General features: G+C 51.0%; 1 protein-coding gene across 2 annotated transcripts; it reads left to right on the plus strand.

Moving 5' to 3' along the window:
* Positions 1 to 8,806: 8,806 nt before the first annotated feature.
* LOC119976587 (leucine-rich repeat and IQ domain-containing protein 4-like) lies at positions 8,807 to 58,233 on the plus strand. 2 transcript variants are annotated; one of them, XM_038817191.1, is made up of 5 exons: positions 8,807 to 10,146; positions 16,454 to 16,627; positions 25,389 to 25,527; positions 52,274 to 52,470; positions 57,039 to 58,233. In XM_038817191.1, exons 1-5 carry the CDS (start codon positions 8,869 to 8,871, stop codon positions 57,177 to 57,179), a joined length of 1,929 nt encoding a protein of 642 aa, XP_038673119.1. In that variant the 5' UTR covers positions 8,807 to 8,868; the 3' UTR covers positions 57,180 to 58,233. The 2 variants fall into 2 exon arrangements, with proteins under 2 accessions (XP_038673119.1, XP_038673120.1); XM_038817192.1 differs by lacking the exon at positions 16,454 to 16,627.
* The last annotated feature ends 12,264 nt before the right edge of the window (positions 58,234 to 70,497 follow it).

Raw genomic sequence — 70,497 nt, forward strand, 5'->3', positions numbered from 1 at the left:
AGATCTTGCTGTAGGATCCCTGCATCCTCGTCACAATTCACCCTCCCACCCAACTTGGTATCATCTGCAAACTTTAAGATGTTACATTTTGTTCCCTCATCCAAATCATTGATATATATCGGGGTCCCAGCACCGATCCCTGTGGTATCCCACTGGTTACTGCCTGCCAATTTGAAAAGGACCTATTAATTTGTTTCCTCTTTGCCAACCAGTTTTCTCTTTTTTAATAAACATTTTATCGAGGTATTTTTGGTATAGTAACAACCACAAAATAAACAATGGGCGCGATTTTCTGCTGCCCACGACGGGTCGGAGAATAGCGGGAGGGCCTTCCCGACAATTTTCACGGCCTCCCGCTATTCTCCCCCCCCCCTCCGGCCGCCCCCCAACACGAATCGTTTTTTTACGGCAAACAGCGATTCTCCACAGGCCGATGGGCCGAATACCGTGGAGTTTACGGCCGTTTTCACGGCCGCGATCACATCTGCTTTCAGCGTTCGTGAAAACGGCCGCAAAGTGCCCGTCCCGGACAACCATGGCACCGATTGGCATGACCGCACCACGGCCGTGCCAAAGGTGGCATGGGCCTGCGATCGGTGGGCACCGATCGCGGGCAGCGGGTCCGATACCTGCGCACTATTTGTTCTTCCGCCGCCCCGCAGGATCAGTCCGCGGGGCGGCTGAGGGGCATGACGGCCCGCGCATGTGCAGGTTTGACGCGTCTGCGTGATGATGTCATCCGCGCATGCGCGGGGTTGGAACCGTCCACCCCGCGCATGCACGGCTGACGTTATCGTGCGCGTCAGCCGCCGTGACTCTTGGCGGGCGGAGTTCGCGACGTTCGCTAACTCCGCGTCGCCGTGATTCCCCCGGCCCCGATACTAGCCCCACCCGGGGGGCAGAATCGGGTCCCGGGACGGAGCTCCGAGGCTGGCGTGAAACACGGCCAGTTTCACGCCAGCCTTCACGGCACGCCGGATTTGCGGAGAATCACGCCCCAAATACATGAAACCATAAACATAGTGCTAAAGCCATTTACCTCTCGTACAGGTCCCACCCTTATTGACCCCCTACTCTAATCTAAACTACTCCCCCCCCTCGTCTGCTGACGATTAATTTCCCGCAAAGAAGTGGGCAGCACGGTAGCATAGTGGTTAGCATCAATGCTTCACAGCTCCAGGGTCCCAGGTTCGGTTCCCGGCTGGGTCACTGTCTGTGCGGAGTCTGCACGTCCTCCCCGTGTGTGCGTGGGTTTCCTCCGGGTGCTCCGGTTTCCTCCCACAGTCTAAAGATGTGCGGGTTAGGTAGATTGTCCATGCTAAATTGCCCGTAGTGTCCTAAAAAGTAAGGTTAAGGGGGAGTTGTTGGTTTACGGGTATAGGGTGGATACGTGAGTTTGAGTAGGGTGATCATTGCTCGGCACAACATTGAGGGCTGAAGGGCCTGTTCTGTGCTGTACTGTTCTAAAAAAAAAAAGTCGACGAACGGTTGCCACCTCAGGGTGAACCCTAACAGTGACCCTCTCAAGGCGAATTTGATTTTCTCCAAACAGAGAAAGCTAGCCATATCCAATAGCCAGGTTTCTGACTTTGGCTGCTTTGAGTCCCTCCAAGCTAATAGTATCCGTCTCCGGGCTACCAGAGAAGCAAAGGCCAGAACGTCTGCCTCTTTCTCCTCCTGGATTCCCGGGTCTTCCGACACCCCGAAAATCGCCACCTCTGGACTCAGCACCACCCTTGTTTTCAACACTGCGGACATGACGTCCACAAATCTGCCAAAATCCCCTAAGCTGTGGACATGTCCAAAACATGTGGACATGGTTCGCCGGTCCTTCAGCACATTTTGCGCACCTGTCCTCCACCCCAAAGAATCTGCTCATGTGAGCCCAATGAACAACTTTAAATTGTATCAGGCTGAGCCTGGCACATGCTGCGGACATGTTGACTCTACTCAACGCGCCCGCCCATAAACCATCCTCTCAGCTCCTCCTCCCACTCACGCTTCAGCTCCTTGGTCTGTGTCTCCTCTGACCCCATAAGCTCCTTATAAATGTCCAAGCCGCTCCCTTCTCCTACCCACCCTCTGGAAACTACCCTGTCCTGAAACCCTGTAGGAGCGGGAAGGTTGACGAAGGAAGTCCCGCACCTGCAAATACCTGAAGCCTTTTCCCCTCGCCAACCCAAACTTTTCCTCCATCGCCCTCATACTCGGAAAGCTCCCCTCTATGAACATATCCCCCATCCTCTCAATCCCCGCTCTCCGCCATAACCAGAACCTCCTGTCCATACTCCCCGGGGCAAACTGGTGATTATCACAGATTGGGGCCCAGACCAATGCTCCCACATGCCTCCTCCATTGGCCCCAAACTCTCAGGGCTCCCACCACCACTGGACTGGTGGAGTACCGTGCCAGCGGGAACGGCAGAGACGAAGTTATCAAAGCCCCCAAACTGGTTACATGAAGCTGCCTCCATACGCACCCACGCCGACCCCTCCTCCACCACCCACTTCCTGATCATGGCTATATTAGCCGCCCAGTAATAGTTGCTAAAATTTGGCAGCGCCAGCCCGCCCTCTCCCCGACCCCACTCAAGCATTACCTTCCTTACCAGACGAAGCCCGTGATCACTCTGTTGACCCGCTTAAAAAACGATCGCAGAACAAAGATGGGGAGACACTGAAATACAAATAGGAATCTCGGAAGGACCGTCATTTTCACCGTTTGCACCTTCCCAGCCAGAGACAACGGAAACTCGTCCCATCTCCAAAAGTCGTACTTCATTTGGTCCACCAGCCGGGCCAGATTCAATTTATGCAGCCGGTCCCATTCCCGCGCCACTTGGATGCCGAGATACCGAAAGCTTCTCTCTACTAACCTAAACGGCAGCTCTCCCAGTCGCCTCTCCTGTCCCCTTGCCTGGACAACAAACATTTCACTCTTTCCCATATTAAACTTATACCCCCAAAAACCGGCCATATTCCCCGAGAGTCCTCATGATTTCTTCCATCCCCTCTATTGGGTCCAAAACCTACAGAAGCAGGTCATCCGCATAGAGTGAAACCCTGTGCTCCACCCCCCTCCCCCCCGGACCAGTCCCCTCCAGCCCCTCGAGGCTCTCAGAGCAACTGCCAACAGCTCTATAGCTAGCGCAAACAACAGTGGGAATAGGGAGCATCCCTGTCCTGTACCACGATGCAGTCAAAAATAGTCGGATGTTATCCTATTCGTCCGTACACTTGCCAGAGGAGCCTGATACAGCAACCTGACCCAGTCAATAAAGCCCCACCCAAATCCGAACCATCCCAGTATCTCCCACAGATAATCCCATTCTACCCGATCAAAAGCCTTTTCTGCATCCATTGTGATCACGACCTCCACCTCCCTACCTTCTGGGGGCATCATGATCATGTTTAACAACCTTCTTACATTGGCCACCAACTGCCTTCCCTTAACAAACCCCGTGTGGTCCTCCCCAATAACGTCCGGAACACAATCCTCGATCCTCGAAACTACTAAAAGCAGCAAATCAGAAGGATGAGGAGGATTTTTGGAATGATCTGGGTTATGATGCTGTGCAGGGGTCGTCTGAGGAGGACAATGAACTGGATGAAGATGACACCAGTGAGGATCAGAGTGGAACGTTAACGAATAAATCCACATCGAGATATGCTGCAAAAGGAGAGGGGCAAAGGATGGGCTGGAGGGAGCCTGACCCAGCAATCCCAAATCTGTACTGCAAACCTTTTTTTGGCCAAGGACAAGGTTTTCGCCAGCAACTTGGCATCTACATTCAACAGGGATATTGCCCTGTAGGACTCACACAGCTCCGGGTTCTTGTCCCGCTTAAGAATCAGCGAAATCATTGCCTGTGACATTGTCGGGGGGCAACACCCCTCTTTCACTTGCCTCATTGAACATCCTCAACAACACCGGCCCTAACTTGTTATAAAAATCCACTGGGTACCCATCGGGACCCGGGCCTTACCTGCCAGCATGGCTTTCAAGCCCTCCACTATCTCCTCCAGCCCTATCGGGGCCCCCAGCCCTTCTACCAGCTCCCTGTCCACCTTTGGGAAATTCAGCCCCTCCAAGAAGTGCCTCATCCCCTCCGTCCCCATAGGGGGTTCCGTCCTATACAGCCTACTGTAGAAATCCCTAAACACCTTATTCACCCCTCTGAATCTCCAACCAGGTTCCCATCTCCCATCTTCCCCTATCTCCCCAGTTGCCTCCCTCTTCCTAAGCTGTTGTGCGAGCATTCTGCTGGCCTTCTCTCCATGTTCATAGATCACCCCCCTCGCCTTTCTCAGCTGCTCCACCGCCCTCCCTGTGGTCAGCAAGCTAAACTCCGCCTGTAACCTCCGCCGTTCCCTTAAAAGCCCTGCCTCTGGGGTCTCCACATACCCCCTATCAATCTGTAATATCTCCTTTACCAGTCGGTCCGTCTCTGCCCTGTCCACCTTCTCCCTATGGGCCCGGATCGAGATCAGCTCCCATCTGCCTTCAGTGCTTCCCACACCACCGCTGCTGAAATTTCCCCCGTGTCATTGACCTGCAGATAGCTCTGAATACATTTCCTCAGCCGCTCGCACACCCTTCATCTGCCAAAAGTCCCACATCCAACCTCCAGTGCAGGCGCTGGTTACTGTCTTTACCAACCTGCAAGTCAACCCAGTGCGGAGCATAGTCTGAGATTGTGATCGCCGAGTACTCCGTGTCCACCACCCCAGCCAGCAAGGCCCTGCTCAAAATAAAGAAATCTATCCTGGAGTACACTTTATGCACGTGTGAGTAGAAGGAGAACTCCTTCACCCTCGGCTGCCCAAATCTCCATGGATCCACCCACCCATCAGCTCCATTAAACCTCTTAATTCCTTTGCCATTGTTGGCACCCTGCCTGTTTTCGAGCTTGACCGGTCCAAGCCAGGGTCCATAACTGTGTTGAAGTCGCCTCCCATGACCAACCTGTGCGAGTCCATGTCCGGTATCTTCCCCAGCATCCTCTTTATAAACTTCACATCATCCCAATTTGCTGCATACACATTTACTAATCCCACCTGCACCCCCTCCACCTTCCCACTGACCATAATATACCGACCTCCCACTTCCGAGACTATTCTTCCCGCCTCAAACACTACCCGCTTATTGATCAGAATCGCGACCCCTCTAGTCTTTGAATCTAGTCCCGAGTGGAAGACCTGACTGACCCAGCCTTTCCTCCATCTAATCTGGTCCGTTACTCTAAAGTGCGTCTCCTGCAACATTACCACGTCCGCCTTCAGTCCCTTAAGATGCACAAACACACGTGCCCTTTTGACCGACCTATTTAACCCTCGAACATACCGGGTGATCAGCCTAGTTAGGGGGCTCATTGCTGATCAGCCATCCCCTTTTTAGGCCAGCCTCCAGCCCGTGTTCCATGCCTCTGCTAGTCCATTCCCAGGCAGCCCCTGCCCCAACCTCCTCTCTGTCTCTCAGCTCAAGTCCCTCCCTCATCAGCAGAACATTCACCCACCCTCCCCCCCAGTAACAACACGCTGTAACCCAATCCCTTTACTAAACCAAACATGTGCACACCCCTCACTGCGCTTCTGTGAGCTAGCCCACCCAGATAGCTTGGTAGCTGCCATCCCCGGCACCAGATAGTCTCCCACCTATTGTTCCCTCCCCTCCTTCCCCCCTGCTCAGACAAACAAATTCCAACATCAAACAATCCCCACACAATTGCCCAACAGAAAAACACCAAGATCAAAACAAGCACCCCTCCATCCCCAACAGTGCAAATTAAAACCTTAACTCACTCAGCTCTATTGCTGGTTCCAAATCAATGCAAACGGCATCACAAACATCTTCCATGAAACGAAAAATGAGAAAACTTTTACAAAACAGAAAAACAAAACATGACCATTGCAGCCAAGTTCAAAAGTTCTCAATCCATCACCAGCCCTTTCTTCTTCGCAAAGTCCAACGCGTCCTCACGTGATTCGAAGTAGAAGTGCTGATCGTCATGCATGACCCAGAGGCGGGCTGGGTATAACAGTCCAAACTTCACCTTTTTCTTAAAAAGGATCGACCTGTTCTGATTGAAGCCTCCTGGCCACCTCTACACTCAGGTCCTGGTAAACCCGCTGGATGCCGTTGTCCCACTTACAGCTCCGTGCCTGCTTGGCCCATTGTACAATATGCTCCTTATCCAAGAATCTGTGGAATCTCACCACCATTGCTCTCGGGGGGTCTCCCATTTGCGGCTTCTTCGCGAGCGCTCTGTGAGCCCTGTCCACCTCCAAGGGCCAGGAGAATGCCCCATCTCCCAGCAGCTTCTCAGACATGTCTGCCATGTATGCCCCAGCGTCCTTTCCTTTGGATCCCTCCAGGAGCCTGACGATGCTTAGGTTCTACTGGTCCTATTTTCTATGTCCTTCACCTTCTCCAGGAGCTTCTTCTGCTGGTCCCTCAGCATCCCCACCTCCAGCTCCACCGCAGTTTGATGTTCCTCCTGCTCCACCAGTGCCTTCTCCACCTTCTGGATCGCCCGATTCTGGGCCTCCAATCTCTGCTCCAACCGCTCAATCGACTCTTTTATCGGGTCCAAGCAGTCCCGTTACTGCGTAGCAAAACCCTCCTGAATGGCATCAGCTGCTCCATACGCTGCTGGGTCGACAGGCCAAAGGTCCGAACCTCCACCATGCTGTCTTCTGTTGCAGCTACAGCCCAAGCCTTCTCTATCTCTTTGTTTCTGCCCTTATGAACACTTTTAGTCCTTCTCTCGATGCAACAAAGTGGGAATTCAGTAAACAATTGCCACGAACATCTGTTTTACAATTCAAGTCCAGTAGAAAAATGGGGGGAAGGTTCAAAAGTCCGACCAGAGCAGGAGCCACCAAATGTGTGACTTACTCCTCCATAGCTGCCACCAGAAGTGCCAACCAGTTTTCTATACACCTCAATACATTTCCCCAATCCCATCCAGTCTGAGTTTCTTGACGATCCGGTCCCGGGTTTTGTTGACAATCCGCTGCTGGGTTTTGGGGACGATCCGTTCCCGGGTTTTGGTGAGGACCCGGTCCTGGGTTTTGGTGAGGACCCGGTCCTGGGTTTTGGTGGCGTCCTAGTTTTTGGTGATGATCCGTTCCAGTGTTTTGGTGAGGATCAGCAGGGGGTTGGGAACCTGGGGCGGCATTCTCCCCTACCCGGCCCATGTCTCCGAAATGGCCACATCTGGCGCCAACGGCCTTTGGCGCCCGCCACCCAGCAGCGGGGCTGGCCGAAAGGCCTTCGCCGGTCCGCACATGCGCCGGTGCGTCAGCGGCTGCCGACGTCACTACTGGCGCATGCGCAGTAGGGGGGTCTCTTCCGCCTCCGCCATGGTGGAGGCCAAGGCAGCGGCAGAAGAAAAAGAGTGCCCCCACAGCGTGGGGGCACCCCCGGGGTCCGATCGCCCCACGTGCCCCCCAGGACCTCGGGGGCCTGCTCGCGCCGCCTGCTCCCACTGGCACCAGAGGTGCTCCAATTCCCGCCGGCGGGAGAGGTCTGTCAGCGGCAGGACTTCAGCCCATCGGGAGCCGGAGAATCACCGCGGGGGGCACGCCGATCGGTACGGGGGGCATGCCGATCAGCGGGGCGTGATTCCTGCTCCCGCTGATTCCCGGGTGGCGGAGAATTCCGGCCATGGCGGGGGCGGGATTTAAGCCGGCCCTGGGTGATTCCCCAACCCTGCGGGGGGTCGGAGAATTCCACCCATGGCTAGAGCATGGACAGGAATGGTTGTTGCAAGTTGCGGGGTTTAGAGGAGATTTACTAGGATGTTGCCTGGTATGGAGGGAAGATCTTATGAGGGAAGGCTGAGGGACTTGAGGCTATTTTTGTTAGAGAGAAGAAGGTTAGGAGGTGACTTAATTGAGGCATACAAGATGATCAGAGGATTAGATAGGGTGGACAGTGAGAGCCTTTTTCCTCGGATGGTGATGGCTAGCATGAGGAGACATAGCTTTAAATTGAAGGGAGATAGACTTAGGACAGATGTCAGAGGTAGGATCTTTACTCAGAGAGTAGTAAGGGCGTGGAATACCCTGCCTGTAACAGTAGTGGACTCACCAACATTAAGGGCATTTAAATGGACATTGGATAGACGTATGGATGATAAGGGAATAGTGCAGATGGGCTTTAGAGGGGTTTCATAGGTTGGGCGCACCATCGAGGGCCGAAGGGACTGTACTGCGCTGTAATGTTCTATGTTCTATGATCCTGTCCCATGTTTCGGTGAGGATCTGGTGCTGGGTTTTGATGAGGATCCGGTGCCGGATTTCGGTGAGGATCCGGTCCCCGTGTTTCGGTGAGGATCCGGTCCCGTGTTTCGGTGAGGATCCGGTCCCGTGTTTCGGTGAGGATCCGGTCCCGTGTTTCGGTGAGGATCCGGTCCCGTGTTTCAGTGAGGATCTGGTGCTGGGTTTTGATGAGGATCCGGTGCCGGATTTCGGTGATGATCCAATGCCGGGGTTTGTTGAGGATCCGGTCCTGCTCCGGGCTCCGGGTTTTGGTGATGATCCGGTGCCGGGTTTTGCTGAGGATCCGGTCCTGCTCCGGGGCTCCGGCTCCGGGTTTTGGTGATGATCCGGTGCCGGGTTTTGCTGAGGATCCGGTCCTGCTCCGGGGCTCCGGCTCCGGGTTTTGGTGATGATCCGGTGCCGGGTTTTGCTGAGGATCTCAGTTCCGTTCCGCGGCTCCGGGCCTCCGGGTTTGTTGAGTCACCGCCGTCTCCATGGCGACGCCCCGCCCCCGGAGACACAAATCGGATCGGGGACCCGGTCTGAGGGATCCGGCTCCGGGATCTCTGTCTCCGCGACTCGGGGTGTTTCCCGCTCCCGCCCGATGCTGCCGGGTTTGGGTGGCGGGAATCCCGCTCCGCCGGGTTTGGGTGGCGGGAATCCCGCTCCGCCGGGTTTGGGTGGCGGGAATCCCGCTCCGCCGGGTTTGGGCGGCGAGAAACCCGCTCCGCCGGGTTTGGGTGGCGGGAATCCCGCTCCGCCGGGTTTGGGTGGCGGGAAACCCGCTCCGCCGGGTTTGGGTGGCGGGAATCCCGCTCCGCCGGGTTTGGGTGGCGGGAAACCCGCTCCGCCGGGTTTGGGCGGCGGGAAACTCGCTCCGCCGGGTTTGGGCGGCGGGAAACTCGCTCCGCCGCTCCCGCTGCTGCTGGCGGGACGGATTTTGTTTCAGGATTTTGCCGACTCGCAGTTGCGGAAGTTTCCGCCGGCCGTTTTCCAGCTGCTGCATTTGGAGGAATTGCACCTGGAAAAAAACCAGATCGAGGAAATTCCGCCGCAAATCCGCCTCCTGCGGAAACTGCGCGTTTTGTATCTGAACAGTAACCTGTTGGTGACAATTTGCCAGGAGTTGGGTGAATTGGAGCAGCTGCAGAGTCTGGATCTGAGCGCAAACCCGCTGGAAAGTCACCTCCTCACCCACATCCTCTGCAAACTGCGCTCTCTGCGGGAACTCCGCCTCTACAACATCAACCTGAGCCAGTTCCCAGGGCAGATCTGTAAGAAACTGCACCATCTGCAGCTATTGGGCTTGTCTGGGAATAACCTGGCCTCTCTGCCCTGGGAGATCAACAACCTGACTGAACTGCACCAACTTTATCTTCACTCCAATAAACTGCAGCTTCTCCCATTCGGATTCTGCCAACTGCTTCGATTGGAGATTCTGGACCTCAGGAATAATGAATTGATTTATCTCCCCGATGATATCAACTGTTTACAAAACCTAAAACATTTATACCTCGCCCATAACCATCTGGCTTTCATTCCGCAAGCTCTCAGCAACTGCAGCAATCTGTGTGTGTTAGACATCAGCATAAACTGCCTGGACCTCCATCTCCTTCACTCACTTCCAGAGAGTCTGGCAGAACTTGATCTATCTGATAACCAGCTGGACACTCTCCCGAATGCTGTCTGCCAGCTGGGTGCTGCTTTACAGCTTCTCTATCTGAAAAACACACAGTTACAAAACCTAAGCTGCTGTTTCTCCAACTTAACAGGGATTCGCTTCTTGGATCTCAGGCAAAATGTTCTCGGTTACTTCCCTAAACAAATCTGCAGCCTGAGGCAGCTGGAGGTTCTGTCTTTGGATGACAGCAAACTGAAAGAGGTACAACTGTGGGCCTTAAGAGCAACACAATAAGCAGTCAGATTCTTAATAGGCAGGGAAGATACTTGGCTTCGAAATGCCAAGATTAAGACAGAATAAGAATGGCGTAAAGGGGGAGATGAGATGTTGGGTTTTGTGGAGGGGGCAGAGCAGGGATGTTAAATGTACAGAAAGCATTGGGTTATGGAATGCTACCAGAGCCAAAGCGAGGCACTTCCGATGTACCTGTGGGATATCATAAAAGGATAACAGGGAAAGACCCAGGAATGGAGCTATTTGAATAAGAGTCAGTACTGTTATGCCAAATCGACGGCGGAATTCCCTCCCCCCCCCGTATTTTTGGAGGCCTTCCCTAATCCGATGGCCGGCATGGGGAAAACGGTGGGCGTTTTTTAAACAACAGAAATAAAAATGGCGCAAAGAAAGGCCACCAATTCTCTTGTTTTGTACTGGGGCTTCGCAAAGGCCCTGGCCAGCTAGGCGGCACCCGGCTTCCCCACTGCCCCGTTGGCGGGCCCCCGAGAAATTTCACCCCCCCGGGTCCCGTAAGCCCTGCAGCGGGCCCCGAAAAAAAACGACTTGCCAAAAAACAAGGGCAGCCGGCTGTGTTAGCAGTCCCACAGCCCACAAAAATATCCCCCCCCTCCCTTTGGCCCTGGCTTCGCCGTAAACACAGAACCTCCCCCCCCCCCCTCCACATTGGGGCCCTCCAGCCCCCTGATAAAGTTTCCCCCCCCCCGGGTTGCTGCTGCTACTGTCCTAGTACCCTATCGTTGAGCCAGAAAGTCGAGGAAAGGTTGCCACCGTTTAAAGAACCCTTGCACCGATCCTCTCAGGGCGAATTTAACCTTCTCTAGTGTAATGAAGCCCACCATGTCATTGATCCAGATCTCCACGCTTGGGGGCCTCGCGTCCTTCCACTGTAGCAAAATACTTCGCCGGGCTACTAGGGACGCAAAGGCCAGCACACCGGCCTCTTTCGCCTCCTGCACTCCCGGCTCTACCCCAACCCCAAAGATCGCGAGTCCCCAGCCTGGCTTGACCCTGGATCCTACCACCCTCGACACCGTCCTCGCCACCCCCTTCCAGAACACCTCCAGCCCCGGGCATGCCCAGAACATATGGGCATGGTTCGCTGGACTCCCCGAGCACCTGACACACCTATCTTCACCCCCAAAGAACCTACTCATCCTCGTCCCAGTCATGTGGGCCCTATGCAGCACCTTGAATTGGATGAGGCTAAGCCGGGCACATGAGGAGGAAGAATTTACCCTCTCCAGGGCATCAGCCCATGTCCCGTCTTCGATCTGTTCCCCCAGTTCCCCCTCCCACTTCGTTTTCAGCTCCTCTACTGACGCCTCTTCCACCTCCTGCATAACCTTGTAGATATCAGATATCTTCCCCTCTCCGACCCAGACCCCCGAAAGCACCCTGTCACTCACCCCCCTCGCGGGAAGCGCAGGGAATCCCTCCACCTGCCGTCTAGCAAATGCCTTTACCTGCAGATATCTAAACATGTTTCCCGGCGGGAGCCCAAATTTCTCCTCCAACTCCCCCAGGCTCTCAAACCTCCCATCAATAAACAGGTCCCTCAGCTGTCTAATGCCCGCTCTATACCATCCCCGAAATCCCCCATCCATGTTCCCCGGGACGAACCTATGGTTCCCCCCCTAACGGAGCCTCCATCGAGCCCCCCACTTCTCCCCTATGTCGCCTCCACTGCCCCCAAATCTTGAGGGTAGCCGCCACCACCGGACTCGTGGTATACCTCGTGGGAGGGAGCGGCCACGGCGCCGTTACCAGGGCCCCCAGGCTTGTATCCCCACAGGACGCTCTCTCCATCCGTTTCCATGCTGCCCCCTCCCCCTCCATCACCCACTTACGTACCATCGACACGTTGGCCACCCAGTAGTACCCCGAGAGGTTGGGCAACGCCAGCCCCCCCCATCTCTACTCCGCTCCAAGAAGACCCTCTTCACCCTCGGGGTGCCATGCGCCCAAACAAATCCCATGATGCTGCTGGTCACCCTTTTAAAAAAGGCCCGAGGGATAAAGATGGGCAAGCACTGGAAGAGGAACAAGAACCTCGGGAGAACCGTCATTTTGACGGATTGCACTCTGCCCGCCAGCGATAGCGGCACCATGTCCCACCTTTTAAATTCCTCCTCCATCTGTTCCACTAGTCTGGTGAAGTTAAGCTTATGAAGAGCCCCCCAACTCCTGGCCACCTGCACCCCCAGGTACCTGAAACTCTTCACTGCCCTCCTGAAGGGGAGCCTCCCAATTCCCCCCTCCTGATCTCCTGGGTGCACTACAAATACCTCGCTCTTTCCTAAGTTCAGCTTATAGCCCGAGAAGCCCCCAAATTCCGCTAACAGCTCCATCACCCCCGGCATTCCCCCCTCTGGGTCCACCACATATAACAGCAGGTCGTCTGCATACAGCGATACCCGGTGCTCCTCCCCACCCCGCACCAGACCCCTCCATTTCCCTGACTCCCTCAACGCCATGGTCAGCGGTTCAATCGCCAGTGCAAAGAGCAGGGGGGACAGGGGACACCCCTGCCTGGTCCCACGATAAAGCCTAAAATACTCCGATCTCCTTCCATTTGTGACTACACTCGCCATCGGCGCCGCGTAAAGCAGCCTCACCCATTTGATGAATCCCTCCCCAAATCCAAACCTCTCCAGCACCTCCCACAGGTACCCCCACTCAACTCTATCAAACGCTTTCTCTACGTCCAGCGCCACCACTATCTCCGCCTCCCCTCCACTGCCGGCATCATGATAACATTGAGCAGTCTCCGCATATTCGTGTTGAGCTGCCGCCCCTTGACAAATCCTGTCTGATCTTCATGAATTACCCCTGGCACACAATCCTCTATCCTGGTAGCCAGGATCTTCGCCAGCAACTTAGCGTCTACATTGAGGAGCGAGATAGGCCTGTATGATCCACACTGCAAGGGGTCCTTATCCCGTTTTAGGATCAAAGAGATCAGTGCCCGCGACATCGTCGGGGGCAAACCCCCCCCCCCCCCCCCCCCCCCCCCCCCCCCTCCCACGCCTCATTGAAAGTTCGCACCAGCAGGGGACCCACCAGATCCGCATATTTTTTGTAAAATTCTGCCGGGAACCCGTCCGACCCCGGGGCCTTACCTGACTGCATTTGTCCAATCCCCCTGACTAGCTCCTCCAACTCTATCGGCGCCCCCAGCCCCTCTACCAGCCTCTCTTGAACCCTTGGGAAACATAGCCTGTTCATGAAGCTCTCCATCCCTCTCTCCCCCTCGGAGGTTCCGACCGGTACAATCCCTCGTAAAAGTCCCTAAAGACCCCGTTTACTTCTGTCCCCTTCTGCACTATATTTCCACCCCCATCCTTCACTCCCCCAATTTCCCTAGCCGCATCTCGCCTACGGAGCTGATGCGCCAACATCCTGCTCGCCTTCTCTCCATACTCATATACTGCACCCTGCGCCCTCCTCCACTGTGTCTCCGCCTTTCTGGTGGTCAACAAGTCAAAATTGGCCTGCAAACTGCGGCGTTCTCCCAGCAACCCCTCCTCCGGTGCCTCCACATATCTCCTGCCCACCCCCAGAAGCTCTCCCACCAGTCTCTCCCTCTCCCTCCTCTCCCTCCTTTCCCTATGGGCCCGGATGGAGATCAGCTCCCCCCGGATCACTGCTTTCAGAGCCTCCCAGACCATCCCCACCTGGACCTCCCCCGTATCATTGGTATCCAGATACCCCTCAATGCTTCTCCGAACCCTCATACACACCTCCTCCTCCGCTAGCATCCCCACATCCAGGCGCCAGAGCGGGCGCTGGTCCCGCGCCTCTCCCATCTCCAGATCAACCCAGTGCGGAGCATGGTCCGAAATCGCTATGGCCGAGTACTCGGCATCCTGCACCCTCGGGATCAATCCCCTGCTCAGGACAAAAAAGTCTATCCGGGAATAAACCCTATGGACGTGAGAGAAAAAGGAATACTCCCGCGCTCTCGGCCTCCCAAACCTCCAGGGATCCACCCCTCCCATCTGGTCCATAAACCCCCTCAGCACTTTGGCCGCCGCCGGTCTCCTACCCGTCCTTGAACTGGACCGGTCCAGTGGGGGATCCAGCACTGTGTTAAAGTCTCCCCCCATGATCAGGCCCCCTGCCTCCAGGCCCGGGATGCGGCCCAACAAGCGCCTCATGAAGCCAGCATCATCCCAATTCGGGGCATATACATTAACCAGCACCACCTTCTCTTCCTGCAGCCTACCCTTCACCATGATATATCTGCCCTCCTTATGCGACACCACCTCAGCCGCCTCAAACGCCACCCTCTTCCCCACTAGAATCGCCACCCCCCGGTTCTTCGCGTCCAATCCTGAATGATAAACCTGCCCCACCCACCCCTTCCTCAGACGGACCTGGTCCGCCACCTTCAGGTGGGTCTCCTGGAGCATAGCCACGTCCGCCTTCAACCCCCTTAGATGGGAGAACACCCTGGTTCTCTTAACCGGCCCATTCAGCCCCCTCACGTTCCAGGTAATCAGCCGGATCAGAGGGCAACCCGCCCCCCTCCCCCGCCAACTAGCCATAGCTTGGCAGATGTTCACCCCAGGCCAGCACACCCCGCTCGACCCGTTCCCCATGGCGATAACGCCCCTCCTCTACCCCCCTGGCCCACGCCAGCTCCTTCCTGGCCATTCCAGCAGCAACCCGGTATCCCCCCACCCCCCCAGGCTAGGACCCCTCCTAGCCGCGACGCACCCTCCATGGTACTTCCGTGAGTCAGCTGACTTCTGCTGACCCTGGCAGCTCCCGCCAAAACCTATCCCCTCCCGGCATGGGGGTCATCCCCCCCTTGCCACACCTCCTTGGCACCGCTTCAGCGCGGGAAAGAAAACCAGTAGAGGCCACGCCCCCACCTCCAGCTCCGCCCCCCCTGCCCCGCAGCGCGGACAACCAGAGGAAAGCCCGCGCTTTCACACTGCCACATCCCACCCTTCTGACGCAGTTCCCCAAAATCCAGTTTCCCCTCAATCCCCAGCCCAGTACAGAAGAGAACATATAGAACACAAACCCCCAACACTCCCCACCTAACCCACAACCATGCCCAACAGACAAACCCACCCGTAAACAGAGCAAACAGAAAACCAGCATACATAACACACATGTCGAAGTTGAAAAAGTTGCAACAGTTGGAACAAAACAGCCACAGCGGAAACAACGCCGGCCAAAGTATGTCCCCAGGCCCTAGTTCGAGTCCAGCTTCTCCGCCTGTACAAAGGCCCACGCCTCCTCCGGGGACTCGAAGTAATGGTGCCGGTCCTTGTATGTCACCCACAGGCGCGCAGGCTGCAGCATTCCAAACCTGACCTGCTTGGCATGCAGCACCGCCTTCGTCCGGTTGAACCCGGCCCGCCGCTTAGCCACCTCCGCACTCCAGTCCTGGTAGATTCTCACTACCGAATTCTCCCATTTACTGCTCCTCTCTTTCTTGGCCCAGCGCAGCACACCCTCCCGGTCGCTGAATCGATGGAACCGCACCAGCACCGCCCGCGGGGGTTAATTTGTCTTGGGCCTCCTGGCCAGCACTCTGTGAGCTCCCTCAAGCTCCAGGGGCAAATGGAAGGACCCCGCTCCCATCAACGAGCTCAGCATCGTAGTCACGTACACCGGGAGATCCGACCCCTCCAGCCCCTCCGCCAGGCCCAGGATCCTCAGATTCTTTCGCCTCGTGCGAACGTCCAGCTCCTCCAAGTGGTCCTGCCACTTTTTATGAAGTGCCTCGTGCAACTCCACTTTCCCCACGAGGACCACGGCCTCCTCCTCCCTCTCAGCGGCCTGCCGCTGCAACTCCCGAATAGACTCCTCCTGGGCCGCCTGGGTCCCAAGCAGCTTGTTGGTAGTTGCATTCATGGAGTCCAGCAGCTCAGCCTTCAGCTCAGCAAAACAACGTAGGAGCGAGGCATGTTGCTCCTGCGCCCACTTCCACCAGTCCTCGGGTGTTGCGCCGGCCGCCATTTTGTTTTTCTTCCCCCGTTTTTTTGGGGGAGTTACTGCAGCCTTTTTCTTCTTCCCACTCCGGGTGAGCACCATATAATGTGGGGCAAGTTCTTCCAGGCACCTTCCCCCACCGGGATGCGTAGCAACAGCACCGTTTGGGGCCCTCGAAACGGCCCAAAAGTCCCTAAATAGCGGGAGCTGCCGAACGTGCAGCTTAGCTCCGCATAGCCGTAACCGGAAGTCCGACACCCCCATATTTTACATGCACCCAATACTGTGAAAAATAAAAATAAAAACCTGGTTTAATTCACAGGTTTCTCCAGGAGTGAAGAATTTGACCAAACTGAAGATTCTTGGTTTGACTGGGAACAGGTTTCGGGATTTCCCTCAAGAAATTTGCTCTGTGGAATCCCTGGAAAAGTTGTACCTGGGACAGGATCATGGGATGAAATTCACCCACATACCGGAGGATATTTCCCGACTTGTGGTAAGAGATAGAAAACTGGTGATGTACATAGAACAGTACAGCACAGAACAGGCCCTTCGGCCCTCGATGTTGTGCTGAGCCATGATCACCCTACTCAAACCCACGTATCCACCCTATACCCGTAACCCAACAACCCCCCCCCCCCCCTTTTAGGACACTACGGGCAATTTAGCATGGCCAATCCACATAACCCGCACATCTTTGGACTGTGGGAGGAAACTGGAGCACCCAGAGGAAACCCACGCACACACGGGGAGGACGTGCAGACTCCGCACAGACAGTGACCCAGCTGGGAATCGAACCTGGGACCCTGGAGCTGTGAAGCATTTATGCTAACCACCATGCTACCATGCTGCCCCTTAATGCTCAATGAACTTTGACAGGACGTGTTATGGTTAGCCTGAAGGAGGAGACACAGCAATGCTGATGGGGGAGGTTAAAATGCAATAATAAAAGGTTACTTTAATCTGCAAGTTGATTGGACAATTCAAATTGGCAAAGGTAGACTGGAGGAAGAATTCATAAAATATATTTGGGACAGTTTCTCAGAACAATGGGTGCGATTCACCGCCCTCGTAGCTCTCGCTCAAGCGTAACGAAGTTGATGAATAGAACAAAGAACAAAGAAAAGTACAGCACAGGAACAGGCCCTTCGGCCCTCCAAACATGTGCCGACCATGCTGCCCGTCTAAACTAAAAAATTCTACACTTCCGGGGCCGTATCCCTCTATTCCCATCCTATTCATGTATTTGTCAATTGCCCCTTAAATGTCACTATCGTCCCTGCTTCCACCACCTCCTCCGGCAGCGAGTTCCAGGCACCCACTACCCTCTGTGTAAAAACATTTGCCTCGTACATCCCCTCGAAACCTTGCCCCTCGCACCTTAAACCTATGCCCCCTAGTAATTAACCTCTCTACCCTGGGAAAAAGCCTCTGACTATCCACTCTGTCTATGCCCGTCATAATTTTGTAGACCTCTATCAGGTCGCCCCTCAACCTCTGTCGTTCCAGTGAGAACAAACCAAGTTAATTCAACCGCTCCTCATAGCTAATGCCCTCCATACCAGGCAACATCCTGGTAAATCTCTTCTGCACCCTCTCTCACGCCTCCACATCCTTCTGAAATGAAATGAAATGAAATTGCTTATTGTTACGAGTTGGCTTCAATGACGTTACTGTGAAAAGCCCCTAGTCGCCACATTCCGGCGCCTGTCCGGGGAGGCTGGTACGGGAACCAGCCTCCCCGGCATCCAGAATTGAACACTATACTCCATGTGTCGCCTAACTAAGGTTCTATACAGCTGCAAAATGACTTGCCAATTTTTATACTCAATTCCCCGGCCAATGAAGGCAAGCATGCCATATGTCTTCTTGACTACCTTCTCCACCTGTGTTGCCCCTTTCAGTGACCTGTGGACCTGTACACCTAGATCTCTCTGACTGTCAATACGCTTGAGGGTTCTACCATTCACTGTATATTCCCTACCTGCATTAGACCTTCCAAAATGCATTACCTCACATTTGTCCGGATTAAACTCCATCTGCCATCTCTCTGCCCAAGTCTCCAAACGATCTAAATCCTGCTGTATCCTCTGACAGTCCTCATCGCTATCAGCCATTCCACCAACCTTCGTGTCGTCTGCGTACTTACTAATCAGACCAGTTACATTTTCCTCCAAATCATTTCTATGTACTACGAACAGCAAAGGTCCCAGCACTGATCCCTGCGGAACATTACTAGTCACAGCCCTCCAATTAGAAAAGCACCCTTCCATTGCTACTCTCTGCCTTCTATGACATAGCCAGTTCTGTATCCACCTTGCCAGCTCACCCCTGATCCCGTGTGACTTCACCTTTTGTGCCAGTCTACCATGAGAGACCTTGTCAAAGGCCTTACTGAAGTCCATATAGACAACATCCACTGCCCTACCTGCATCAATCATCTTTGTGACCGCCTTCAAAAACTCTATCAAGTTAGTGAGACACGACCTCACCTTCACAAATCCATGCTGCCTCTCACTAATACGTCCATTTGCTTCCAAATGGGTGTACATAAGAACATAAGAACATAAGAACTAGGAGCAGGAGTAGGCCATCTGGCCCCTCGAGCCTGCTCTGCCATTCAATTAGATCATGGTTGATCTTTTGTGGACTCAGCTCCACTTTCCGGCCCGAACACCATAACCCTTAATCCCTTTATTCTTCAAAAAACTATCTATCTTTACCTTAAAAACATGTAATGAAGGAGCCTCAACTGCTTCACTGGGCAAGGAATTCCATAGATTCACAACCCTTTGGGTGAAGAAGTTCCTCCTAAACTCAGTCCTAAATCTACTTCCCCTTATTTTGAGGCTATGCCCCCTAGTTCTGCTGTCACCCGCCAGTGGAAACAACCTGCCCGCATCTATCCTATCTATTCCCTTCATAATTTTAAATGTTTCTATAAGATCCCCCCTCATCCTTCTAAATTCCAACGAGTACAGTCCCAGTCTACTCAACCTCTCCTCATAATCCAACCCCTTCAGCTCTGGGATTAACCTAGTGAATCTCCTCTGCACACCCTCCAGCGCCAGTACGTCCTTTCTCAAGTAAGGAGACCAAAACTGAACACAATACTCCAGGTGTGGCCGCACTAACACCTTATACAATTGCAACATAACCTCCCTAGTCTTAAACTCCATCCCTCTAGCAATGAAGGACAAAATTCCATTTGCCTTCTTAATCACCTGTTGCACTTGTAAACCAACCTTCTGTGACTCATGCACTAGCACACCCAAGTCTCTCTGCACAGCAGCATGTTTTAATATTTTATCGTTTAAATAAATCCTGTCTCGAAATAGATCCTGTCTCGAAGAATTCTCTCCAGTAATAAACAATTATTATTATTATTATTGGTAATTACCGTACCACTGACGTAAGGCTCACCGGCCTGTAGTTCCCTGGATTATCCTTGCTACCCTTCTTAAACAAAGGAACAACATTGGCTATTCTCCAGCCCTCCGGATCATCACCTGAAGACAGTGAGGATCCAACGATTTCTGTCAAGGCCTCAGCAATTTCCACTCTTGCTTCCTTCAGTATTCTGGGGTAGATCCCATCAGGCCCTGGGGACTTATCTACCTTAATATTTTTCAAGACGTCCAACACCTCGTCTTTTTGGATCTCAATGTGACCCAGGCTATCTACACACCCTTCTCCAAACTCAACATCCACCAATTCCTTCTCTTTGGTGAATACTGATACAAAGTATTCATTTAGTACCTCGCCCATTTCCTCTGGCTGCACACATATATTCCCTCCCCTGTCCTTCAGTGGGCCAACCCTTTCCCTGGCTACCCTCTTGCTTTTTATGTACGTGTAAAAAGCCTTGGGATTTTCCTTAACCCTATTTGCCAATAACTTTTCATGATTCCTTTTAGCCCTCCTGACTCCTTCCTACTTTCCATATATTCCACACAGGCTTAGTCTGTTCCCAGCCTTCTAGCCCTGACCAATGCCCCCTTTTTCTTTTTGATGAGGCCTACAATATCTCTCGTTATCCAAGGATCGTGAAATTTTCCATATTTATCCTTCTTCCTCACAGGAACATGCTGGTCCTGAATTCCTTTCAACTGACATTTGAAAGCCTCCCACATGTCAGATGTTGATTTAGCCTCAAACATCCCCCCCCCCCCCCCCAATCTAGGTTCTTCAGTTCTCACCTAATATTGTTATAATTAGCCTTCCCCCAATTTAGCACATTCACCCTGGGACCACTCTTATCCTTGTCCACCAGCACTTTAAAACTTACTGAATTGTGGTCACTATTCCCGAAATGTTCCCCTACTGAAACTTCTACCACCTGGCCGGGCTCATTCCCCAATACCAGGTCCAGTACAGCCCCTTCCCTAGTTGGGCTATCTACATATTGTTTTAAGAAGCCCTCCTGGACGCTCCTTACAAACTCTGCCCGGTCTCAGCCCCTAGCACAAAGTGAGTCCCAGTCAATATTGGGGTAGTTAAAGTCTCCCATCACAACAACCCTGTTGCTTTTACTCCTTTCCAATATCTGTCTACCTATCTGCTCCTCTATCTCCCGCTGGCTGTTGAAAGGCCTGTAGTAAACCCCCAACATTGTGACTGCACCCTTCTTATTCCTGATCTCTACCCATATAGCCTCGCTGCCCTCTGAGGTGTCCTCCCGCAGTACAGCTGTGATATTCTCCCTAACCCGTAGCGCAACTCCACCACCCCTTTTACATCCCCCTCTATCCCGCTTGAAACATCTAAATCCTGGAACGTTTAGCTGCCAATCCTGTCCTTCCCTCGATGTGGAGATGTCGGCGTTGGACTGGGGTGAGCACAGTAAGAAGTCTTACAATACCAGGTTAAAGTCCAACATATTTGTTTCAAACACTAGCTTTCGGAGCACTGCTCCTTCCTCATGTGAATGAAGAGGTATGTTCCAGAAACCTAGATATGGACAGATTCAAAGATGCCAGACAATGCTTAGAATGCGAGTCCTTGCAGGTAATTAAATCTTTACAGATCCAAAGATAGGGATAATCCCAGGTTAAAGAGGTGTGAATTGTCTCAAGCCAGGACTGTTGGTAGGATTTTGCAAGCCCAGGCCAGATGGTGGGGGGTGAATGTAATGCGACATGAATCCCAGGTCCCGGTTGAGGCTGTACTCATGTGTGCGGAACTTAGCTATAGTTTCTGCTCGGCGATTCTGCGCCAACGCTTACCCGGAGATCAGAGGCTGAATGCCCTTGACTGCTGAAGTGTTCCCCAACTGGAAGGTAACATTCCTGCCTGGTGATTGTCGCGCGATGTCCGTTCATTCATTGTCGCAGCATCTGCATGGTCTCGCCAATGTACCACGCTTCGGGACATCCTTACCTGCAGCGTATGAGGTAGACAACATTGGCAGAGTCGCACGAGTATGTACCGCGTACCTGGTGGGTGGTGTTCTCACATGTAATGGTGGTATCCATGTCGATGACCTGGCACGTCTTGCAGAGATTGCCCTGGCAGGGTTGTGTGGTGTCGTGACCTCTGTTCTTAAGGCTGGGTAGTTTGCTGCAGACAATGGTTTGTTTGAGGTTGCGCGGTTGTTTGAAGGCAAGTAGTGGGGGTGTGTGGATGACCTTGGCAAGATGTTCATCTTCATCGATGACGTGTTTTCTCCCAAAGTCCAAAGGTGCACAGATCAGGTGATTGGCCATGCTAAATTGCCCTTAGTGTCCAGGGATGTGCAGCTTAGGTGGGGTTATGGAGATAGGGTGGGTAGGGGGCCTGGGTAGGGTGATTTTTCAGAGGGTTGGTGCAGTCTCAATGGGCTGACTGGCCTCCTTCTGCACTGTAGGGACTCTCGGATTCTACACGGCTGACCCTGAAATGCTGAGCAAACCACTCAGTTCAAGGGGCAATTAGACAATAAATGGTGGCTATGTCACATTAACTTTCTTTAAAGTAACCCGTGTCTCAGTGGGTGTGACTCTCACCTCTGAGCCAGAGGCTGTGCATTCAACACTCACTTCAAAAATCAAGTGTTGTCCTGAGGGGGTTCTGTACTTTCAGAATTATTACGACACAGAAATGGGCCATCAAGTCTATGTCAGCAATCCAATCGCGTGCATTCCCCGCCATATCCCCAGATAGAACATAGAACACTACAGCGCAGTACGGGCCCTTCGGCCCTTGATGTTGCGCCGACCTGTGAAACCATCTGAAGCCTATCTGACCTACACTATTCCATTTTCATCCATATGCCTATCCAGTGACCACTTAAATGCCCTTAAAGTTGGCGAGTCTACTACTGTTGCAGGCAGGGCGTTCCACACCCCTACTACTCTCTGAGTAAAGAAACTGCCTCTGACATCTGTCCTATATCTATCACCCCTCAATTTAAAGCTATGTCCCCTCGTGTTGGTCATCACCATCCGAGATAAAAGACTCTCACTGTCCAGCCTATCTAACCCTCTGACTATCTTATATGTCTCTATTAAGTCACCTCTCAGCCTTCTCCTCTCTAACGAAAACAACCTCAATTCCCTGAGCCTTTCCTCGTAAGACCTTCCCTCCATACCAGGCAACATCCTAGTAAATCTCCTCTGAACCCTTTCCAAAGCTTCCACATCCTTCCTATAATGTGGTGACCAGAACTGCACGCAGTACTCCAGGTGTGGCCGCACCAGAGTTATGTACAGCTGCAGCATGACCTTGTGGTTCCGAAACTCAATCCCCCTGCTTATAAAGGCTAGCACACCATATGCCTTCTTAACAGCCCTATTAACCTGGGTGGCAACTTTCAGGGATTTATGTACCTGGATGCCGAGATCTCTCTGTTCATCTACACTACCAAGAATCTTGCCATTAGCCCAGTACTCTGCATTCCTGTTACTCCTTCCAAAGTGAACCACCTCACACTTTTCCGCATTAAACTCCATCTGCCACCTCTCAGCCCAGCTCTGCAGCTTATCTATGTCCCTCTGTATCCTATAACATCCTTCAGCACTATCCACAACTCCACCGACCTTCGTGTCATCTGCAAATTTACTAACCCATCCTTCTACACCCTCTTCCAGGTCATTTATAAAAATGACAAACAGCAGTGGCCCCAAAACAGATCCTTGCGGTACACCACTAGTAACTGAACTCCAGGATGAACATTTGCCATCAACCACCACCCTCTGTCTTCTTTCAGCTAGCCAATTACTGATCCAAACCGCTAAATCACCTTCAATTCCATACTTCCTTATTTTCTGCAATAGCCTACCGTGAGGAACCTTATCAAACGCCTTACTGAAATCCATATACACCACATCAACAGCTTTACCCTGATCCACCTGTTTGGTCACCTTCTCAAAAAACTCAATAAGGTTTGTGAGGCATGACCTACCCTTCACAAAACCGTGTTGACTATCGCTAATCAAATTGTTCTTTTCAAGATGATTATAAACCCTATCTCTTATAACCTTTTCCAACATTTTACCCACAACCGAAGTAAGGCTCACAGGTCTATAATTACCAGGGTTGTCTCTACTCCCCTTCTTGAACAAGGGGACAACATTTGCTATCCTCCAGTCTTCCGGCACTATTCCTGTCGACAAAGACGACATAAAGATCAAGGACAAAGGCTCTGCAATCTCCTCCCTGGCTTCCCAGAGAATCCTGGGATAAATCCCATCTGGCCCAGGGGACTTATCTATTTTGACATTTTCCAAAATTGCTAACACCTCCTCCTTTTGAACCTCAATTCCATCTAGCCTGGTCGACTGAACCTGAGTGTTCTCCTCGACAACATTGTCTTTCTCCAGTGTAAACACTGACGAAAAATATCCATTTAACGCTTCCCCTATCTCCTCTGATTCCACACACAACTTTCCACTACTATCCTTGATTGGCCCTAATCTTACTCTAGTCATTCTTTTGTTCCTGATATACCTATAGAAAGCTTTAGGGTTTTCCTTGATCCTATCCGCCAACGACTTTTCGTGTCCTCTCCTCGCTCTTCTTAACTCTCCCGTTAGGTCCTTCCTGGCTTTCAGAACAGATGTTAGACAGACGCCCGATGTGCCCACAGTGAGTTTAGGGACGGGGGCGGGGGTTATTTAATTAGATAAGAACATGGCGGATCGGACCCTGCCACTTCACTTCTCTGTCTTCACCCCAAATAATTCAGTGGTAGAAAGTCCCACAGATGGTCAGAAGGAAGTAGATGTCATGCTTCAGTTATATTAAGTCCTGTTTGGACCACACCTGAAATTACTGACAACAGCCCTGGTCCTGGGTAGCTTAGGAAGGAGATTTTGGTCTTGAAGGGAGTGCGAGTAGATTTACCAGAATGAAGCCTAACATCGGTAATGGGGAAAATGCTTGAATCCATTATCAAGGACTTTATAGCAGAACATTTAGAAAACAGTGGCAGGATCAGTCAGAGTCAGCATGGAAAAATCATGCTTGTCAAACCTGTTGGAATTCTTTGAAGATGTAACCAGTACAGTGGACAAGGGGAAGCCAGTCGATGTGGTATATTTGGGCATTCAGAAGGCGTTTGACAAAGTCCAGCATTGGAGATTATTGCTCAAAATTAAAGTGCATGGGATTGGGGAAATTGTGTTGAGGTGGATAGAAAACTGGTTGGCAGAGATGAAACAAAGAGTAGGGATTAATGGGTCCTTTTCAAATTGGCAGGCGATAACTAGGGGGGTATCACAGGGATCGGTGCTGGGATTCCAGCTATTCACAATATATATTAATGATGGGTGTGTCCAGAACCAAGGGTCACAGTCTGAGGATTCAGGGTAAACCATTTCAGACAGGGATAAGGAAGCATTTCTTCACCCAAAGAGTGGTGAGCCTGTGGAATTCATTATCACAGGAAGTAGTTGATGCTAAAACATTGAATATATTCAAGAGGCGGCTGGATACAGCACTCGGAAAGAATGGGATCAAAGGCTATGGGGAGAAAGCAGGATTAGGCTATTGAGTTGGATGATCATCAATGATCGTGATGAATGGCGGAGCAGGCTCGAAGGGCCAAAAGGCCTCCTCCTGCTCCTACCTTGTTTGTATCTATGATATCCAGACCCAAGGTTTAAATTATAAGGAGGCATTACACAAGCTAGGGTCATATTTACTTGAATTTAGAGGGTTAATGGGTGATTTGATTGAAGTTTTTAAGATGTTAAAGGGAACTTATCGCATTGATGGGGAAAAACTATTTTCTTTCAATGGTGTGCTGCAGTTAGTCTAACTTCAATCTTTATTTTCAGAACCTGAAAGAACTGTACCTTGAAAACAATGAAATTCAGTTTTTACCATCAACAATCGGCTTGCTCAAGAACTTGACTGTGCTCGATTGCCATGAAAATCGTTTGCTGGAGTTTCCCGAATCAATCACAGACATTCACGGTATGGAGAGCAATCTGTCAGTCTGAATCAACCTGTAGTCCCAAAACTTAAACTGAAAATGGTGCTTTTGTGAGGGCCACGAAGAATCTGGCACGAGTTTGTAGAATTAAAAGAAATTACTTTTTTACAATTGCACATATACAACTGCAGCAGTACTCCACCACTGCACTTTCCTCTAGCTGGTTTCACACTGGCCAGCTCTATTTATGCAGGTGACTCTGCTAATCCAGGTACTTCATACTCAGTAAGGATTGTGGAATAGGCAATAGTCCCCAGCCAGTAGGAATCAGGCAGGTTATAACAGGGACCACCTTCAGTCTCTAATCTTCAGTCTCTGAGTTCAGCAAACCTCAAAACCTCAGGTGGGAAGAATGAAGAGTAGAGTCAGCAGAGATATTTGTGGAACAACTTGGAGATATGAGAATGGAGACATCTCTCATGCCCTTCCTTCCAGAGTGGGACCCTTAAAATGACACAATATCATGGCGCCACAGTGTGACTGAGAGGGATCGAGCCAACAGGGGAATAGTTAGTGGCTAGGAGCACAGCATGATATCTGGGAGTTACAACAACAAAATCCTCGCTCCCATATATTTGTCCAGACTCATACCCCTCCAGCCCAACAAAATTGGTCATTGATGAGATAGAAAACATGGGCCTTATATGTCAGCAGACAAGCGGTGCATGAGACCATTCAGAAGCCTTTTAACATTTCAAGTGCCAGAATGTCTCACCTTTGCAAGACTGGCGGTGGTTTGGAAGGACCAGCACTCCATAGCAACCAGATACAGGTGCAGAAGGTCCAGACACAGCGTCAATTATTGGGAACATGGATTCAAATTCCATCACATGGCTGGTGGAATGTGAATTCAATTAATAAGACTCTGGAGTATAAAGCTAGCCTCAGTAATGATGACCATGAAACTATCATCAATTGCCGTAAAAACCCACCTGAGCATTAATGTCTGCCGTCCTTACCTGGTGTGACTCCACAGTTATGGATCGATAAGCCACTCTGTTCGAGGGAAATTGGGGAACAAATGTTGGTCCTGCCAGTGATTCCCACATGTGGCTGGCGGAACCTACCAGGTGTAACCAAGAGGCCAAGGAAAGCAGGTTAAGAACATGAAAAGAGACTGGCAGCTGAGATAAAAGGGAATTCCACCATCTCCTAGGCACATCTAAATGATTAATGGACAGTAAAAGTAAAAGGGCCACTTTGGGATTAAAAAAAGGGAGGAGAAATAGAGGAGGTATTAAATGAGCACTTTGCACCTGTCTTTACAAAAGAAGAAGATGCTATCCAGGCTGAGGTAGAGAAATAGCAACAGAGATAATTAATAAGGGCAATGGTTTTGATATAGTGTATATGGATTTTCAAAAGGCATTTGATCCCGTGTCCATAAGACCATAAGACCATAAGACATAGGAGTGGAAGTAAGGCCATTCGGCCCATCGAGTCCACTCCGCCATTCAATCATGGCTGATGGGCATTTCAACTCCACCTACCAGCATTCTCCCCGTAGCCCTTAATTCCTCGCGACATCAAGAATTTATCTATCTCTGCCTTGAAGCCATTTAGCGTCCCGGCCTCCACTGCACTCCGCGGCAATGAATTCCACAGGCCCACCACTCTCTGGCTGAAGAAATGTCTCCGCATTTCTGTTCTGAATTTACCCCCTCTAATTCTAAGGCTGTGCCCACGGGTCCTCGTCTCCTCGCCTAACGGAAACAGTTTCTTTGCGTCCACCCTTTCTAAGCCATGTATTATCTTGTAAGTTTCTGTTAGATCTCCCCTTAACCTTCTAAACTCCAATGAATACAATCCCAGGATCCTCAGCCGTTCATCATATGTTAGACCCGCCATTCCAGGGATCATCCGTGTGAATCTCCGCTGGACACGCTCCAGTGCCAGTATGTCCTTCCTGAGATGTGGGGCCCGAAACTGGACACAGTACTCCAAATGGGGCCTAACCAGAGCCTTATAAAGGCTCAGTAGCACATTGCTGCTTTTATATTCCAACCCTCTTGAGATAAATGACAACATTGCATTCGCTTTCTTAATCACAGATTCAACCTGCATGTTTACCTTTAGGGAATCCTCGACTAGCACTCCCAGATCCCTTTGTACTTTGGCATTATGAATTTTCTCACCGTTTAGAAAGTAGTCTATGCTTGGATTCTTTTTTCCAAAGTGCAAGACCTCACATTTTCTCACGTTGAATTGCATCAGCCATTTCCTGCACCACTCTCCCAAACTGTCTAGATCCTTCTGCAGCCTCCCCACTTCCTCAGCACTACCTGCCTGACCACCTAACTTTGTATCATCGGCAAACTTCGCTAGAATGCCCCCAGTCCCTTCATCCAGATCATTAATATATATGGTGAACAGCTGCGGCCCCAACACTGAACCCTGTGGGACACCGCTGGTCACCGGCTGCCATTCCGAAAAAGAACCTTTTATCCCAACTCTCTGCCTTCTGTCAGACAGCCAATCCTCAACCCATGCCAGTAGCTCACCTCGAACACCATGGGCCCTCACCTTACTCAGCAGCCTCCTGTGTGGCACCTTATCAAAGGCCTTTTGGAAATCCAGATAGGCCACATCCACTGGGTTTCCCTGGTCTAACCTACTTGTCACCTCCTCAAAGAATTCTAACAGGTTCGTCAGGCACGACCTCCCCTTACTAAATCCATGTTGACTTGTTCTAATCCGACCCTGCTCTTCCAAGAATTTAGAAATCTCATCCTTAACGATCGATTCTAGAATTTTACCAACAACCGAGGTTAGGCTAATTGGCCTATAATTTTCCATCTTTTGTCTTGATCCTTTCTTGAACAAGGGGATTACAACAGCGATCTTCCAATCGTCCGGGACTTTCCCTGACTCCAGTGATTTTTGAAAGATCTCAACCAACGCTTCCGCTATTTCTTCAGCCACCTCCCTCAGAACTCTAGGGTGTAGCCCATCGGGGCCAGGAGATTTGTCAATTTTAAGACCTTTTAGCTTTTTTAGCACCATCTCTTTTGTAATGGCAACCATACTCAACTCAGCCCCCTGACCCTCTATAGTTTTTGGGATATTACTCATGTCTTCCACTGTGAAGACAGACGCAAAGTACTTATTAAGTTCTCCAGCTATTTCCTCGTCTCCCATCACTAGCCTTCCAGAATCAGTTTGAATTGGCCCAATGTCTACTTTGGCCTGTCGTTTGTTTCTTATGTATTGAAAGAAACTTTTACTATCATTTCTTATATTACTGGCTAGCCTGCCTTCATATTTGATCCTCTCCTTCCTTATTTGTCTCTTTGTTAACCTGTTTGTTTTTGTAGCCTTCCCAATCTTCTGATTTCCCAGTGCTTTTGGCCACTTTATAGGATCTCTCTTTTTCTTTGATACATTTCCTGACCGCCTTTGTCAGCCATGGCTGTCTAATCCCTCCCCGGATAATCTTTCTTTTCTTGGGGATGAACCTCTGTACAGTGTCCTCAATTATGCATACAAACTCCTGCCATTTTTGCTCTGCTGTCTTCCCCACTAGGGTCTGCTTCCAGTCGATTTTCGCCAGTTCCTCTCTCATGCCCTCGTAATTACCTTTATTTAACTGTAACACCATTACATCCGATTTTGCCTTCTCTCTTTCAAACTGCAGACTGAACTCAACCATATTATGATCGCTGCTTCCTAAGTGTTCCCTTACTTTAAGATCTTTTATAAAGTCTGGTTCATTACATAGCACTAGGTCCAGAATAGCCTGTTCCCTTGTGGGCTCCATGACAAGCTGTTCCAAAAAGCCATCTTGTAAGCATTCCATGAATTCCTTTTCTTTGGATCCACTGGCTACGTTATTTACCCAATCCACCTGCATATTGAAGTCCCCCATGATCACCGTGACCTTGCCTTTCTGACATGCCTTTTCTATTTCCCGGTACATGTTGTGCCCCTGGTCCTGACCACTGTTAGGAGGTCTGTACATAACTCCCATTATGGTTTTTTTGCCTTTGTGGTTCCTCAATTCTACCCACACAGACTCCACATCATCCGACCCTATGTCGTTTAGTGCCATAGATTTAATTTTGTTCTTAACTAACAAGGCAACTCCACCCCCTCGGCCCACCTCCCTGTCTTTTCGATAGGTTGTATATCCTTGGATGTTTAACTGCCAGTCCTGAACCCCCTGCAGCCATGTCTCTGTGATGCCTACCACATCATAATCATTCACGATGATCTGTGCCATTAGTTCGTCTACTTTGTTACAAATGCTACGAGCATTCAGGTAAAGTGCCTTAATGCTAACTTTCTTATCATTACAGATATTGGAAGTCCTAAGATGTCCAAAGTTATCCTTCCTTTTTGTTGAATTCCTAGTCTGCCTCAAGCTTAAATCCACCTGCCTACATGTTGTCCTCCTGCGTATCTTGCCATTTAACTCCATGCTCCCTGTCGCTTTCACTTTCCCTTCCCCCCAACTCAGAAGTTTAAAGTCCTACTGACCACCCTATTTATCCTCTTTGCTAGAACACTGGTTCCAGATCGGTTTAGGTGGAGACCGTCCCAACGGTACAGATCCCCCCGGTACCAAAACTGATGCCAATGTCCCATGAAGTGGAATCCCTCTTTCCCACACCAATCCCTTAGCCACGTGTTTACTTCCCTAATTTTCTTGTCCCTATGCCAATTGGCACGTGGCTCGGGCAGTAATCCGGAGATTATGACCCTTGAGGACCTGTATTTCAGTTTTCTTCCTAGTGCTTGATAGTCCCCGAACAGGTCCTCCACCCTAGCTTTACCTATGTTGTTAGTCCCAACGTGGACCACAACAACTGGATCCTCCCCCTCCCGCTCCAATATCCTTTCAAGCCGGTCAGAGATGTCCCGCACCCTGGCACCGGGCAGGCAACACACCATGCGAGACTCCCGATCCGGCTTGCATAGGATACTATCTGTCCCCCTAATTATAGAATCCCCTATAACAACTACTTGTCTTTTTACTCCCCCCTCTTGAATGGCCTTCTGCACCATGGTACCGTGGTCAGCTGGCTCATCCTGTCCAGAGCCCTTTTCCTCATCCATACAGGGAGCAAGAGTCTCATACTTGGACAAGGTCAAGGGCTGAGGCTCTTGCACTCCTGAACTCAGGTTCCCCCTGCCTGCCTGCCGGTCTGTCACACAACAGACCTTGAGCAAAGTCTTAGCTCATGGATTAAAAGGTAAAGTAGGAACTTGGATAAGAAATGTCTGAGTGTCAGAAAACAGAAAACAATAAGAAATAGTTATTGGAGGAAGGCTTGTCATGGAGTTCCTCGCGGAAGAGAGTTGGGATCTTTGCTCTTCCTCATATATTAATCACTTGTGCTGCTCAGGCCATAATTTCAAAAAGTGCAGATCATACGAAGATTGGAAACCTTGCCAACTGTGATGAGGATGGTCTTGAACTTCAACAGGACATAGACATGTTGTGGATTGGGCAGATGAGCGGCATGACATTGGGAAGTTCTGAGGAAAAGGGACCTTGGTGTGTTTGTAAATAGATCTCTGAAGGCAGAAGGACAGGTTAATAGGATGGGGGAAAAAGGCATACAGGACATTTGCCTTTATCAATCAGGACATAGATTACAAAAGCTATGAGGATTGTTAAGAAGGCGTACGGTGTGTTAGCTTTTATTGGTAGAGGAATTGAGTTTCGGAGCCCTGAGGTCATGTTGCAGTTGTACAAAACTCTGGTGCGGCCACATTTGGAGTATTGCGTGCAGTTCTGGTCGCCGCATTATAGGAAGGATGTGGAAGCTTTGGAAAGGGTGCAGAGGAGATTTACCAGGATGTTGCCTGGTATGGAGAGAAGATCTTACGAGGAAAGGTTGAGGGACTTGAGGCTGTTTTCGTTAGAGAGAAGAAGGTTAAGAGGTGATTTAATTGATGCATACAAGGTGATCAGAGGATTAGATAGGGTGGACATTGAGAGCCTTTTTCCTCGGATGGTGATGTCCAGCACCAGGGGACATAGCTTTAAATTGAGGGAAGATAGATATAAGACAAATGTCAGAGGTAGGTTCTTTACTCAGAGAGTAGTAAGGGTGTGGAATGCCCTGCCTGCAACTGTAGTGGACTCGCCAACACTAAACGCATTCAGATGGTCATTGGATAGGCATATGGACGATAAGGGAATAGTGTAGAGGGACTTTAGAGGGGTTTCACAGGTCGGCGCAACATCGAGGGCTGAAGGGCCTGTACTGCGCTGTAATGTTCTATGTTCTAAAGGCAGGAAGGTCATGTTGGAGTTGGAGAACTTTGGTGAGGCCACAGCTGGAGCACTGGGTGTAATTCTGGTCACCACATTATAGGATGGATGTGATTGTACTGGAGGGGGTGCAGAGGAGATTCACCAGGATGCTTGCGTTGTTTTCTCTGGAGCAAAGAAGGCTGAGGGGTGACCTGATCGAGGCGTACAAGATTATGTGCAGCACGGTAGCATTGTGGTTAGCATAATTGCTTCACAGCTCCAGGGTCCCAGGTTCGATTCCACTCTCACTGTGTGGAGTCTGCACGTTCTCCCTGTGTGTGTGTGGGTTTCCTCTGGGTGCTCTGGTTTCCTCCCACAGTCCAAAGATGTGCAGGTTAGGTGGATTGGCCATGATAAATTGCCCTTAGTGTCCAAAATTGCCCTTAGTGTTGAGCCGGGTTACTGGCTTATGGGGATAGGGTGGAGGTGTTGACCTTGGGTAGGGTGATCTTTCCAAGAGCCGGTGCAGACATGATGGGCCGAATTGCCTCCTTCTGCACTGTAGATTCTATGAATGAGGGGCATGGACAGGGTGGATACGGAGCAACTGTTCCCCTTAGTTGAACGGTCAGTTATGAAGGGAAACAAGTTCACGGTGAGGAGTGGGAGCTTCAGGGGGAATTTGAGGAAAATCATTTTTACCCAGAGGGTGGTGACGTTCTGGAACGCACTGCCTGGGAGGTTGGTGACGGTGTGGAACGCACTGCCTGGGAGGGTGGTGACGGTGTGGAACGCGCTGCCTGGGAGGGTGGTGACGGTCAGGAACACACTGCCTGGGAGGGTGGTGACGGTGTGGAACGCGCTGCCTGGGAGGGTGGTGACGGTCAGGAACACACTGCCTGGGAGGGTGGTGATGGTCAGGAACGCACTGTCTGGGAGGGTGGTGTCGGTCTGGAACACACTGCCTGGGAGGGTGGTGACGGTCAGGAACACACTGCCTGGGAGGGTGGTGACGGTCAAGAACACACTGCTTGGGAGGGTGGGAGAGGCTGGAACGCACTGCCTGGGAGGGTGGTGATGGTCAGGAACGCACTGCCTGGGAGGGTGGTGACGGTCAGGAACACACTGCCTGGGAGGGTGGTGTCGGTCTCGAACGCACTGCCTGGGAGGGTGGGAGAGGCTGGAACACACTGCCTGGGAGGGTGGTGAGGGTCTGGAACACACTGCCTGGGAGGGTGGTGATGGTCAGGAACACACTGCCTGGGAGGGTGGTGACGGTCAGGAACACACTGCCTGGGAGGGGGGTGACGGTCAGGAACACACTGCCTGGGAGGGTGGTGACGGTCAGGAACGCACTGCCTGGGAGGGTGGTGATGGTCAGGAACGCACTGCCTGGGAGGCTGGTGATGGTCAGGAACGCACTGCCTGGGAGGGTGGTGATGGTCAGGAACGCACTGCCTGGGAGGGTGGTGACGGTCAGGAACACACTGCCTGGGAGGGTGGTGACGGTCAGGAACACACTGCCTGGGAGGGTGGTGACGGTCAGGAACACACTGTCTGGGAGGGTGGTGATGGTCTGGAACACACTGCCTGGGAGGGTGGTGACGGTCTGGAACGCACTGCCTGGGAGGGTGGGAGAGGCTGGAACACACTGCCTGGGAGGGTGGTGACCTTCTGGAACGCACTGTCTGGGTGGGTGGTGATGGTCTGGGACACACTGCCTGGGAGGGTGGTGACCTTCTGGAACACACTGCCTGGGAGGGTGGTGACGGTCAGGAACACACTGCCTGGGAGGGTGGTGACGGTCAGGAACACACTGTCTGGGAGGGGGGTGATGGTCAGGAACGCACTGCCTGGGAGGGTGGTGACGGTCAGGAACACACTGCCTGGGAGGGTGGTGACGGTCAGGAATACACTGCCTGGGAGGGTGGTGACGGTCAGGAACACACTGCCTGGGAGGGTGGGAGAGGCTGGAACACACTGCCTGGGAGGGTGGGAGAGGCTGGAACACACTGCCTGGGAGGGTGGTGACAGTCAGGAACACACTGCCTGGGAGGGTGGGAGAGGCTGGAACACACTGCCTGGGAGGGTGACAGTCAGGAACACACTGCCTGGGAGGGTGGGAGAGGCTGGAAGACACTGCCTGGGAGGGTGGTGACAGTCAGGAACACACTGCCTGGGAGGGTGGTGACGGTCAGGAACACACTGCCTGGGAGGGTGGGAGAGGGTCAGGAACACACTGCCTGGGAGGGTGGTGACGGTCAGGAACACACTGCCTGGGAGGGTGGTGAGGGTCAGGAACACACTGCCTGGGAGGGTGGGAGAGGCTGGAACACACTGCCTGGGAGGGTGGTGACGGTCAGGAACACACTGCCTGGGAGGGTGGTGAGGGTCAGGAACACACTGCCTGGGAGGGTGGGAGAGGCTGGAACACACTGCCTGGGAGGGTGGTGTCGGTCTGGAACACACTGCCTGGGAGGGGGATGACTGTCAGGAACACACTGCCTGGGAGGGTGGTGACGGTCTGGAACACACTGCCTGGGAGGGTGGTGACGGTCAGGAACACACTGCCTGGGAGGGTGGTGACGGTCAGGAACGCACTGTCTGGGAGGGTGGTGACGGTCAGGAACGCACTGTCTGGGAGGGTGGTGACGGTCTGGAAGACACTGCCTGGGAGGGTGGTGACGGTCAGGAACACACTGCCTGGGAGGGTGGTGAGGGTCAGGAACACACTGCCTGGGAGGGTGGTGACGGTCAGGAACACACTGCCTGGGAGGGTGGTGACGGTCTGGAAGACACTGCCTGGGAGGGTGGGGTGAGGGTCGGGAACGCGCTGCCTGGGAGGGTGGTGACGGTCAGGAACACACTGCCTGGGAGGGTGGGAGAGGCTGGAACACACTGCCTGGGAGGGTGGTGAGGGTCTGGAAGACACTGTCTGGGAGGGGGGTGACGGTCAGGAACACACTGCCTGGGAGGGTGGTGATGGTCAGGAACACACTGCCTGGGAGGGTGGTGACGGTCTAGAACACACTGCCTGGGAGGGTGGTGATGGTCAGGAACACACTGCCTGGGAGGGTGGCGACGGTCAGGAACACACTGCCTGGGAGGGTGGTGACGGTCAGGAACACACTGCCTGGGAGGGTGGCGACGGTCAGGAACACACTGCCTGGGAGGGTGGGAGAGGGTCAGGAACACACTGCCTGGGAGGGTGGTGAGGGTCAGGAACACACAGCCTGGGAGGGTGGTGATGGTCAGGGACACACTGCCTGGGAGGGTGGTGAGGGCCTGGAACACACTGCCTGGGAGGGTGGGAGAGGCTGGAACACACTGTCTGGGAGGGTGGTGACGGTCTAGAACACACTGCCTGGGAGGGTGGTGAGGGCCTGGAACGCACTGCCTGGGAGGGTGGTGACGGTCTGGAACACACTGCCTGGGAGGGTGGGAGAGGCTGGAACACACTGCCTGGGAGGGTGGTGATGGTCAGGAACGCACTGCCTGGGAGGGTGGTGACGGTCTGGAACACACTGCCTGGGAGGGTGGTGACGGTCTGGAACACACTGCCTGGGAGGGTGGTGACGGTCAGGAACACACTGCCTGGGAGGGTGGTGACGGTCAGGAACACACTGCCTGGGAGGGTGGTGACAGTCAGGAACACACTGCCTGGGAGGGTGGTGAGGGTCTGGAACACACTGCCTGGGAGGGTGGTGATGGTCAGGAACACACTGCCTGGGAGGGTGGTGATGGTCAGGAACACACTGCCTGGGAGGGTGGGAGAGGGTCAGGAACACACTGCCTGGGAGGGTGGTGACGGTCAGGAACACACTGCCTGGGAGGGTGGTGACGGTCAGGAACACACTGCCTGGGAGTGGGGTGACAGTCAGGAACACACTGCCTGGGAGGGTGGTGACGGTCAGGAACACACTGCCTGGGAGGGTGGTGTCGGTCAGGAACACACTGCCTGGGAGGGTGGTGACGGTCAGGAACACACGGTCTGGGAGGGTGGTGATGGTCAGGAACACACTGCCTGGGAGGGTGGTGTCGGTCAGGAACACACTGCCTGGGAGGGTGGTGACGGTCAGGAACACACTGCCTGGGAGGGTGGTGAGGGTCAGGAACACACTGCCTGGGAGGGTGGTGATGGTCTGAAACACACGGCCTGGGAGGGTGGTGACGGTCAGGAACACACTGCCTGGGAGGGTGGTGACGGTCTGGAACACACTGCCTGGGAGGGTGGTGACGGTCAGGAACACACTGCCTGGGAGGGTGGTGAGGGTCAGGAACACACTGCCTGGGAGGGTGGTGAGGGTCAGGGAGACACTGCCTGGGAGGGGGGTGACGGTCAGGAACACACTGCCTGGGAGGGTGGTGACGGTCAGGAACACACTGCCTGGGAGGGTGGTGAGGGTCAGGAACACACTGCCTGGGAGGGTGGTGACGGTCAGGAACACACTGCCTGGGAGGGTAGTGACGGTCAGGAACGCACTGCCTGGGAGGGTGGTGTCGGTCTGGAACACACTGCCTGGGAGGGTGGTGACGGTCTGGAACACACTGCCTGGGAGGGTGGTGATGGTCAGGAACACACTGCCTGGGAGGGTGGTGAGGGTCTGGAATGCGCTGCCTGGGAGGGTGGTGACGGTGTGGAACACACTGCCTGGGAGGGTGGTGACGGTCTGGAACACACTGCCTGGGAGGGTGGTGAGGGTCTGGAATGCGCTGCCTGGGAGGGTGGGAGAGGCTGGAACACACTGCCTGGGAGGGTGGGGAGGGTCTGGAATGCGCTGCCTGGGAGGGTGGTGACAGTCAGGAACACACTGTCTGCGAGGGTGGTGATGGTTGTCGTGGTCGGCGATTTTAACTTTCCCGATATTGACTGGGACACAGTTACTGCTGGAGGCATGGATGGAGCAGAATTTGTAAGGAGTGTCCAGGAGGGTTTCCTGAAGCAATATGTAAGTAGCCCAACTCAGGAAGGGGCCATATTAGACCTGGTGCTGGGGAATGAGCCGGGCCAGATGATCAAAGTTTCAGTAGGAGATCTTTTCGGGAACAATGATCATAATTCTGTAAGTTTTAAGTTGCTTATGGAAAAGGACAAGAATGGCCCTCAGGTGAAGGTGGTTCGACTGGGGAAAGGCTGATTACAACAGCATTAGATAGATAATCGCTTATTGTCACGAGTAGGCTTCAAATGAAGTTACTGTGAAACGCCCCTAGTTGCCACATTCCGGCGCCTGTTCGGGGAGGCTGGTACGAGAATTGAACCAATGCTGCTGGTCTTGGTCTGCTTTACAAGCCAGCTATTAGCCCTGTGCTGAGCCTGCCGCATTAGGCAGGATCTGGAGAGTGTTGACTGGGTGAGACTGCTGAGGGGAAATCAACATCCGGCATGTGGGAGGCTTTCAAATGTTAGCTGTTTAGAATTCAGGACCGGCATGTACCTGTGAGGACGAAAGATAAGGGTGGCAAGTATAGGGAACCCTGGATAATGAGATATTATCAGACTTGTCAAAAAGAAAAAGGAAGCATTCGTAAGGTCTAAAAGGCACAGGAAAGATGAAGTTCTTGAAGAATAAAAGCAATTATAAGAACATAAGAACTAGGAGCAGGAGTAGGCCATCTGGCCCCTCGAGCTGCTCCACCATTCAATGAGATCATGGCTGATCTTTTGTGGACTCAGCTCCACTTTCCGGCCCGAACACCATAACCCTTAATCTCTTTATTCTTCAAAAAACTATCTATCTTTACCGTAAAAACATGTAATGAAGGAACCTCTGCTGCTTCACTGGGCAAGGAATTCCATAGATTCACAACCCTTTGGATGAAGAAGTTCCTCCTAAACTCAGTCCTAAATCTAATTCCCCTTATTTTGAGGCTATGCCCCCGAGTTCTGCTTTCACCCACCAGTGGAAACAACCTGCCCGCATCTATCCTATCTATTCCCTTCATAATTTTATATGTTTCTATAAGATCCCCCCTCATCCTTCTAAATTCCAACGAGTACAGTCCCAGTCTACTCAACTTCTCCTCATAATCCAACCACTTCAGCTCTGGGATTAAGCTCGTGAATCTCCTCTGCACTCCCTCCAGCGCCAGTACGTCCTTTCTCAGGTAAGGAGATCAAAACTGAACACAATACTCCACGTGTGGCCTCACTAACACCTTATACAATTGCAGCATAACCTCCCTAGTCTTAAACTCCATCCCTCTAGCAATGAAGGACAAAATTCCATTTGCCTCCTTAATCACCTGTTGCACCTGTAAACCAGCTTTCTGTGACTCATGTACTAGCACACCCAGGTCTCTCTGCACAGCAGCAGGTTTTACTATTTTATCATTTAAATAATAATCCCTTTTGCTGTTATTCCTACCAAAATGGATAACCTCACATTTGTCAACATTGTATTCCATCTGCCAGAGCCTAGCCCATTCACTTAACCTATCCAAATCCCTCTGCAGACTTCCAGTATCCTCTGCACTTTTCGCTTTACCACTCATCTTAGCGTCATCTGCAAACTTGGACACATTGCCCTTGGTCCCCAACTCCAAATCATCTATGTAAATTGTGAATAATTGTGGGCCTAACACAGATCCCTGAGGGACACCACTAGCTACTGATTGCCAACCAGAGAAACACCCATTATCCCCACTCTTTGCTTTCTATTAATCAACCAATCCTCTATCCATGCTACTACTTTACCCTTAATGCAATGCGTCTTTATCTTATGCAGCAACCTTTTGTTTGGCACGTTGTCAAAGGCTTTCTATTCCCTTGTTTGAGAAAGGACGCAGGGACAATCTAGCAAATTATATGCCAGTCAGCCTGACATCAATGGTGTGGATGCTTTTTGAAAAGATGCTGAGGGACAGGATATATGCACATTTGGGAGGAAAATGGACTAGTTACTGATAGGCAGCATGGTTTTGTACGGGAAAGGTCATGGCTCACCAACTTGATTGAGTTTTTTGAAGAGGTGACAAGAGGTGAGGGAAGGGCTGTGGATGTGGTTTATATGGACTTTAGTAAGGCATTTGACAAGGTCCCACATGGCAGACTGGTACAAAAACTAAAATCACATGGGATTCGGGGTGGGCTGGCTGGATGGATACAGAATTGGCTTGGTTCTAGAAGATAGAGAGTAGCAATAGAAGGGTGTTTTCCTGAATGGAGCTCTGTAGCTAGTGGTGTTCCGCAGGGATCAGTGCTAGGACCTCTGTTGGTTGTAGTATATATAAATGATCTGGAGGAAAATGAGGGTGGTCTGATTAGTAAGTTTGTGGACGACACAAAGATTGGCGGAGTTGCAGATAGTGCCGAGGATTGCAGAGGATACAACAGGATATAGATAGATTGGAGACTTGGGCACAGAAATGGCAGATGGAGTTTAATCTGGACAATTGCGATGTAGTGCATTTTCGAGGATCAAATCTAGTTATGAATTATACTGTAAATGGCAGAACTGTGAGGAACAATAACATACAGAGGGATCTGGGCGTGCGGGTCCACAGTTCCCTGAAAGTGGCAACACAGGTGGCCAAGGTGATCGAGGCATATGGCACGCTTGCCTTCATCAGCCAGGGGATTGAGTACAAGAGTTGGGAAATCATGTTGCAATTATATAAAACATTGGTTGGCAGAATTTGGAGTATTGCGAGCAGCTCTGGTCACCACATTATCAGAAGGAGGTGGAAGCTTTGGAGAGAGTGCGAAGAAGGTTCACCAGTATGTTGCCGGGTCTCAAGGGTGTTGGCTATGAGGAGATGTTGAATAAACTAGGATTGTTTTCACTGGAAAGACGGAGGCTGAGATATTGTGGACAGTCAGAGGCTTTTTCCAGTGGTGGAAGTGTCAATTGCAAGGGGGCACAGGTTCAAGGTGAGAGGGGGAAAGTTTAAGGGAGATGTGCGGGGTAAGTTTTTCACACAGAGAGTGGTGGATGCCTAGAACGCGCTGCCAGAGGCTGTGATGGAAGCAGACACATTAGCAACATTTAAGCGGCATCTGGGTCGGTACATGAACAGGAAGGAAATGAAATGAAAAATGAAAATCGCTTATTGTCACGAGTAGGCTTCAATGAAGTTACTGTGAAAAGCCCTTAGTCGGGGAGGCTGGTACGGGAAATAGAGGGATACGAACCAAGTAAGAATAGAAGGTTTTTTTAAAAGTTAGGGCATCATGATCGGCACAGGCTTGGAGGGCCGAAGGGCCTGTTCCTGTGATGTACTTTTCTTTGTTCTTGTTCAGTTCTCCAGCTGTGGCCTCACCAAAGATCTATACAACTCCAACATGACCTTTTGTAATCTATGCCCCTGATTGATAAAGGCAAGTGTTCCATATGCCTTTTTCACCACCCTATTAACCTGTCCTTCTGCCTTCAGAGATCTATGGACAAACACGCCAAGATCTCTTTGTTCCTCAGAACTTTCCAGTGTCAGGCCATTCATTGAATACTTCCTTGTTACATTACTCCTTCCAAAGTGTAACACCTCACACTTTTCAGGGTTAAATTCCATCTGCCTTCATGCTTGACAAATCTACTGGAATTCTTTGAAGGAACTGAGGGCACTGTTGCTATGTTTGCAGATGATACAAAAATATGTAGAGGGACAGGTTCTGTTGAGGAAGTAGGGGGGTTGCAGAAGGGCTTTGACAGGCTAGAAGAGTGGGCAAAGAAGTGCCAGATGGAATACAATGTAGAAAAGTGTGAAGTTGTGCACTTTGATAGGAAGAATAGAGGCATAGACTATTTCCTAAATGGGGAAAGGCTTTGGAAATCAGAAGCACAAAGGGACTTGGAAGTCCCAGTTCAGGACTCTCTTAAGGTTAACGTGCAGGTTCAGTCGGCAGTTGGGAAGGCAAATTCAATGTTAGCATTCATGATGAGAGGGCGACAATACAAGAGCAGGGATGTACTTCTGAGGCTGTATAAGGCTCTGGTCAGACCCCATTTGGAGTATTGTGAGAACCTCTAAGGAAGGATGTGCTGCCTTGGAGATGGTCCAGAGGACATTCCTAAGAATGATCTACGGATTGAAGGACTTGTCATATGAGGAGCGGTTGAGAACTCTGGGTCTGTACTCGATGAAGTTTGGAAAGATGAGGGGGAATTTCAATGGAATTTACAGAATTATGGAGGCTTGGATAGAGTGGACGTGGAGAGGATGTTTCCACTAATAGGAGAAACTAGAACCGATGGGCACAGCCTCAGACTGAAGGGACGCTCCTTTAAAACAGAGATGAGGAGGAATTTCTTTAGCCAGAGGGTGGTCAATCTGTGGAACTCTTTGCCGCAGAAGGCGGTGGAGGCCAAATCACTGAGTGTCTATAAGACACTATATAGGTTCTTGATTAATAAGGGGATCAGGGGTTATGGGGAGAAGACAGGAGAATGGGATTGAGAAAAATACAGTCATGATTGAATTGCAGAGCAGACTCGATGGGCCAAATGGCCTAATTCTGCTCCTATGTTTTATGGTCTAAGATGTAACTAGTGGAATTGACAATGGAGAATCATGCAGGCCGGTGGATGTGGTTTATTTAGACATTCAGAAGACTTTTGACAAGGTCTCACACAGCAGATTACTATGTGAAGTTAAAACACATGGGATTGCAGGTAGTGTCTTGAGATGGATAGAAAGCTGATTGGCAGGGGCAGCACGGTGGTGTAGTGGTTAGCACTACTGCCTCAGAGCACCGAGGATCCGGGTTCGATCCCAGCCATGGGTCACTGTCCGTGTGGAGTTTGCAAATTCTCCCAGAGTCTGCATGGGTTTCACCCCCACAACCCAAAGATGTGCTGGGGAGGTGAATTGGCCATGCTAAATTGCCCCTTAATTGGGAAAAAAAGAATTGGGAATTCTAAAACTAGCTGTTTAGCAAAAAGTTGGAATAAACAGGCCTTTTTCCGATTGGCAGGCAGTGACTAGCTGGGTACCACAGGGATCCATTCTAGGACCCCATCTGTTCATATTATATAATAATAATTTGGAAGAGGGAACTAAATTAGTTTCTCCAAATATGCAGAAAATACAAAGTTGGGTGGAGCTGTGAGGGGGAGGCAGAGATGTTTCAGTGGGATTTGGACAGGCTGAGTGAGTGGACACATGCATGGCAGAGGCAGTATAATGTGGATAAATGTGAGGTTATCCACTTCAGTCGCAAAAATAGGAAGGCAGATTATGGTTAAATTGAGAGAGGCGGATACTCAGCTACACTTTGCTGTCCTCGTGCATCAGTCGCTGAAAGTAAATGTGCAGGTACAGCCGGCAGTAAAGTAGACAAATGGTATGTTGGCCTTCATAGCGAGAGGATTTGAGTATAGGAATAGGGATGTTTTACTGTAATTGTATCGGGCATTGGTGAGGCCACACCTGGAGTATTGTGGGCAGTTTTGGTGTCCTTATCTGAGGAAGGATGTTGTTGCTATGGAGGGAGCGCAGCGAAGGTTTACCAGGCTGATTCCTGGGATGGCGGGACTGTCAGATGAGGAGAGACTAAAGTCGGTTCGGATTATATTCATTGGAGTTTAGAAGAGTGAGAGGGTATTTTAGACTAGAACAGTACAGCACAGAACAGGCCCTTCGGCCCTCGATGTTGTGCCGACCAATGATCACCCTACTCAAGCCCACGTATCCACCCTATACCAGTAACCCAACAACCCCCATTAACCTTTTTTTTTTTTTCGGACACTAAGGGCAATTTAGCCTGGCCAATCCACCTAACCCGCACATCTTTGGACTGTGGGAGGAAACCGGAGCACCCGGAGGAAACCCACGCACAGACGGGGAGGACGTGCAGACTCCGCACAGACAGTGACCCAGCCGGGAATCGAACCTGGGACCCTGGAGCTGTGAAGCATTTATGCTAACCACCATGCTACCGTGCTGCCCACATCTCAAAGAAACTTACAAAATTCTAACAGGATTAGACAGGATCGATTCAGAAAGAATGTTCCCGATGGTGGGGAAGTCCAGATCTAGGGGCCATAGTTTGAGGATAAGGGGTAAACCTTTTAGGACTGAGGTGAGGAGAAATGTCTTCACCCAGAGAGCGGGGAATCTGTGGAATTCACTCCCACAGAAAGTAGTTGAGGCCAAAACGTTGTGTAATTTCAAGAAGGAATTGGATACAGCTCTTGGGGCTAAAGGGATCGAGGGATATGGGGGGAAAGCGGGATCAGGATATTGAACTTGATGATCAGCCATAATTGTGATGAATGGAGGAGCAAGCTTGAAGGGCCAAATGGCCTGCTCCTGCTTCTATTTATGTTTCTATGTATATTTCTAATCTTTAGGGACATATGTACTCCTTTCAGGGACCCCAGTTTGTCTTCAAAAACACAGGGTTGAATGTCAGCACGAACGGAGAATCCGAGGAATTTCATGACACGGAAATCGGCACAAAGCTGTCACCGATTGCGGTACCAGTGAGGGGCTAGTACCGCCGCTGTGTGAAAGCCCGCAGATCACATGGAAAACGGCCGGAGAATCGGCGGGTCCCAGTCCGCACATGCGCAGGGCTGACAACCTGCAGCGGTCACACAGGAAAGCCTGGCACAGGCCGTGCTCGAACCCGAACCCACACACCCCGACCCTACAGCTCCCTCCCCCACCTTAGTCCTAGCAGATGCCCCGAGACCAGCAGCACAGATCCCAGATGATTGTGGTGATGCTGGACGCTGTCTGCTGCTGGCACACCAGGGACCCAACCGCTGGGACCACACGTGACCCACACCGTCGGGAACTCGGCCGATCAAGGGCGGAGCACGTGGGTGGGCCAGCGTCAAACTGGCTCCAGCATCATAATTCATTCTCTGCCCGATCGCCAATCCCAATTTCGGTGTTGGGCTACGGAGAATTCAGTCCACAATTTTTGCCCGATAGTCTGTAAGTCCGACTTTGAGTTAACTGAGCTGTTTACAGCGCTGCCGTTCAGTTTAATCCTTTCCAGCCAAGAGCAGCCTCAGAGAGCAGGAAAACCTCCTCGTACCACGTAATGGTAACTCTGCAGTTTGCCCATTAAACTCAACGGTGACTGTGATGTAACCCCTCCGAGGCACTATTTCCTCAGAAAAGGACCTCACGATCACATCCACTGGTTTCAAAGTCAGGTGGTTAGGTTTCCATTCATAGATTATCTCAGGAATTAGGGAGATTGCAGCCCCCATACCGTCCTCCAATCTGATAGGTTGTCCATTTTGTGTTGGCAATAATAATAATCTTTATTGTCACAGGTAGGTTTACATTAACACTGCAATGAAGTTACTGTGAAAAGCCCCTAGTCGCCACATTCCGACACCTCTTTGGGTACACAGTGGGAGAATTCAGAATGTCCAATTCACCTCACAGCACGGCCGCGATTCTCCGCAACCATGCTGGGTGGGAGAATAGCGGGAGGTGCGCTCCCGCATCTCCTGCTATTCTCCCACCCCCCCCCCCAAATGGCGTGTCAGCCCGCGATTCTCAGACCCGGATGGGCCGAGCGGCCTGTTCACGACGGCGGCAACCACATCTGGTCACTGCCGTCGTGAACATGGTGCGCCAGGTAAGTGTGGGGCCTAGGGGGGGCAGATTGGGGATCGAGCACCACGGCCGTGCTCGGGAGGTGACTGGCCCACGATCGGTGTCCACCGATCGTCGGGCCGTCGTCTCAAGGGGACGCACTCTTTCCCCTCCGCCGCCCCGCAAGATCAAGCCGCCATGTCTTGCGGGGCGGCTGAGGGGAAAGACGGCAACCGCGCATGCGCGGGTTTGAGCTGTCTAACCCGCGCATGCGCGGCTGACGTCATTAGGCGCCGCCGCGGCGTCATTCTTGGCGCCCCGGGCCTTGAAGCCAGGGACAAGGCCCGGCCGCCGAGTTTCCCGGTACGGCCCGCCTATCCCCCCGGGTAGGGGAGAATAGGGGGCTGGGAGAGGCTTCCAGCGCCGTCATGAACTTCTCAAGGTTTCACGACAGCGTCGGGCCTTGCGGAGAATTCCGCCCCACGTCTTTCGGGAGTTGTGGGAGGAAACCGGAGCACCCGAGGATAACCACGCAGACACGGAGAGAACGTGCAGAGACAGTGACCCAAGCTGAGAATTGAACCTGGCACCCTGGTGCAATGAAGCAACAGAGCTAACCACTGTGCTACCGTGCTGCCAGTTCTGCCACAATTTCTACCTTGGCTGTCCTTACTCCAGTAATCAACCTGTGAATGGTCCATTTTTACACAACAATGACAGGCTTGTTGCTGGATAGACTTCTTCTGGGCGGCAGCCAGCTTGTGGATCTTGGTTCTTGCTCTGAGTTCAGAAGCCTCTTCAGCTGTGAGCTCCTTTTAAACAGCATGTGAGAAATATGAGAATATGTGAGAAATATGAGAATGACTAGAGCGAGGGTAGGTCCGATTAAGGACAGTAGCGGGAGATTGTGTATTGAGTCTGAAGAGATAGGAGAGGTCTTGAACAAGTATTTTTCTTCAGTATTTACAAACGAGAGGGGCCATATTGTTGGAGAGGACAGTGTGAAGCAGACTGATAAGCTTGAGGAGATACTTGTCAGGAAGGAAGATGTGTTGCGCGTTTTGAAAAACTTGAGGATAGACAAGTCCCCCGGGCCTGACGGGATATATCCAAGGATGCTATGGGAAGCAAGAAATGAAATTGCAGAGCCGTTGGCAATGATCTTTTCGTCCTCGCTGTCAACAGGGGTGGTACCAGAGGATTGGAGAGTGGCAAATGTCGTGCCCCTGTTCAAAAAAGGGAATAGGGATAACCCTGGGAATTACAGGCCAGTTAGTCTTACTTCGGTGGTAGGCAAAGTAATGGAAAGGGTACTGAAGGATAGGATTTCTGAGCATCTGGAAAGACACTGCTTGATTAGGGATAGTCAGCACGGATTTGTGAGGGGTAGGTCTTGCCTTACAAGTCTTATTGAATTCTTTGAGGAGGTGACCAAGCATGTGGATGAAGGTAAAGCAGTGGATGTAGTGTACATGGATTTTAGTAAGGCATTTGATAAGGTTCCCCATGGTAGGCTTATGCAGAAAGTAAGGAGGCATGGGATAGTGGGAAATTTGGCCAGTTGGATAACAAACTGGCTAACCGATAGAAGACAGAGAGTGGTGGTGGATGGCAAATATTCAGCCTGGAGCCCAGTTATCAGTGGCGTACCGCAGGGATCAGTTCTGGGTCCTCTGCTGTTTGTGATTTTCATTAACGACTTGGATGAGGGAGTTGAAGGGTGGGTCAGTAAATTTGCAGATGATACGAAGATTGGTGGAGTTGTGGATAGTGAGGAGGGCTGTTGTCGGCTTCAAAGAGACATAGATAGAATGCAGAGCTGGGCTGAGAAGTGGCAGATGGAGTTTAACCCTGACAAGTGTGAGGTTGTCCATTTTGGAAGGACAAATCTGAATGCGGAATACAGGGTTAATGGTAGGGTTCTTGGCAATGTGGAGGAGCAGAGAGATCTTGGGGTCTATGTTCATAGTTCTTTGAAAGTTGCCACTCAAGTGGATAGAGCTGTGAAGAAGACCTATGGTATGCTAGCGTTCATTAGCAGAGGGATTGAATTTAAGAGCAGTGAGGTGATGATGCAGCTGTAAAAAACCTTGGTCAGGCCACATTTGGAGTACTGTGTGCAGTTCTGGTCACCTCATTTTAGGAAGGATGTGGAAGCTTTGGAAAAGGTGCAAAGGAGATTTACCAGGATGTTGCCTGGAATGGAGAGTAGGTCATACGAGGAAAGGTTGAGGGTGCTAGGCCTTTTCTCATTAGAACGGAGAAGGATGAGGGGCGACTTAATAGAGGTTTATAAGATGATCAGGGGAATAGATAGAGTAGACAGTCAGAGACTTTTTCCCCGGGTGGAACACACCATTACAAGGGGACATAAATTTAAGATAAATGGTGGACGATATAGAGGGGATGTCAGAGGTAGGTTCTTTACCCAGAGAGTAGTGGGGGCATGGAATGCACTGCCTGTGGTAGTAGTTGAGTCGGAAATGTTAGGGACCTTCAAGCGGCTATTGGATAGGTACTTGGATTAGGGTAGAATAATGGAGTGTAGGTTAACTTCTTAAGGGCAGCACGATAGCATTGTGGATAGCACAATTGCTTCACAGCTCCAGGGTCCCAAGTTCAATTTCGACTTGGGTCACTGTCTGTGTGGAGTCTGCACATCCTCCCCGTGACTGCGTGGGTTTCCTCCGGGTACTCCGGTTTCCTCCCACAGTCCAAAGATGTGCAGGTTGGGTGGATTGGCCATGAAAAATTGTCCAAAATTCTATGATTAACCTAGGACAAAAGTTCGGCGCAACATCGTGGGCCGAAGGGCCTATTCTGTGCTGTATTTCTCTATAAAATAATGTAGTCTTCAAATTTCCATTTGGTTCCATTAAAATCCTCTCTGAATGGCCTAATTTTTCAAACCGCCCACAAAGCTATCTCTAACTGTGTCATCTAGCGAGTTGCCAAATTTGCAAAACTTTATAAGTTGCTTGAGGATTGTGACAAACTACAGAATATTTTCCCCTTCTGATTTGTTCATGAAATCAAAACCTCTCCTCAATAATGAACCACTTTGGTACATAATGGTCTTCTAATATTTTAACCATGATGTGGAGATGGCGGTGTTGGACAGGTGTGGCATAGTAAGAAGTCTTACAACACCAGGTTAAAGTCCAACAGGTTTGTTTCGAATCACTAGTTTTCAGAGCGCAGCTCCTTCCTCAGGTGAATGAAGAGGTGGGTTCCAGAAACATTTATAGAGACAATGTCAATGATGCAACATGATACTTTGAATGCGAACCTTTACAGGTCCAGAAGGAGAAACTTGAGAGAGGGATAATCACAGGTTAAAGAGGTGTGAATTGTCTCAAGCCAGGACAGTTGGTAGGATTTCACAAGCCCAGGCCAGATGGTGGGAGTTATAGAAGTGAGACATGAATCTAAGATCCCAGCTGAGGCCGTACTCGTGTGCGGAACTTGGCTATTCGTTTCTGCTCGGCGATTCTGCATTGTCATGCACAGGGATGGTGCAGGAGGGAGGGTTTCAGGTACCTGGATAATTGGGGCTCATTCTGGGGTAGGTGGGACCTCTACAAATGGGATGGTCTACACCTGGACCAGAGGGGTACCAATATCCTGGGGGAGGGGGGGGGATTTGATAATGCTCTTCGGGAGGGTTTAAACTAATTCAGCAGGGGGTTGGGAACCTGAATTGTAGCTCCAGTGTACAGGAGGTTGAGAGTAGTGAGGTCATGAGTAAGGTTTCAAGGTCGCAGGAGTGTACCAGCAGGCAGGAAGGTGGTTTGAAATGTGTCTACTTCAACGCCAGGAGAATCCGGAATAAGGTGGGTGAGCTTGCGGCATGGGTTAGTACCTGGGACTTCAATGTTCTGGCCATTTCGGAGACATGGATAGGGCAGGGCGAGGAATGGTTGTTGCAGGTTCCGGGGTTTAGATATTTCAGTAATCTCAGGGAAGGTGGTAAAAGAGGGGGAGGGGTGGCATTGTTAGTCAAGGACAGTATTACGGTGGCAGAAAGGACGTTTGATGAGGACTTATCTACTGATGTAGTATGGGCTGAGGTTAGAAACAGGAAAGGAGGTCACCCTGTTGGGAGTTTTCTATAGGCCTCCGAATTGTTCCAGAGATGTAGAGGAAAGGATTGTAAAGATGATTCTGGATAGGAGCGAAAGTAACAGGGTAGTTGTTAACTTTCCAAATATTGACTGGAAACGCTATAGTTTGAGTACTTTAGATGGGTCCGTTTTTGGCCAACGTGTGCAGGAGGGTTTCCTGATACAGTATGTAGATAGGCTAACAAGAGGCGAGGCCGTATTGGATTTGATACTGGGTAATGAACCAGGCCAGGTGTTAGATTTGGAGTAGGTGAGAACTTTGGGGATAGTGACCACAATTCGGTTACGTTTACTTTAGCGATGGAAAGGGATAGGTATATACCGCAGGGCAAGAGTTATAGCTGGGGAAAAGGCAATTATGATGCAAGACATAGGATGCATAGCATGGGGAAGGAAACTGCAGGGAAGAGGCACAATTGAAATGTGGAGCTCGTTCAAGAAACAGCTACTGCATGTCCTTGATAAGTATGTACCTGTCAGGCAGGGAGGAAGTGGTCGAGCGAGGAAACCGAGGTTTACTAAAGTAGTTGAATCACGTCAAGAGGAAGAAGGAGGCTTATGTAAAGATGAGACGTGAAGGTTCAGTTAGGGCGCTTGAGTTACAAGTTAGCTAGGAAGGACCTAAAGAGAGAGCTAAGAAGAGCAGAAGTCCTTGGCAGGTAGGATCAAGGAAAACCCTAAAGCTTTCTATAGGTATGTCAGGAATAAAAGAATGACTAGGGTCAGAGTAGGGCCAGTCAAGGATAGTAGTGGGAAGTTGTGAGTGGAGTCCGAGGGGATAGGAGAGGCGCTAAATGAATATTTGTCGTCGGTATTCACACAGGAAAAAGACAATGTTGTCGAGGAGAATACTGAGATACAGGCTACTAGACTAGAAGGGCTTGAGGTTCATAAGGAGGAGGTGTCAGCAATTCTGGAAAGTGTGAAGATAGATAAGTCCCGAGGGTCGGATGGATTTATCCTAGAATTCTCTGTGAAACTCGGGAGGAGATTGCTGAGCCTTTGGCTTTGATCTTTATCGTCATTGTCTGCAGGAATAGTGCCAGAAGACAGGAGGTTAGCAAATGTTGTCCCCTTGCTCAAGAAGGGGAGTAGAGACAACCCGGTCACGATAGACCAGTGAGCCTTACTTCTGTTGTGGGCAAAGCCTTGGAAAGGATTATAAAAGATACGATTTATAATCTTCTACAAAGGAATAATTTGATTAGGGGTAGTCAACACGGTTTTGTGAAGGGTAGGTCGTGCCTCACAAACCTTATTGAGTTCTTTGAGAAGGTGACCAAACAAGTAGACAAGGGTAAAGCAGTTGATGTGGTGTATATGGATGAGGGACATAGATAAGCTGCAGAGCTGGGCTGAGAAGTGGCAAATGGAGTTTATTGAAGAAAAGTGTGAGGTGATTCATTTTGGAAGGAGTAACAGGAATGCAGATTACTGGGCTAATGGTAAGATTCTTGGTAGTGTGGATAAGCAGAGAGATCTCAGTGTCCATGTACATCGATCCCTGAAAGTTGCTACCCAGGTTGATAGGGTTGTTATGGAGCTGTATGGTGTGTTAGCTTTTATTGGTAAAGGGATTGAGTTTCGGAACCATGAGGTCATGTTGCAGCTGTACAAAACTCTGGTACGGCCGCATTTGGAGTATTGCGTGCAATTCTGGTCGCTACATTATAGGAAGGATGTGGAAGCATTGGAAAGGGTGCAGAGGAGATTTACCAGGATGTTGCCTGGTATAGAGGGAAGATCTTATGAGGAAAGGCTGAGGGACTTGAGGCCGTTTTCATTAGAGAGAAGGTAAAGAGGTGACTTAATTGAGACATACAGGATGATCAGAGGATTAGATAGGGTGGACAGTGAGAGCCTTTTTCCTTGGATGGAGATGGCTCGCATGAGGGGACATAGCCTTAAATTGAGGGGAGATAGATATGGGAGAGATGTCAGAAGTAGGTTCAGAGAATAGTAAGGACATGGAATGCCCTGCCTGCAACAGTAGTAGACTCGCCAACATTAAGGTCATTTAAATGATCATTGGATAAACATATGGATGATAATGGAATAGTGTAGATGGGCTTTTGAGTGGTTTCACAGGTCGGCGCAACATTGAGGGCCGAAGGGCCTGTACTGTGCTGTAATGGTCTAATGTTCCTGAAGACCGTCTTGGAGAACGCTTACCTGAAGATCAGAGACTGAATGCCCTTGACTGCTGAAGTGTTCCCCGACTAGAAGGGCACATTCATGCCTGGTGATTGTCGCACGATGTCATCTGTTGTCGCAGCGTCTGCATGGTCTCGCCAATGTACCACGCTTCGGGACATCCTTTCCTGCAGCGTATGAGGTAGACAATATTGGCCAAGTTGCACGAGTATGTATCGTGTATCTGGTGGGTGGTGTTCTCACGTGTAACGGTGGTATCCATGTCGATGATCTGGCACACCTTGCAGAGATTGCCATGGCAGGGTTGTGTGGTGTCGTGGTCGCTGTTCTGAAGGCTGGGTAGTTTGCTGCAAACAATGGCCTGTTTAAGGTTGTGCGGTTGTTTGAAGGCCAGTAGTGGGGGTGTGGGGATGACCTTGGCAAGGTGTACGTCTTCATCGATAACATGTTGAACGTGTTGCTCGTTATGCTTTCCCTTAATTTGCTCTGTTTTAATTACCTTTGCTCTAGAGTCGCCAGGTATCTTTCTGATACCATCACAAGGTCCAAAACCAAGTACTGATCAATAACTCAATACACCAGTTAGCAAGTTTGAAATCAAAACACATTTATTATACACACGATCAATTGCTACTCATGCATAAACTCTATTTACTAAACTACAACTGCTACTAAAAGCCTATCCTTAGCTTCGAGTGGCCCACCAGGTCAGAGGAACAATGGTCTTTGTCCGGTTCTGATTCTGCTGGCTTCGAACTGATACGGAATAGTATCTAGGAGCGTCTATCTCATAACGGGTGTTGACTTGAGACTTACTTGGTTGATGCAGCTGCTAGGCAGGTCTCCTCGTTGAGAGCCAAGGCCAAGAAGAATGAACTGAACTTGGGGACGCTATCTTATAGGTCCCAGGGGTTTCGCGCCCTTTTGGGCGGACCCCGGACTTGGTCCCAATTAATTGGACCAGGTCTCAATCGTTCTTATCGATTTCTCCAATACCGGAGGTGTTCCCTGTTCGTTGGTCTGCCTTTGTCTTAGATCCTGCTGGCGCCGGGGAGTCTGTCTTGGTCCCGATTGTTTCATCTCTTTTTGTCCCTGGAGATTGCTCATTAGTATGTTAATGGCTATTGGTTTCGATTCTGTCTGGGTTCTGCAAATCTTAATACACAGGAAACCTTGCACTTGCTTGTGTTCTCTGTAGTTGTCCAATTTTCCCCACACTCCTTATGAGTGGCCGCCCCAGGTGGCTACAAACGCTCCGAAGAAGATGTCATCGTATTTTCACTCCAGGGAAGTACTGGACGACGAAGGGTACTTTAATATTTTAACCAATTCTTAATGCGTCTTATCCCTGGATTTCTCCAGCTGAAACAAGCTTCTTAACAAATTGAAAGTTTTGTTTCCAATTGTATTTCGAAATGCAGGGACATTAATATCTTCTGAAATCTTATTGGCTAGGCTATAATAATGGAATCTTTCTGAATATGATTTCTAGTTCTGAAGTCTACATCAAATGAGCCCAACATGCCAAATGTTCGGCCATTTTTAATAGTATCGGAATGTTTTCTCAACTTCCCTTAAATTAACAGCCTAGTTAAATAAAGTTGAATTACAAATTTGTCACAGCTTTCACTCATATTGCAAACTGTGAGAATCTTTGTTCTCTGCTCTGATGTTCCTCCAAATCTTTCTGCTCTGCCCATGGTCAACTCTGCACCCTGAACTTTTCTGAAACATGGTGTGATCCTACAGGCTTGAAGAAGCTTCTAGCAAGTTGTAATCGAATAACTCATCTCCCAGCAAAGTTTGACCAACTGAATACACTGGAAATCCTGTCTCTGGAGAGGAATCCATTGGAAAAGCCGTTAGATGAAATTTGTGGCCAGGGCATATCTGCTGTTTTCCAATACTTACAGGCAAAGAAGACCCAGCACTTCAAGGCAACCAAGGTACCAACATTTCCACTGTTACAATTTTAAAGATATGTAAAAAGAACCTTCGGTTTCAGAAATTACAATTACTTTGGCAGAATAGTCCCTTCATGCCAATTAAATCAGCCAGGGTTCCTGGCTCCTGTTAATTGCTGCTGTGTGTTAGGGAGCAGCAGAATCACTCTGGCTGCTATATCTGACAAAGTGAATTGCCATTAACTCCCACACACTGATAATGAGCAGTTGGCTAAGGGACAGGGCGGTAAGCAGAGGGGAAACTCCTCATCGATAGTGGAGGCAAAGGAAGATGAAAAGCAGTGATGGAACCATCAATTCACTAGACACGTGCTTTAAGATATGAACAGTGGTTTTAATCTACTTACTGCAGAGCCAGCCTTTTACCCATTGAACTCTCGATGAACTGCAGGCTGGCTCTGGACAAGGGTATTTATACAGCAGTCCAGGGGGAGGAGTCGTGGGCAGAGCCAAGAGTGGAGCCCTGTACAAATTCCTGAGCATTCCCAGAGCTACTCTCCCTAGTGGTCAGATAATGCTACTGCGCTTACAATGGTATTGGTAAATACAGTGTGAATTGCTAAGTTACATTCACCACAAGCAGAAAGTGGGAAGGAAGGAAAATTGAGATTTGTGAAAGGAAATGAGTGGGGGGAGGGTTGAATCCATCAGCAGTTACAGCAATCATATTTATACTGGCAACACTAATCTTCCCCTCATAATGGGAACCTGGATTGTAGTTTTGGGGTACGGGAGATTGAGAGTATAGAGGTCAGAAGCACAAATTTGACTTCGCAGGAGGGTGCCAGTGTTCAGGTAGGTGGTTTGAAGTGTGTCTACTTCAATGCCAGGAGTATACGATATAAGGTAGGGGAACTGGCAGCATGGGTTGGTACCTGGGACTTCGATGTTGTGGCCATTTCAGAGACATGGATAGAGCAGGGACAGGAATGGTTGTTGCAGGTTCCGGGGTTTAGGTGTTTTAGTAAGCTCAGAGAAGGGGGCAAAAGAGGGGGAGGTGTGGCGCTGCTAGTCAAGGACAGTATTACGGTGGCGGAAAGGATGCTCGATGGGGACTCTTCTTCTGAGGTAGTATGGGCTGAGGTTAGAAACAGGAAAGGAGAGGTCACCCTGTTGGGAGTTTTCTATAGGCCACCTAATAGTTCTAGGGATGTAGAGGAAAGGATGGCGAAGATGATTCTGTAAAAGAGCGAAAGTAACAGGGTAGTTGTTATGGGAGACTTTAACTTTCCAAATATTGACTGGAAAAGATATAATTCGAGTACATTAGATGGGTCGTTCTTTGTACAATGTGTGCAGGAGGGTTTCCTGACACAATATGTTGACAGGCCAACAGGAGGCGAGGCCACATTGGATTTGGTTTTGGGTAATGAACCAGGCCAGGTGTTAGATCTGGAGGTAGGTGAGCACTTTGGAGACAGTGACCACAATTCGGTGACCTTTACATTAGTGATGGAAAGGGATAAGTATACCCCGCAGGGCAAGAGTTATAGCTGGGGGAAGGGCAATTATGATGCCATTAGACATGACTTAGGATGTGTAGGTTGGAGAAGCAGGCTGCAAGGGTTGGGCACACTGGATATGTGGAGCTTGTTCAAGGAACAGCTATTGCGTGTTCTTGATAAGTACATACCAGTCAGGCAGGGAGGAAGGTGTCGAGCGAGGGAACCGTGGTTTACCAAAGAAGTGGAATCTCTTGTTAAGAGGAAGAAGGAGGCCTATGTGAAGATGAGGCGTGAAGTTTCAGTTGGGGCGCTTGATAGTTACAAGGAAGCGAGGAAGGATCTAAAGAGAGAGCTAAGACGAGCAAGGAGGGGACATGAGAAGTCTTTGGCAGGTAGGATCAAGGAAAACCCAAAAGCTTTTTATAGGTATGTCAGGAATAAAAGAATGACTAGGGTAAGAGTAGGGCCAGTCAAGGACAGTGGTGGGAAGTTGTGTGTGGAGGCTGAGGAGATAAGCGAGATACTAAATAAATACTTTTCGTCAGTATTCACTCAGGAAAAAGATAATGTTGTGGAGGAGAATGCTGAGACCCAGGCTATTAGAATAGATGGCATTGAGGTGCGCAGGGAAGAAGTGTTGGCAATTCTGGACAAGGTGAAAATAGATAAGTCCCCGGGGCCTGATGGGATTTATCCTAGGATTCTCTGGGAAGCCAGGGAAGAGATTGCTGAGCCTTTGGCTTTGATTTTTATGTCATCATTGGCTACAGGAATAGTGCCAGAGGACTGGAGGATAGCAAATGTGGTCCCTTTGTTCAAGAAGGGGAGTAGAGATAACCCCGGTAACTATAGGCCGGTGAGCCTCACGTCTGTTGTGGGTAAATTCTTGGAGAGGATTATAAGAGATACGATTTATAATCATCTAGATAGGAATAATATGATTAGGGCTAGTCAGCATGGTTTTGTGAAGGGTAGGTCATGCCTCACAAACCTTATCGAGTTCTTTGAGAAGGTGACTGAACAGGTAGTCGAGGGTAGAGCAGTTGATGTGGTGTATATGGATTTCAGTAAAGCGTTTGATAAGGTTCCCCACGGTCGGCTATTGCGAAAATACGGAGGCTGGGGATTGAGGGTGATTTAGAGATGTGGATCAGAAATTGGCTAGTTGAAAGAAGACAGAGAGTGGTGGTTGATGGGAAATGTTCAGAATGGAGTTCAGTTACGAGTGGCATACCACAAGGATCTCTTCTGGGGCCGTTGCTGTTTGTCATTTTTATAAATGACCTAGAGGAGGGCGCAGAAGGATGGGTGAGTAAATTTGCAGACGACACTAAAGTCGGTGGAGTTGTAGACAGTGCGGAAGGATGTTGCAGGTTACAGAGGAACATAGATAAGCTGCAGAGCTGGGCTGAGAGGTGGCAAATGGAGTTTAATGTGGAGAAGTGTGAGGTGATTCACTTTGGAAAGAATAACAGGAATGCGGAATATTTGGCTAATGGTAAAATTCTTGGTAGTGTGGATGAGCAGAGGGATCTCGGTGTCCATGTACATAGATCCCTGAAAGTTGCCACCCAGGTTGATAGGGTTGTGAAGAAGGCCTATGGTGTGTTGGCCTTTATTGGTAGAGGGATTGAGTTCCGGAGCCATGAGGTCATGTTGCAGCTGCACAAAACTCTGGCACGGCCGCATTTGGAGTATTGCGTACAGTTCTGGTTGCCTCATTATAGGAAGGATGTGGAAGCATTGGAACGGGTGCAGAGGAGATTTACCAGGATGTTGCCTGGTATGGAGGGAAAATCTTATGAGGAAAGGCTGATGGACTTGAGGTTGTTTTCGTTAGAGAGAAGAAGGTTAAGAGGTGACTTAATAGAGGCATACAAAATGATCAGAGGGTTAGATAGGGTGGACAGTGAGAGCCTTCTCCCGCGGATGGAGGTGGCTAGCACGAGGGGACATAGCCTTAAATTGAGGGGTAATAAATATAGGACAGAGGTCAGAGGTAGGTTTTTTACGCAAAGAGTGGTGAGGCCGTGGAATGCCCTACCTGCAACAGTAGTGAACTCGCCAACATTGAGGGCATTTAAATGTTTATTGGATAAGCATATGGATGATAATGGCATAGTGTAGGTTAGATGGCCTTTAGTTTTTTTCCATGTCGGTGCAACATCGAGGGCCGAAGGGCCTGTACTGCGCTGTATCGTTCTATGTTCTAAGTTCTAATCAAAAGTAACTGACAACATCAAAACCATCGTAACAGTTAGCAGTGGGTGTAACAACTTGATATCCCTTGTCTAATAGTAAGGCAATAACTCACTGATATTCCCCCTGAAACTATAACCCAAATCCTTTCCTTGCACTCTGCAATCCAGCCAGTTTCCCCAGACGCTCGTTTTGGAAGATGTTAAATCTGAACCTGGAGTTTCAGTCAGTGGGGGGCTGGTCTATGCTTGAACTTCACATGTTGACACTGGACATGCGGCATCTCCCACAGTGCAGTACCTGTAGTCTCTGAGTCTGGAGCACTTCCCACAGGGTACATCACCCTAACCTCAGCTCAGCACCAGAGTCCTGAGTTTAACTCAATAGTGGAGTTTCCACAGAATTGGATTTACAGAAAGGAGGCCATGCATCTCTCAATGCTGTGCTCTCTCCTATAACCCCAATATCCTGTTTATATTTTCCTTTACAATATTCAGGCCATTCCTTTTCAAATGACATTTAAGTCTATCCCATTACCTATTTGCAATGAAACCTGGATTCTCGAATAGCTCTTTCCCTTGGTTCCCCTTCCTGAGTTCCCTATGGGCCCACTAGTGAAAACAACATTTCACTGTTAACCACAGTAAACTCTCCTTGGTTCCCTGCTCCTCTCTCAGTGCTGTGCCTGACTCTGCAGGTGTTTCTGGGCCTGAGTTGCCCTTTGACCCAGTCCACTGCCTTCTGGTCTCTGTTCATCCACTTCTAACCCATCACCAATCTTCCTCCACTTCATCTCCCTCTTTCTATTCCTGTCCCCCCTTTATTTCCCCACCAAACCAGTTTGTATTTGGTCAGTCATAAGCAGGAAGTTCTCTCATTAACTCACTTCATTCCTCCATCTGGCAGATCCAGGCTTGGTGGCGTGGAATAATGGTTCGAAAAGAACTTGGACAATTCAAAAACCTATTCCCAAAGAAAGACAAGAAGGGGAAGAAAGACAAAGGAAAGAATGAAAAAGGGGGGCAGCAGAAACAGCAGAAAAAGTAATAAAACTCTTGAAGTTGTGAAATCAGATGACACAAGTGAAAAGTGCACAAAAGTCAGAGGAACTGATTATATTCAAACTTCAGAAAACAGGCGTCTAATCTCTTGACCTCAAAGGAAACAAATGACAGAGTGGAGAAAATGGAGACTGATTTCCACAGAACCTCTTCCTGTTCTTGGCCATTCACCTGGAGGCTGTTCTCAATGGAATTCTGAATTTTGAAAACTGATTAAAATTCTGGATACCACAGGAATAATGCAAACAGGCAATAGTCAATTCCAATCACCTGATTAAACAAGTTTCTGATTCTTTATCATCCCATTTCATACTTTCACTGAACACCAATTTCACCCTCCCAGAGTTAGTCTCCTATTTGCTTGGTTGTTGAGTAGTTAATGCTGATGTTTTAAAGATTCTGATCGCAGATAGAATCACTCAAGGAACATTCTGGATGTTTACAGATCCTAGTATCAGATAAATGTCCTTGTCACCTGCTCATTGCCTGTAAATTACAACAAGGCTGAACTCATGGTAACTGACATCAGCGAGACAGCAAAAAATTATGGCAAAAATGTACTGTGAATGTTTTAACTTTTATTGTCAGAAATAGAATCAAAATAATTAAAACCAGAGGTCACACAAAACATTTCTAAAAGGAAAGCATTAGTAAGTTATTGTTTTAGATATTATTTTCAACTCCAGGTCAAGCAAACACAAAGATCAGCACATGTTGATTGCTGGACCCACAATAGCAATTTTATATTCAACCAAACTTCTTAAATTCTTCAAAGTAGCAAAGAATACACACAGGTAGCAAGTGCATGTTGTATAAAAGACTTCCAAAAGACCAATGCTGCTGAATAATGTTGTCATAGAGTCAATGGGCGAGATTCTCCAATTGCCGATGCTGAAATCGCATTCGGCGATTGGCTGGAGAATCCATTTTTACGCCGAAATCGGGGGTGGTGCTGTTTTTCTGATGCTCCACCCCTCAAAAATGGCGTGCTCCGGGAGTATGCCGCGCGCCGTTGGGACAGCTTCAGGGTGTCACCTGAAGGTCCTTCCCGATGCTCCTCCCCCAATAGGCTGAATCCCCAACCGCGTTGCTCGCGTGTCAGCTCACTTTGTGCGGACCTCGCGTGGCGATTGCGGATTGTACCCAGCGCCACCACAGTCAGGGAGGAGCCATTCCGCTGGCAGGGGGGGTTTCGGTGGGAGCTGGGGGGACTGGTGAGGGCTGGTCCGGAGCGAGGGAGTTACAGGGAGGCAGTTTTTGGCTTGCTGGGCCCGTGCGTGATCGGCACCATGTTGCATGGCTTGGCCATTGCAGGTCGCTGGCGTGTGCATGTGCGGCCACAGACCCGGCCATTCTGTGTCCGTATCGGAAGGTAAAGTCAGGGGCTGCTAGACTCCACCACTGGGTGGAGGATTGGTGCAGGGACGGCGCTGACTTTTTGATTGTAAGCCCAGCCGGATCCTGCGATATAGCCTTGGAATCGGAGAATCAAGGCCATAGAGTCTACAGCACAGAAAGGACCCTTCGGCCCATCAAGTCTGCACTGGTCAAAAACAGTCATCTAACTATTCTATTCCCATTTTCCTGCACTTGGCCCATAACCTTGTCTGCCCTGGGATCACATGTGCACATCTAAATACTTCCTAAATTTTGTTAGAGTTGCCGCCTCCACCAGATTCCCATCACCCTCTGGGTGAAAAGTTTATCCTCACATTCCCTCTAAACCTCCCGCCCCTCACCTTAAACCTCTGCTCCCGGTCATTGATCCCTCCACCAGGGGAAAAGTTTCTTCCTGTCTACTCTATCTCTGCCCCTCATAATTTTACACACCTCAATCATGTCCCCCCTCAGTCTCCTCTGCTCCAAGGAAAACAACCCCAGTCTATCCAATCTCTCTCCAGCCCAGGCAACATCCTGGGTAATCTCCTCTGCTCCCTTTCCCAGTGGCTATCACATCCCGACTATAATGTGGATTCCAGAACTGCACACAATACTCTAGCTGTGACCTAACCAAACTTTTATAAGGTTCCAGCATAACCTCCCGGCTCTTAAACTCTATGCCTCGGATAATAAAGGCAAGTGTACCTTCTTAACCATTGTATCGACATCCTCTGCTACCTAAAGGGACCGGTGTACATGCACACCAAGGTCCCTCTGTCCCTAGAACCTAGGCCACGATTCCCCGAGATTGCTCCCTGGAGACAAGGCCGTCCTTGAGCCTGCTCCTTGTAGACTAGGCCTCAAATCCCCGAGATTGCCTCGGGGAGACTTGGCCGTGAATCCTCGAGACTGACCCCTGGAGACTAGGCCACGAATCCCCAAGACTGCTCCCTAGAGATTAGGCCGCAAATCCCTGAGACTGCTCCCTGGAGACTAGGCCACGAATCCCGATGCTGCTCCCTGGGGACTAGACTGCAGATCCTCAACAGTTCCCTGAAGACCAGGCCGTGAATCACTGGGACTGCTCCCTGGAGACTAGGCCGCAGATCCCGAGACTGGTCCCTGGAGACTAGGCCATGAATCCCCGAGACTGCTCCCTGGAGACTAGACCCTGAATCTTCAAAACTGCTCGCTGGCGACTAGGTCTCAAAGCCCCGAGACTGCTCCCTGAGGCGAGGCTGCGAATCCCTGTAATTGGTTCCCCGGAGAAAGGCCACGATTCCTCAAGACTGCTCCCTGGAGACTAGGCCGTGAATCCCCGAGACTGCTCCCTGGAGACTAGGCCGTGAATCCCCGAGACTGCTCCCTGGAGACTAGGCCGTGAATCCCCGAGACTGCTCGCTGGGGACGAGGCCGCAGATCCCAAACTGCTCCCTGAAGACAAGGCAGCGAATCCACAAAACTGTTCCCCAGAGACTTAGAACATAGAACATTACAGCGCAGTACAGGCCCCTCAGCCCTCGATAGAACATAGAACATAGAACATTACAGCGCAGTACAGGCCCTTCAGCCCTCGATAGAACATAGAACATAGAACATAGAACAGTACAGCACAGAACAGGCCCTTCGGCCCTCAATGTTGTGCCGAGCAATGATCACCCTACTCAAACCCACGTATCCACCCTATACCCGTAACCCAACTCCCCCCCCTTAACCTTACTTTTATTAGGACACTACGGGCAATTTAGCATGGCCAATCCACCTAACCTGCACATCTTTGGACTGTGGGAGGAAACCGGAGCACCCGGAGGAAACCCACGCACACAGGGGGAGGACGTGCAGACTCCACACAGACAGTGACCCAGCCGGGAATCGAACCTGGGACCCTGGAGCTGTGAAGCATTTATGCTAACCACCATGCTACCCTGCTGCCCCGGTCGATGTTGCGCCAACCTGTGAAACCCCTCTAAACACCATCTACACTATTCCCTTATCGTCCTTATGCCTATCCAATGACATTTTGAAAGCGTTTATTGTTGGCGAGTCCACTACTGTTGCAGGCAGGGCATTCCACACCCTTACTACTCTCTGAGTAAAGAACCTACCTCTGACATCTGCCCTATACCTATCTCCCCTCAATTTAAAGCTATGTCCCCTCATGCTGGACATCACCATCCGAGGAAAAAGGCTCTCAATGTCCACCCGATCTAATCCTCTGATCATCTTGTATGCCTCAATTAAGTCACCTCTTAACCTTCTTCTCTCTAATGAAAATAACCCTGAGTCCTGAAGACTGAAAACAGTCCTGAAAACAGCCCTGAAGACTGCTCCCTGGAGACTGAGCCTTGAATCCCTGAGACAGTTCCCCAGAGACTGGGCCGCAGAACCTGAGACAGCTCCCTGGAGACCAGGCCACGAATCTCCGAGGCTGCCACATTTGGACTAGGCCACAGACCATGAGTCGCTCCCTGAAGACTAGGCCGTGAATCCCCGAGATTCTCCCTCGAGACAAGACCATGAAACTCCGAGACTGTTCCCTGGAGACTAGGCCGAGACAGCTCCTTCGGTGCAAGGCCGTGAAACCCCGAGACTGCTCCATGGAGACTGGGCCGCAAAACCCCGAGACTGCTCCCTTGAAACTAGGCCGCAAATCCCCGGAACTGCTCCATGGAGACTAGGCAACGAATTCCCGAGGCTGCTCCCTCGAGACAAGACCATGAAACCCCGAGACTGCTCCCTGATGACTAGGCCGCTAAACTCCGAGTCTGCTGCCTGGAAACTAGGCCACAAATCCCCGAGACTGCGCCCTGGAGACTAGGCTGCAAAACGTTGGTCTGCTCCCTGGAAACTAGGCCGCAAATCCCTGAGACAGCTCCCTGGTGACTAGGCCATGACTTTCCAAGACTACTCCCTGGAGACTAGGCCGTAAATCCCTGAGACTGCTCACTGTGACTAGGCCACAGATCCCAAACTGTTCCCTGAAGACTAGGCCGCGAATCCCTGAAACAGCTCCCCAGAGAGTTGTCCATGAATCACCGAGCCCGCTCCATGGTGACGAGGCCACAAATCCCCGAAACTGTTCCCTGGAGACCAGGCTTTGATTCCCCGCAACTGCTCCCTACAATCCCCGAAGACTAGTCCCTAGAGACAAGGCCATGATTCCCCAAGATTGCTCACTGGAGACTAGGCCCTGAATGCTAAAAACTAGGTCTCAAATCTCCGAGACTGCTCCCTGGTGACGAGGCCTTGAATCTCAGAGACTGCTACCTGGAGACTAGGCCGCAGATCCCAAACTGCTCCTTGGTGACTAGGCAGCTAAACCCCGAGTCTGCTTCCTGGAAACTAGGCCGTAAATTCCCGAGACTGCTCCCTGGTGACGAGGCCATGAATCTCCAAGACTGCTCCCTAGAGACTAGGCCGTAAATCCTTGAGACTGCTCGCTGTGACTAGGCTGCAGATCCCAAACTGCTCCTTGAAGACTAGGCCGCGAATCCCTGAAACTGCTCCCCAGAGAGTTGTCTGCGAATAACCGAGCCCGCTCCATGGTGACGAGGCCGCAAATCCCTGAGAGAGACCAGGCTGTGACTCCCCGCGACTGCTCCCTAGAATCCCTAAAGACTACTCACCAGGGACAAGGCCACCATTCCTTGAGATTGCTCCCTGGAGATTAGGCCCTGAATACTCAAAACTGTTCACTGGAGACTAGGTCTCAAATCCTCGAGGCTACATCCTGGAGACTAGGCTGCAAATCCCCGAGACTGCTCCCTGGAGACTAGTCCGCGAATCCCCGCGGCTGCTACCTGGGGACTAGACCACAGATCCCGAGATGTTCCCTGAAGACTAAGCCGTAACTCCCAGAGACTGATCCATGGAGACGAGGCCAAGAATCCACGAGACTTCTCCCTGGAGACTAGGCCATGAACCCCCAGATACTGCCCGTTGGAGACCAGCCTGCGAATCCCCAAAACTGCTCCATGGAGATTAGGCCGCGAATTCCCAAGGCTGCGGCATGGGGACAAGGCCACAGATCCCGAGACGTTCCCTGAAGACGAGGCCGTGAATCCCCTAGACTTCTCCCTCGGGACTAGGCCATGAATCCCAGAGACTGCTCCCTCGGGACTAGGCCGTGAAACCCCCAAAACTGCTCCCTGGAGATTAGGCCGCGGAATCCCGAGACTTCTCCCTGAAGTTGAGCCGTAAAATCCCGAGTCTGCTCCTTGGAAATTAGGCCACGAATCTCTGAGTCTGCTCCCTAAAGACAAGGCCATGAATCCCAAAGATTTCTCCATGGAATCTAGGCCACAAATCCCCGAGACTGCTCCCTGGAGACTAGGCCGCAAAACTTAGAGCCTGCTCCCTGGAAACTAGTCCGCAAATCCCCATGACTGCTCCATGGAGACTAGGCTGCGAATCCCCGAGACTGCTTGCTGGATACTCGGCAAGGGATCCTGAGACGTTCCCTGAAGACTAGGCTCTGAGTTTCCGCGACTGCTCCCTAGAGACTAGGCCGTCAATCCCCAAGACTGCCCACTGGGGACTAGGACAGAGATCCAGCAACGTTCCGTGAAGACTAGGCCGTGATTCCCCGAGACCGCTCCATGGAGACTATGCCACAAATCCCCGAGACTGCCCCATTGGGACTAGGCCGCGAATCACCGAGACTGCTCCCTCGAGACTCGGCCGCGAATCCCCAAAACTGGTCTCTGGAGACCAGGCTGCGAATCCTCAAGGCTGCTCCATGGAGACTAGGCTGCAAAACCCCGAATCTGCTCCCTGGAAACTAGGCCGCTAATCCCCGAGACTGCTAACTGGTGACTAGGCCCAAATCCTTGAGACTGCTCCCTGGAGACTTGACCGCAGACACTGAGTTGGCTTCCTGGTGACTAGGCCGTGAATCCCCAAGTCTGCTGCCTTGAGCCCAGGCTGCGAATCCTCAACACTGCTCCCTGGAGACGAGGTTGTGAATCCCAAAGACTGCGTCCTCGAGACTACCCCATGAATGCCTGAGATTGCTCCCTGGAGGCTAGGCGAATCCCCAAGACTGCTCCCTGGATTCCAGGCTGCGATTCCTCAAGATTGCTCCATGGAGACCTGGCCATGAATCCCCGAGACTGCCGCGCATCACTGAGGCTGCTACCTGGGGACTAGGCCACAGATCCCGAGACGTTCCCTGAAGACTAAGCCGTGAATTCCCGAGATGATCCATGGAGACTAGGCCACGAATCCCCGAGATGCTCCATTGGGACTAGGCCATGAATCCCTGAGACTGCTCCCTGGAGACTAACCATGAATCGGCGAGACTGCTCCCTGGAGACTAGGCCGTGAATCCTCAAGATTGCTCCCTGGAGACTAGGACGTGAATCCCTGAGACAGCTCGCTGGGTACTAGGCCGCAGGTCCCGAAATATTCTCTGAAGACTAGGCCGCAAATCCTCGAGACAACTCCCCAGAGAATGGCCGCAAAGTCCCAAGTCTGCTCCATGTAGACTAGGCCACGGATCCCTCAGACTACTCCCTAGAAACTAGGACCCGATTCCCCGAGATTGCTGCCTGAAGACTAGGCCCTGAATCCCCAAGATTGCTCTCTGGAGTCGAGGCCATGAATCCTCGAGACTGCTCCTTGGAGACTAGGTCACGAATCCCCAAGACTGCTCCATTGGGACTAGGCCGCGAATCTCTGAGACGATCCATTGGGACAAGGCTCTGAATCCCCAAGACTGATCCCTCGAGACTAGGCCGCGTGTCATGTGAGAGTACCTTTAAGAAATGAATGTTTAAGCAACGTACCTTTAAGAAATGAAGCAGCTCATATTACAGAAGTGATGTCAGAGGGTGGGGGTAGCTGAGCTGAGATCACTTCTGTTTTTGGTTTCAGTTTTGAGAAAAGAGCTTGGGTATGTCTGTGTTTGCAGTGAGCTGGATCTGCTGTGATCTCTGCCAGGAACGACTATCTCTGAATCATTTGGGTGATTTAAACTCATAATAGTAATGTCTTTAACCTGATGTGTTTCTGTTTAAAGGTGTTAAGTCTCTTGGATGTTTAAAGGAACAAGTGAGGGATTATTTAATGTTGTATTATTTTCGGGGTTATCTTTGAAGTAAGGGGTGTTAAGTGATCCAATGTTTATTGAAAAGGTTAAGTTGAATTCAAGGAATAAATATTGTTAAAAACCCACGTATCCATAATTGTAATACCACAACTGGAGAACAAGCCGTGTGCTTCAAAAGTAACAATACATTAAATGGGGAGGTTGGTTGACCCATGATACATTTCGGGGTTCTGAAAATGCCTCTCCCATAACACGTGAAACCCCGAGACTGCTCCCTTGGGACTGGGCCGTGAAATCCCCAAGACTGCTCCATGGAATCCAGGCCGCTAATCCCCGAGACTGCTCCCTGGAGACCAGGCCATGAATCCCCGAGACTGCCGCGCATCACCGCGTCCCTGGTGACTAGGCCGCAAAACCCCCAGTCTGCTCCCTGGAAACTGGGCTGCAAATCACGAGACTGCTCCCTGGAGACTAGTCCGCGAATCCCCGAGACTGCTTCCTGCAGTTGGGCCGCAAAACCCTGAGTCTGCTTCCTGGAAATTAAGCCGCAAATCACCGGGACTGCTCCCTGGAGACTAGGCCATGAATACCCGAGTCTTCTCCCTGAAGACAAGGCCATGATCCCCAAGACTTCTCCATGGAATCTAGGACGCAAATCTCCGAGGCTGCTCCCTGGTGACTAGGCCACAAAACCCCGAATCTGCTCCCTGGAGACAACGCCGCAAAACCTAGGGCCTGTTCCCTGGAAACTAGTCTACAAATCCCCGTGACTGCTCCCTGGTGACTAGGCCGCGAATCCCCGAGACTGCTTCATGGAGACTAGGCCGTGGATCCCCGAGACTGCTTCATGGAGACTAGGGCGTCAATCCCTGAGACTGCCTGCTGGAGACTATGCCGCGAATCCCCAAAACTGTTCCGTGGAGACCAGGCTGCGAAACTCCGAGACTGCTCCCTGGACACTCGGCCATGCATCCCGAGACGTTACCTGAAGACCAGGCCATGAATCTCCGAGATTGCTCCCTGGAGACTCAGCCGCAAACCCAGAGTCTACTCCCCAGAAACTGGGCCGTCAAACCCCTAGACTGCCTGCTGGAGATGCCGTGAATCCCCAAGACAACTCCCTGGAGACCAGGCTGCGAATCACCAAGACTGCTTCATGGAGACTAGGCCTCGAATGCCCGAGGCTGCCATCTGGGGACTAGGCCACAGATCCCGAGACGTTCTGTGAAGACTAGGCCGTGATTCCCGAGACTGCTCCATGGAGACTAGGCCTCAAATCCCCGAGATTGGCCCATTGGGACTGGGCCGCGAATCTCTGAGATGCTCCCTTGAGACTAGGCAACGAATCCCCGAGACTGATCCCTGAAGACAAGGCCATGAATCCCCAAGACTACTCGAAGGAATCTAGGCTGCAAATCCCCGAGACTGCTCCCTGGAGACTAGGCCGTAAATCCCCGAGACTGCTCCCTGGTGACTCGGCCGCGAATCCCCGAGATTGCTCCATTGGGGCTAGTCCGCGGATCCCCGTGACTGCTAACTGGTGACTCGGCCGCGAATCCCCGAGATTGCTCCATTGGGGCTAGTCCGCGGATCCCCGTGACTGCTAACTGGTGACTCGGCCGCGGATCTCCGTGACTGCTCCATGGAAACAATGCCCCAATTCCCCAAGATTGCTCCCTTCTTGGAGACTAGGCTGTGAATCCCCGAGACTCCCCCCCAGAGACTAGGCCATGACTCCCTGAGACTGCTCCATAGAAACAAGGCCCCAATTCCCTGAGATTGTTCTTTGGAGACTAGGGTGAATCCCCAAGACTGCTCCCTGGTGACTAGGCCGTGAATCCCCGAGACTTCTCTCTGGAGACTAGGCCGCTAACCCAGAGTCTGCTCCCTGGTGACTAGGCCGCAAATCCCTGAGACTGCTCCCTTGAGCCCAGGCTGCAAATTTCCAACACTGCTCCATGGAGACGAGGTTGGGAATACCTGAGATTGCTCGCTGGAGACTAGGCCGCAAACCCCAAGTCTGCTCCCTGGAAACTAGGCCGTAAATCCCCAAGATGGCCCCCTGGAGACCATGCTGCAAATCCCCAAGACTGCTCCATGGAGACTAGGCCATGAATCCCTGAGAATGCTCCATCGGGACTAGGTCGTGAATCCTCGAGACTGCTCCCTCGAGACTAGGCCGTGAACCCCAGAGACTGCTCCCTAGAGACTAGGCCACAAATCCCTGAGACTGCTCCCTGGAGACTAGGCCGTGAACCCCAGAGACTGCTCCCTAGAGACTAGGCCACAAATCCCCGAATTGGCTCCCTGGAAACTAGGCTGCGGATCTCTGAGACTGCTCCCTAGAAACAAGGCCCTGACTCCCCGAGATTGCTCCCTGGAGAGAGGCCGTGAAACCCCGAGACTTCTCCCTGGAGACAAGGCCGTGAATCCCCGAGACTGCTCCCTGTAGACAAGGCCGCAAAACCCTGAGTCTGCTCCCTGGAGATTAGGCTGCACATCCTGACACTGCTCCCTTGAGACTAGGCTGAGAATCTCTGAGACTGCTCCCTGCTCGTTGGAGACAAGGCCGCAAAACCCCTATCTGCTCCCTGGAAATTAGGCCGCAAATCCCCGAGACTGCTCCCTGGAGACGAGGCCACGAATCCCCAAGTCTGCTAACTGGTGACTAGGCGGTGAGTCCCCGAGACTGCTCCCTGGAGACTAGGCCTCAAAACCCCGGGTTTGCTCCCTGGAAACAAGGCCGCAAATCCCCGAGACTCCTCCCTGGTGATTAGGCCGCAAATCCCTGAGACTGCTCCCTAGAAACTAGGCCCAGATTCCCCGAGATTGCTCCCTGGAGACTAGGAACTGAATCCCCAGGACTACTCTCTAGAGACTAGGCCATGAATCCCCAAGCCTGCTTCCTGGAGACCATGCCGTCAATCCCCAAGACTGCTCCCTGAAGACCAGGCTGCAAATCCACCAGACTGCTCCATGGAGACTAGGCCATGAATCCCTGAGACTGCTCCCCAGAGACTAGGCCCTGACCCTCGGGATTAGGCCATGAAACCCCAAGACTGCTCCCTGGTGACGCGGCCTCGGATCCCTGAGATTGCTCCCTGGAAACTAGACCCTGAATCCCCAACACTGGTCCCTCAAAATGAGGCCATGGTTCCCCGAGACTGCTCCCTGGAGTCTAAGAAAAAGTCTTTCAGAACTAGGTCACTCAGCCCATCGAGTCTGCTCCGCCATTCAATCATGGCTGATATTTTCTCATCCCCATTCTCCTGTATTCTCACCATAACCCTTGATCCCCTTATTAATCAAGAACCTATCTATCTCTGTCTTAAAGAAATTCCTCCTCAACTCTGTTTTAAAGGATCATCCCTTTCGTTTGAGATGGTGTCCTCTGGTTCTAGTTTTTCCGACAAGTGGAAACATCCTCTCCACGTCCACTCTATCCAGGCCTCGCAGTATCCTGTAATTTTCAATAAAATTGCCCCTCATCCTCCTAAACTCCAACGAGTACAGTCCCTCATACGACAAGTACTTAATTCCAGGGATCGTTCTTGTGAACCTCCTCTGGACCCTTTCCAAGGCCAGCACATCCTTCCTTAGATACGGGGCCCAAAACTGCTCACAATATTCCAAATGGGGTCTGACCAGAGCCTTATACAGCCTCAGAAATACATCCCTGGTCTTGTATTCTAGCCCTCTCGACAAGAATGCTAACATTGCATTTGCCTTCTTAACTGCCGACTGAACCTGCACGTTAACCTTAGGAAAATCGCCCGGGGCCAGCGTCAATCCCGCCCCCGCCGTGATCCCGCCGTGACCCGAATTCTCCGCCCCTGAGATTTGGCGGGGGTGGGAACCGCACCGCGCCAGTCGGCGGGACCCCCGCGGTGGTCGGCGGGCCCTCCATGGCGATTCTCCGGCCCGTGATGTGCCGAAGGCCCGCCGCTGACAGGCCTCTCCCGTTGGCGTGGTTTAATCCACCTCTCTTACCAGCGGGATTGGCAGAGCGGGTGGGCACCGGGGTCCTGGGGGGGGAGGCACGGGGCGATCTGACCCCGGGGGGTGCCCCCACGGTGGCCTGGCCGCGATTAGGGCCTCACGGTAGCATGGTGGCTAGCATCAATGCTTCACAGCTCCAGGGTCCCAGGTTCGATTCCCGGCTGGGTCACTGTCTGTGTGGAGTCTGCACGTCCTCCCCGTGTGTGCGTGGGTTTCCTCCGGGTGCTCCGGTTTCCTCCCACAGTCCAAAGATGTGCGGGTTAGGTGGATTGGCCGTGATAAATTGCTCGTAGTGTAAGGTTAATGGGGGGGATTGTTGGGTTACGGGTATTCGGGTTACGTGGGTTTAAGTAGGGTGATCATTGCTCGGCACAACATCGAGGGCCGAAGGGCCTGTTCTGTGCTGTACTGTTCTATGTTCTATGATCGGGGCCCACCGATCCACGGGTGGGCCTGTGCCATGGGGACACTCTTATTCTTCCGCCTTCACCATGGCAGAGGCGGAAGAGACCCCCTCCCCTGCCCATGCGCCGGTATGACATCAGCAGCCGCAGACGCTCAGGCTCATGCACGGACTTACGCCGGCCAAGTCTTTTCGGCCCCGGCTGGCGTGGCGCCAATGGCCGTTCACACCAGCCGGCGGAGTGGGAACCACTCTGGCGCAGGCCTAGCCCCTCAATGTGAGGGCTTGGCCCCTAAATGTACGGAGACTTCCGCACCTTTGGGGCGGCCCGACGCTGGAGTAGTTCACGCCACTCCAGCACGCCGGGTCCCCCCGCCCCGCCGGGTAGGGGAGAATCCTGGCCCAGGTCTCCCAAGTCCCTCTGTGCTTCTGATTTCCTGAGCATTTCCCCATTTAGAAAATAGTCTATGCCTCCATTCCTCCTTCCAAAGTGCATAACCTCACACTTTTCCACATTGTATTTCATTTGCCACTTCATTGCCCGCTCTCCTAGCTTGTCCAAGTCCTTCTGCAGCCCCCTTGCTTCCTCAATACTACCTGCCCCTTTTCCGATCTTTGTATCATCTGTAATCTTAGCAATGGTTCCTTCAGTTCCTTCTTCCAGATCATTTATGTATATTGTAAAAAGTTGTGGTCCCAGCACAGACCCCTGAGGCACACCACTAGTCACCGGCTGCTATCCTGAAAAAGACATCAGGTTATAGTCCAAATGGTTTGTTTCAAACACTAGCTTTCGGAGCACTGCTCCTTCCTCAGGTGAATGATGAGGTGGGTTCCACAAACACGTATATAGACAAAGTCAAAGATGCAAGACGATACTTTGAATGCGAGTCTTTGCAGGTAATTAAATCTTTACAGATCCAGAGATTGGGGTAACCCCAGGTTAAAGAGGTGGAATTGTCTCAAGCCAGGACAGTTGGTAGGATTTTGCAAGCCCAGGCCAGATGATGGGGGTGAATGTAATGCGACATGAATCCAAGGTCCCGGTTGAGGCCGTACTCACGTGTGCGGAACTTGGCTGTAAGTTTCTGCTCGGCGATTTTGCTTCATCGTGCGTCCCGAAGGCCGCCTTGGAGAACGCTTACCCGGAGATCAGAGGCTGAATGCCCTTGACTGCTGAAGTGTTCCCCGACTGGAAGGGAACATTCCTGCCTGGCTGCCCGAGGGGACGTGCGTCCATGGGGACCATCATTGCAGGGCAGGAGTCACAGCAGGTCGCCTCCACTCCTGCTGTCCCATCTGGGGAACCACCTAGATGCAGTGTTAGGGCCAGTAAGGCCAGAAAGTTAGACACCAGTTAAGATGGCACGGGTGCAGGGCACAGTTTAGTTATAGGGGCTAGGGGCAGACTGTTTATACCTTTTCACAATAACACCTGTTAACACCGTTGAAACCTGCCTCTGTGCTCCGTCT

The sequence above is a fragment of the Scyliorhinus canicula genome, chromosome 13, assembly GCF_902713615.1.
Source record: "Scyliorhinus canicula chromosome 13, sScyCan1.1, whole genome shotgun sequence".
NCBI lineage: Eukaryota > Metazoa > Chordata > Chondrichthyes > Carcharhiniformes > Scyliorhinidae > Scyliorhinus > Scyliorhinus canicula.

Excerpts from the sequence above, each read along its gene's own strand:
- LOC119976587 (XM_038817191.1), top strand. The coding sequence starts at position 8,869 with ATGCTGCCGGGTTTGGGTGGCGGGAATCCCGCTCCGCCGGGTTTGGGT. Across the intron at positions 25,528-52,273 it reads ATCAATCACAGACATTCACG|GCTTGAAGAAGCTTCTAGCA; the intron begins GTATGGAGAGCA and ends GTGATCCTACAG. Across the intron at positions 52,471-57,038 it reads AGCACTTCAAGGCAACCAAG|ATCCAGGCTTGGTGGCGTGG; the intron begins GTACCAACATTT and ends TCCATCTGGCAG.